Here is a 62,137-nt window from a genome sequence, read left to right on the forward strand (position 1 = left end):
GCGCCGGTTCGGTGCCGGGGGGGGGTCTCCAGATACCCTCCTCCTCCTTCCGCACCAGAACGGACGGGCAGCGCCCAGGCGGCCGTAGCGTGAGTTAAGGGTTAAACCAGGCTGCAGCCCCGCGGCTGGGGGACGGAGGGCGGCTCCGAGGGGCGAGGCGGCCCGTGAGGGTGGCGGGGCCTTCCTTCCCGCCTCGAGCTGCTGCCCCGGGGCAAGGGGGAGCAGAGGCCCTGCGCCGTCACTGCCCCTGTCTCTGGATTTTGGGAACCATCCGACGTAGGTGCCCTCAAGGGCACGGGTACCTCGCAGGCAGGTTGTGCCCTGCTGTCCTTGGAGGGGGAATTGGTTCATTCGCCGGCAGCTGAGAGGCTTTAACACTAGGTGGCCCGTTCAGGAGGAGCCAGGACATTGCCTCAAGGGGTCTGTGCAAACCCATTAATACCCCGGCTTTTCTGCTTCAGGAATCAACGGAGAACAGATCGATGCTTGATTTGCCAAGAGGCATCCCTCCACACTCATCGTAGTCCAGGTGCTTGCCTGAGACGCCAGAGAAACCAAAGGACTAGGTGTATGGGTAGTGTATTCGCATTTTGGTTACTAGTTAGTAACCTATATTTTCTTCCTTGTTAGACAACCACAGATGACAGCACTGTAAAATTTAACAAGCAGTAACATTCTGGGCTTCAAGGGATGTCACTGAAAACAGTCTCCGCTCCAGTATGTGAGTAGAAAGGAGACCACCATGCAAAGGCCGGGGCTGGGGGTGTGCCTTTTCCAGAAATCCTGGGCATTCCCTCAGAGATTTGGAGCTATAGCAAAAAGGCTGTCACACGTAGGACCAGCATAGCTGTCTGCATTCAGCAGCTCTTAAAACACCACTGTCCATTTGCATAACTTAAGTGTTAGGGTGTGCATCTCTTTGAGCATTTTCCCATCTTTTACCCAATGTTTTTTCAGGAAGAAGACTGGGTGGTGCACACAAATGGGTGGTGTACACAAATGAGTGATGCAAGGGAGACACTTCAGGTCTTTGAAGTTCTCTCAGTGACCCGGCAGGGACTGGTAAACTAGGTGTGCATTTGTAAAGTAACCCTTCTGAGCACCTAGCATTTAAAGACCATTTGAGGAGCCCAGCTACTATCTCTAGTTTTTAATCACTGGAGGAAAGAGAAATTATATGTGAACACTATGAATATTTTTCTCGTCTAAGCCTTGGCCTTGCTTAGTCCGCAAAAGACAAATTCCTGTGCTGTCAACAGCAATGCCTCTGTGCACAAACACCTCGCTACAAATACCTCAATGCATATGCCAACCAACTTTGTGAGATCAAGGGAACTTCATTTCTTAGTCAGCCCTGAAACCTTAACCGAAGCACATACGGTTCTGACTGAAAGGCTGGAAATTGCCTTTAGCTGTCAATACTTGATAAGATAGTAATTATTGTTATTTTTCCCCAGACTTTTTCCACACAAAAATGCGTGGCCTGTCTGTAGAAGATCAAGAAGAAAGATTATGTCTCATTCTGACAATATAGAATAGAATAAGAATAGAATAGAATATTTCAGTTGGAAGGGACCTACAATGACCATCTAGTCCAACTGCCTGACCATATGAAATGTGGTTAAAACCACTGACATAATAAAAAAGATTGCCTTTTTCCAAATACTTATTTTGTCAGCAGCTTTAACTCTTACTTAAGGTGCAGTTAGGGTAAGAGCAGCACTGCAAGGGTCAATTGTGGCATTTAGAATTTCCTGGTGCTTTTTACGTATGCTTCCAGATCACTAACGCCTCATTCACACCTAACAAAGGAGTTGTTGTAATCTACATCAAATGAGTGAGGTCATCTTCAATGCCTTCCAAGTTTGAGTGACCTTGAAACATTTCTCAGTACTGAACAGAAGTCACAGGTTGCCCTGCAGCTACGGATCTTTTATTACTGAGCTCCAAAAAGCAACAGTGAAATACTATCTTAAATGGTATACTTACTGAAGCATCGAAGATGGTAATATGTTGGTCATTTCTCCAGGAGCCACGGACAAGCTTGCATGTGCTTATTAAGTTAACTCTTGATTCTTGAATCTTCAGAAGGTATCAGGGACAACTAGGGACCGACATCTAAAAAGACTTCTTTACTGTCTCTTGAGATGTTTGTCTAATTGGTCATAAAGTCATCTTTCACCCATCCATTCCCATTGATGCTCTCTACAAGTCTTAAGCAGCAATTTTTCTCTAAAACAGATTTCTCTCTTCTAAATTACACATGGCAGCAACTTGCACTCTTCTGATGTGATTGCTAAGAAAAGCACTCATCGCTGCTGTTAGTTTCCTGTAGTACGTAGGGTTACATTTCTTCCCTGTTGAATGAGATGTGGAATTTGTTTGGACGTCAAATAAACAGGAGAATTTGAGAGAAACAGCATTTGTTTTTGAAAAGTCGCTGAAATTAGAAAAATGGTTCTAGTTAGTTCATGTTTCTGAAAGAAAACAGATAAGCTTTGTCTGCATCCACTGACAAAAAAGAGAAGAGCTGGAACTGGATTTCAGATTAAGCAAGACCAAGCTGGCATGATCATTTGTTTCTGTCTTACCTGATAAGAGAGAACCCAAGGGAGAGGAAGGGAAGGAGAGAAATATGTTAAAAGGGTTCTGTTGTCTTAAGAGACTGCCTCTCCGCGCCTTCTGCCTTTTTCCCTGTTCGGAAAGAAATGGCAACAGCTACGATGGAATGCAAATACGGATCTCTGGAAAGTCTTCACTTTTTACAACTCTCGTGTGCTGGGATGATTTGCAGTTATTTTTTCATTGGCGTTTTCTCATATTTGTTGTGAGGTTCTAGAAGGTATGCATGTATGCAGGCAGTTATGGCGGAGTACCTGCAAATTCACATTTTCACCTGCCATGTGGTAACTTGTTTGCCTATCTGTGCGCTTCGTCAAACTAAATTACTGGATTCAAGACCCAAGTATGCGGATTAAGTTCTTTGGTCTGGTTTACACTAAGGTCAGACTAGATTCTTCAGTGGTCCTTCTGGCCTTAAAATCTATGCCTCTTTTGTAAACTACTTTAAAATACGTGTTGAGTTCAAATGTTTTTCTGTGTTTTATTAAGGCGAGAAGCTAAGATGCTGCCCTAATCGAAATCTGTGTATTTCAGCTACGTCTTTTGTCTAGTAATTCTTTTTCATAAAACATTCCACACGTTTTCCCTGGAGCCTGAAAGTTTGTTTCAAAGACCCTTTCAGCAAATACTTTCATGCTAGATTTATCAGTGTGTTCTTGTATAAATGTGGTTTGGAGCTCAATCTTGCAAACCGAAGGCATTTGATTAGTAAGTTTTAGGCTCTCATATGTCTTTATGTTAACTTGTGTTAACTCTTATCTTTTTGCTAATTTCCTTGCAAGAGCATGACAGAATTATCCGTTCACTTCTTTCAGGATCATTTCACCATCATTTTTATTACACGTTTCATAGCATACGTGCTTCCCACCATTTCAGTGGCTTTTGTTTGCAATATATTTTTATCCATGTCTTTCCAAAATAATACTACAGTCATCAGTTGTTATCATACCACTAGCTCTTCTGCTAAGGTTACTAATGTTGAACTAGTATGTCTTCTTGCTTCTGCATCAGAATGCAATGTCAAGCTATAGCTAGAAGCAGTGGTAATTAACAATTTTCATAATAGTGTATAATAATAGCAGTCGACCACGCCTTAACTTTTGAGGGGGGGAAAAAACCAAAGAAAAACAACAAATAAATATTTAGCCAGTTAGCAAAGGAATCCATTTCCATTCTCAAACTTCAGGAATTTCATGTGAAAGAAATACTCAACCATTGAAAAGAAGCCATTTAAGCACTTGGAGCCAGCTAATTACCAGATTTTGTTTACTGCCTGCTTGAAGTGTATAATACCGTGAATTGAAAGAGAGCCTTTTAATGGTATATGCAAAAGTTTCCCAAGTCCTTAAGAATTTATATAAAGAGAGCTTTTGTGTGTTAAGCTGTTAGAACAAGTCCCTCTTCCTAACGTCAGTATTAATACCATACAACATCACCTCTGTTATGCGTCATCATATTTACCTTGTATTCTCCAACGTATTTGTCTGTTTCAGGATTAATGCATTTGTTACGTTGGCTGCATATCTGTGCTAAGATGATCACCAGTGCAGTAGTTAATGGATGAATCATCCCTGAAGCTTCAGAGCTAAAAAGTTCACTTGAAATTCATGAACAATTTATACTCCTCAAAACTACACAGATTGTGGCGGCTTCTCCTTGCTTCATGCTTGCTTTTTCCCTTCTGCACATCCAAGGAGAAAAAAAAGGCTCATTTTTAAAATGGCACTGAGAATTCCAAAGTATTCATTAATGGACAAAATTATCAACTACCGCAATGTAAATAAAAACATTAATAAAAATTTATTATAGTTAACTATAAAATAATCATTTATCAAGTTACAGATATCAGAACCTTCAAGAAAATAGAAGCCAAGGAAAAATACAGAAGTTTTAAAAAAGGAAAAATAAAATCTAACATCCTTTTGCTACTCATATTCAGGCTTCCTCTCCTACAATCCATTTTCACCTTTTCTCCCAAAAGAAGGGAAAAAGAACACTGGGTATCAGGACAAAATGTGAATTCCATGCCAGTATTTCCATCAGAAACAATGTACCTCTTCTGTCATGGTGAGGAGAGAGAAGCAGCGATAATAGAAAGAGAAAAATATTTGCAGATACGAAAAGATTTCACATATTGAGTAACAAAAATAATACTAAAAAAGAGCTGCCGCCTTCATCAAGTGCCATCGAGCCGGCCATGCAAGATGCAGTGTGTTGGGCAGGAATGAAAGCTCATAATCTCCCTGTTGAATGTGGCTTTTAGAAAACAACCAACCAACCACGTTAATGTTTCAATACTACTTTTGAGAAGACAACCAAATGTGTTGTTTGAAATAGGAATGTATCCTTAGACTTCAGAGTTTAAGGTAGAACTCCCAGCACCATAGTTCATTCTCTTCCAGTGCTTTTGTCATTTTGGACAGAGCAAACTGTTTATCTTATAAAAAAAAAGAAAAAAAGGCGATACTTTCCAGGAGGACAGTGCAACTAAATTCATTAAATGACTTTGAGACCATTTAACACTGTGATGAAGAAGAACCATTTAAGTACCTGGACTGATATAAGCAAATATGGTTCTAAAACAGAGGAAAAAAATGCTGTTTCTGCAGCCACTCAGAATTTATATAATGAGTAAACAGTGCTGAAGAGAGTCCCCTCACAAATATAACAATCAGAAGAATATAGATTAAACATGGCTTTTAGCATTATCAGACTTAAAGATTCCCATGAAAATAGTAACCCTCTTGCTCCCCTCTCTCCCCCACCCCCCCGCCAATATTTTTGCTGTGAGCTCCTGCAGGGGAATACATCTGGAACATATCAGTGTGTCTGAATAAATCCTTCTGGGATAATCCCCACTTCAAAGTGGTGGTGGGGGAACCTTATCTAGTGCTCTGTCGCATTCAGGATCTCCCATGGGTCCTTTCTACCTTCATGTGGGATGACAGACATTTTATTTTTACGACGGCTAGTTACAACAGGTGGCTTAATTACCGTCTTCTCCATTGTCATATTCTTCTGTTTTAATTTTTAGAACATCTAAATCTGGCTGGAGGGAGCAACTGTAAAATCTGTCAAAGCAAACACCAATTCAGCATGTGATTTTGCTATTTCAGAATGCAGCCTCTGAAATTAGCCCATTCCTAACTGTCAGACCGGAAGCCGGGTCTTCTAAGGGTGGTAATTTATTTGCTTCCCTTATGAGAAACATAGCAGAGTGAAGAGAAACAAGACCATCTATTTTCTATCCGGGTTTAGTACCATTAATGAAATTCCTTCTTCAAAAGGGATCTGTGAAACTTTCTGTTCAGAAAGTAAAAGATATTAAATAATTTACAGAAATAATATTTCACTGTAGAAAGCTTAGCAAGATCTGCATAATTTATGTTTAATAAAATCAAATTATTAGACTTGAAAAGCATTTATTTTCCTGCTTATTCTTCTCAGAAATAAAACTCCAATGAATGAAAACAAAATAACTGCTCTAAAAAGTAGGAATTAGACTAAAAAATATGAAGCATCATTTCCAGTTTACTGGTGAGAAAAATCACCTACAATGATATAGTCTACTTTCTGCTATAATCTACTTTCAAATCAGGAAAGAAAATTTTCCTTAAAGGTCAGGTAATTAAGTCTACACTTTTTCTCCCATCAGCTCCCATCAACTTACCGATGATGATATGCAGAACTGTTGGTCATGTTCTTCGCCACGTAAATGTGTTAGCTGGGCTATCACTGTCAAAGATCCTATTTAACCTGTTCTACGTCTGTATCAACTTGGGCTCTGCCTGTGAGCTTTAAGTGTGCGTGATGAATGCCCTCCTGTTTGCTAGGTTCTGATGCTGAAAGATGGACAGGGAACAGTCGTTGTTTTGCCTCTTAATTTTCTGAGGTGCAGGGTACAGGCGAAGGTGGATGAGTTTTTCCCATGCCCAGGTTTTTCCACCCGATATGATCATTCACAATTCATTACCACTGCTTCCAATTAGATAATTTTCCCACTCTACTTAAGAAAAAAAGTCCCTTATGTCTGCTGTTACTAGTGTTTTTTTCTGTTTCCTCACTTAGTGGTCTGCATGTCACGGATGTCTGCATTCCCTTCAGCATTATGGTGTTCCATAGCCTTTCAGTTGATTGTACAGTTTTCCCCTTAGAAGTATTTTAAATGTGAGATTCACTGTTTGCTCTGACAATGAAACACAGAAAGCAATCGGTTCCAGTTTATCAGTAATCTCTAGGATACATTTGTCCTTCAAAAATATCATAATTTTCTGTTACCAAAAAGAAAAAAAATCTTATATTTTAAATACTAGATTTCAAAATGAACATGAACTTTATATAACTGGATTGAATTCACTCTGCTGAAATAGGACAGGCTTAACCAGAATAGTTCCCAGGAAATGTTTTAAAGCACCAGGAGTTTTAATAATCATCTGTACTAAATTTAACCAGATCTTTATTATAAAGACGCCTATCATCTCGTGCTTTTAAATTCTGAAATGCGTTCTTTTCCTCGGTATTTCCAGTTGCTTCACCACTGCCTGTTTAGTTTGTTCCTTCCACAGTCTCCCTGCAGTTGTTGACCACGCTGGGTATTGCACAGCTGTACTGTGCCATATCTCCTGCTGGCACTGGGGAGGAAATCTTAATCCCTGTTTCCTGCTGTCATCTCTCCTCCTAAAGAGGCAGATCAGTAACAAAAGGAGCTGCAGTTCTTGTAAAAACTGCCCGAATATTAAAATGGTTTAATCTTCTACTAGGGAAGGCCAGAGTCTCATTGCATGCTTTACTTTCTACTGCACTTTGATCCTTTGTGTAAGTTACTAAAATTCAGCATTTCAGATTTTCCACCTTTGAATACCTGAAAAATCCATTAGCTCCTTCAAAACGGTGCAGAGAAAAAAGGATAGAACATGCTATTAATTTGATTATATATTTCTCCTTTGTCTTTTGTCTTTTATCTGCATAACACTCAACAGTGTCAACCTAGGAAAACATTTTTTTTCCTTCTCAGACCCCAGAGCAAGTGTCTACATGAATACTAGCACCGAGATATGTTTTATACGAAGTGATTCCTATCCTAGTCGATCCTATATGACCTGGGTGAAGAAGCATTCATATCTCACAAAGCCCCGCGCAAACACAGTCAAGGGATTCTGATCTGTATACCGAATATTAAAATGGTTTAATCTTCTACTAGGGAAGGCCAGAGTCTCATTGCATGCTTTACTTTCTACTGCACTTTGATCCTTTGTGTAAGTTACTAAAATTCAGCATTTCAGATTTTCCACCTTTGAATACCTGAAAAATCCATTAGCTCCTTCAAAACGGTGCAGAGAAAAAAGGATAGAACATGCTATTACGTTTTTATTTGATTATATATTTCTCCTTTGTCTTTTGTTTAGAATCTGCGTAACACTCAACAGTGTCAAGCTAGGAAAACATTTTTTTTCCTTCTCAGGCCCCAGAGCAAGTGTCTACATGAATACTAGCACCGAGATATGTTTTATACGAAGTGATTCCTATCCTAGTCGATCCTATATGACCTGGGTGAAGAAGCATTCATATCTCACAAAGCCCCGCGCAAACACAGTCAAGGGATTCTGATCTGTATAAGCAAAACCAGGGTGGGGGGAAAGTGAGGAGAGGAACGCTGTAATGAAGGACGTGTACAAATGGCCACGTGAAGCCTGATCAGAGAACCGGGTGTCAGTAAGGGAGCCTGAGGGAAAGAATACAAGAAATGGGACAAATGTAGAGTGATCCTTTCCCTAGCCTACTGTCCCAGCTTCTGACAGCCGACAATTTATGGACTTCTTGAGCAAGAAGTTTCCTCAGGAGCGCCTTGCTTATTAACCATTGACAAACCTACCCTTAAAGAATCGGCCCAATTCTTTTTTTGACTTCCAGACACATCCACCAGAAATTAGTTTCATGCTTTAATTGCAGCATATGAAAAAATATTTCTTGTTGGTTTTAAACATCTAATACTTTATGTGGGTAGCATTTGATCTTGCGTTAGGAGAAACAGCGAATTGTTCTCTCTTCACCTACTCCCCTACATTCCTAACTGTGTAGATATCTATTCTGCTTCCCTTAGAGTTGTCACCTCTTTCCAATCTGAAGAGCTCTAACCTCTTTAGCTTCACCTCAAGATGGCTGCACCACATACTACTTAAACTTCCCACCTCTTTCTCAACCTTTCCAGTTCTGCTATATCCCTTTTCCAGCTTTGGACTGCGTACAAAGTCAAGGCGGAGGTGCACAGATGTTTGCGCAGAACAGCCCTGACAGTGGCAACTGCGGCACCTGCTACTCAACTCCCTCCTTAGGAAGGAATTCTTACAAGGAAAACCAGCCTAAAGTCATTCAGCATCACCCTTTTTCCAGCCGAAGCAATCATTCTCTTCCACCATAATTACGGTATTACCAGAGAAATGTAGGATTTCGGGGAAGATTGATTATGATTCTTCTTTAGATGATCCGATAAAAGCTTGCTGGCATTTTGAAGTTAGGGATGGCATTTCAGCATATGGGCAAGAGAAAATATTTAGGTGTCTGTGTCTCACAGTTTAGACACGAAGTCCATGTGATTTGTTGTCAAGAAGTTCATTTTTTAAATTTGTTTGAATTTTCAATAGACTTTTCGTAAAGAAAAGCATTGGCAACTGTGTTAAAGAAGAAAAATAGACCTACAAAACACACCAGCTGAAACCAGACCATCTTTTCCATAGGACTAGCAAGGGACTCGGATTCCAGCAAACCAAACACTATGGACAAGATGGCTGAAAAATGAGGCAGGGCAAAAATTACCTACTGTTATTAGGACCTATAAAACATTATTAAATGTTTATTTAGAAAATAGAAGTTACAGTGGGCAACTACTCAGAGTTCTGTTTTATGCTCAGGCATAAGAGTGATGAGAAGAGTCCAATTCCCAGCAGCTTGGTGGTTTGGGCTAGGCCATTTTATATGTAGTTTGGGGTTTTTCCCAAGGGTAATAAGTATTATGTGAAAAGATCTTAATAGCAATGAGGGCAAATGAAGACACCACCTTCTCAGATTTCACATCTTTCCCCCCCCCCAGTTATCCCTTTTCAACTTTCCACTTGAAATATATTTTCTTACCACACTCTGCTACCTCCAGCAGCATCTTTAAGCTTTTGCTCATTTTAAGGACAGGAATCCACACTTTTTTGTGTTAATGTAGAGCCTCAGGAGCTCATCCACACAGCTGCCGTTCCCTTTCACCTGCTCCCAGAGACTGACAGGCAACCCCGAATGAAACTCATTTCCTCCTTACCCTGCAGATGAGGAGAAGTGGCAGGTTCCAAAGACAGAGTTTACCTTCGTAGCAGCAAGGATAAAGTTGCTATGGCTGTCTCATTCTACAATGAGACGTTTATTTATGGGCATGTACTTTATTCGGACTTTTTAACGGTGGGAGAAACGGGGATAGGGAGAAGACTTGGTTAAACTTGTATTGATTTAATATTCCCTGTTTTCTTTCTCTATGGTTGCAATAGGCAGTTCTTGAGACAAACTACCTGCTCTGTGCACACGTTTCCAGTGAACAGAAGTTACAGTTTAACACTCTGCCTATAAAATGGTCCTATTAAGAAACACGGTCCCAAAAAAACTAGGGACTGTAAAGTATCAAACTTCCCTAGTACAAGTGCATGGCCTTCTAATATTCAAATTGTGTCGTCACCATCTACTGGCCAGAAGAAACTTTAGCTGGAGCACAGAACTGGTGAAGTATAACCACTGCGTCCACACACTTCTTCATGCTAACCATTGATAAGGCCCCATTTTAGCAATTTTGGGGGGTTTGGTGTTTTTTGAGTTTGGGTTTTTTTTCCCCTCTCCCACCCCCCCCCAGGAATACCAACTCCTAAACAGACAAAACTCCACAGTAAAAGTGTCTCTTGGTATTTTATTATCAGATATTTAAAAATAGTGATGTTGCACAATTTAAATTCAAGTAAATCAGGCAACGTTAACTTCCCCAATTCAAGATATTGTGTTATGATCATATTTTTCGCAGGTCTGACTACAAAACGTGAGTTTTATTCCAAGCTTTTTTGGTTGGAAAATTAGCATTAGTTTTTAAGATAGTATATGAACTGAATGTTAAACCTTTTAATTTACATCAAATCCTATCCTCTCAAGATAGGACCTTGCAGTTATTAAAGAACAACATTTTGTTAACAGCACATATTACATGAAAAACCGTACTTCAGATATATTTAAAATATAACTTTCTGTTGCTACTTAGGAAAAAAGCAGTCACACGTTTAATGCAGAAATAGTAAGTTGAAGAAATATCCCCTTTCTTTTTTCCTCCTTCCCCACCCTCAAAAGACACTGGCCATCCACAAAAGGTAGCAACCAGTGGTAATGGTGTTGGCAAAGTGAGAGGCGAGTAACGACTTTCTGAGCAAAACTGACTGAATTTAAACTTGTAATTCCCATCAGTCACTGCTAACTCAGGAATACGTCACTCTTTACCCCTGGGAAACGGTCCCCTGGGGAGTGTCTGCCAACATGCGTCACTCCCGCTTTTCTGGAAGAAAATTCCAAAATTCCATTTCAGCAACCAGCATTGCTCATGTGGTGCCTCAGGAGAGCTTTGAACCTCCTCTGCTAGGAGCAACACACAAACACCACATCCTCAAACAAAAAAAAAACCAAAACCCAACCCTTAAGGCATTCACTGCTTACCGTTAAATTTTCAGTATCTATTGCTAAAGAAGTGAAACTGTACTACAAATACTTGTGTGCATCTAGTGTTATATTAGCTTAAGTTATTCTTAAACCAAGAGCGGTACCAATACTAAACTCAAAAGACATTTTGATTTCACGGTTTAGCAGCCACAAAAATTCCCTGCACCTGAAGCAAGGTCACGGGCAGCCTCTTGAGCGAGAAAGCAAAATACTAAAGATCAAAACTGACTTGAACATACTAGGTCCTACCTTACCTTCTTGAAAACATACGGAGAAAATTATGTCACTGGTCTGATCTGGAATGACAGGAACAGATCTGACAGATTGTAGAAACAGTCTCCTCAGAGCAGGAATCGCCATTTCTTGTCTCCAAACCGAAGAGGCGAATTTCACACTAACCCCAGCCTTGCAAGAGCGCTCGGAGATCATCATCCCAGGCTGCCGTTCCCAGGCTGATTTTCTAAATAGAACAGCTGAGAGGCTATTTGGTTTCTTCTCTATCAGGTAATTGGAAAGATGAGAGTCCATTCTGCGAGCAAAATCTGTGAACACATAACAAGTATAAAGACCAAACGTTTGGGCCTCGTGGGCCGTGAAGGAACAAGTCACCGCCTTTGAAAAGGAAATACTCTGATACAGAAAAGTTCTAGAACTCAAGAGACAAAACTTAGATTTCTACTGGAATAACCATACTATTACTGAGCTTAGCATTTTGTATTCAAAGATATGAAACACACAGCTTTCTCATGTCCTGAGAAATGGGTCTCCATTCCTCCTATCTCTTTTGAGTCAGAAAAGATGCTGTAGAAACCTTTTCCTGAACTAAAAGCAAACTAAATTTATGACCTCTAGGGCTATAGCAGTGGGTAATGTCTCCTGAATGAGGCTCCTGTGAAAGAGGAAAATTAATTCTGTAGTGGCAAAGAGGCACAAACTTGGCATTATACCTGTTAACAGTGTGCCCATAGTATGTTAGTCTGAGGCTAACATAAATCAGAGAGAAGTCTAACTTGATGACAAAAGGAGGTATCGACAGAGGTAGCTTACACCCTGCGGAAATAAAAGCATCTTCTGAATTGTACCTTTGAATGGGGATTAAATAGCAGGCAATTTACTTGTCAATGTGAAACACCTCAAGAGTTAGTGAAATCTCCTTCAGAGCTGACACGAGGAGGCAGCAGGGGGCCTGTCTGACTTTTAGAGAAAGGTTATTTTTTTTATTGGTTGATTCTAGGAGTAGGGGAAAAAAAAAAAATAGATTCCAGGAAATCAAAGTGTTTACAAGTAGCTGCATTATAGTACAACTACTGAGGCTGTTCAGTGAGCCACTGAGCTGCCAATAACAAACACCATCCCGAGGACCACCTGAGATACTAACAGTTTCTCACCTATCAGCACCAACTCAGATGATAGTCTCCTTTGGTCTCAAATACTTCCTTATGACAAAATCTATCATCATCCAGACACACCTGTTTTCCTTCACTGAATTGGGCTGCAGACAATTATTTATGTCCAAACTTTGTTACAGATATCCAGTATCAGGTGAGACGAATCCCATGACTTTTATCCAATATTGAGCCCATACCTCTGAAGTCTCAATGGATGTTAAGCTGTCCTGTGAGGTGTTCTTTCTTGAAGCAATACAAACACCTTCACGACAATCAAAAAAGGGAAAGGGACCTCTACTAGACAGAAGCTTAGATCCCGTTTACTGCCTCTCGGAAGACAACAAACACGTCTTGGAATGTAAGAGACCATCATGGCCCATGCAAGTAAGTACAATTGGCTAAGTCAGCAATTAAGAGTGGACTGAATGATTAAATAGCAAAGCTAAGGCTGCTCCGATGCACAGCAAAATACTTCAAAGTTGAAAAAAAATGTGGGGTGGCAAATACCTGACTTTTGTATTATTTTTAATACCACCCTCATTGTATTTGGAAGACTCAGTGTATGTGTGCACCTCTACAGACACCACTAAGGCAAAAATAAGGCTCCAGTTCAAGAGCCCAAAGCAGCTGCATACCCAGTACCTACATGCATACACAGAGTCATTAGGAAATTCACCTTCCTTAATTCTTTATTTCATCAAAAATTCCAACAGTGCAACGCGTCTTACTCTCACGCATGTACTCCACACACGAGGCTGAAAGATCTAGATGCGTAGAGAACAACAGATAACATGTGGCGTAACAACTGCTCTATGCTGGGGAATAGCAGCCCTTGCACTCAGCATTACTTTGAAGTCTGCAGAGAAAAAGCAATGACAGAATGCCACAGCAGTACACAAACCCCGTGCTGAAAACATGAAGTCTACAAGTTCACCTTCTTACACAGATTTGCACAGGATTCTCAGGGCGATCTTGTAGACAAAGCCAGGCGAAGGAGACATTTATCTGCATTTCTATCTTCCATCAACAACCTAGAGCTGCAAACAAAAAGCAAGTAGTTTCACCTTCAGAACAGTAAGAACAAATGAGAGTTTAGATGGGAACTCACCTAAGCTTGAGGAGAGGAGCTACTTTTGAAAGCGATGCTCATGAATGCTGGTTACTATTATATGCTTCAATAAACTAATGAAACTACCATACTGGAACACTGTGTCCGAAGCGTGGGGAGTTTTCTAGTTGTTGTTTGTTGTTAGCGAGTACAACTCTGAACACTTGTGTCTGGATGTCTCGGGTGGATTCGGCACCTCTTTGTTCTGCCAAAGCAGAGCACCACTATCGTTTGCAGCGCTCCTTACGCTACATTAGGTACATCTCTTATCTAGGTACATCGCTTATCAAACGCAATGGCTGAACATTTTGATAAAGCATGATTTAGAGTTCTATACTCAGGAAAAATGGTTGAAATAAAACTATGGCCCTTCCCACATCAGTACCACGGTTAAGATTCCTTCAACTCCTTCCTAAGGATGACTTTTTATTTTTTGATAGCTGCAGATAAAGCTACTGTCCTACTATACTTTGTTTGGGCAAGAGTACTTCAGTGCTGTGAAAGATCAGGAATGGTCAACTGCTTAAAAATTCTGTGCTGCAAGCATCAATTGAGGAACCTGAAAAGCTAAGATTAGTGATTCAGACAGTGGAGAGTTTTTAAAGCTTGCGTGAGTTGAGAAAATGCTACAGAAGCTTTTGGATTAACTCTGACAAGTCCAGTGGGGACAGGCAAGACGAGACCTCCAGGTACTCCCTGGAACCGACCTACCTGCCAGGCTGGCAGTGACCAGTGACTAACCCAGTGCCCTTTTCTTTGCCAAAATGATTGTTAAGAAGGTAGAAGCAACTGCACAAAGTTGCTCCATGCCGGCTCTGACACACAGAGCAGCCCCATCTCCTGGTTCTGTTTGTTCTCATTTACTTGGACCAAAAGGAGAAGAAGAAAATTCAAGTTGGTCCATTAGGAGAGCAACTAGAATGCTGCTCTCTTACACTACAGAGAGCCAAAGTTGATGCTGTTTCAGGGGAATACCAAGTGTACTGCTATTTTCTCCACATAGTGGTAATCCAAAGAGAAAAGAAAAAAATTCTAAGGCTGAAGCTTTGAAAAAACGTACAAAAAGCAAGCTGCAGGGAAAAACTTAAATGTTTTAGACTGAGAGGAAAATTCAAATAAAGAATACTTTAAAAAAATCAACAGGAAAAATGAAAGATATGAAATACCCCGATTTTTGTAGTCAGGACCAGTGCTTGAGATAGCTGACCTGACTGACTAGTTCTCTCACAGTACTGGTATCTAATCCTTAACAGTTCATTTCCCAGATGTATGAAGGCTCCAATTTCTGCAAATACAAGATTAACAATATTTAACAAAGTGGAAACTGGACCAGTAGACACCTTGTTACACTGTTTCAGCTGCCTCTAGACAAGCTACAGGGTCAACCCATATGGTTAAGGCAGTCTGCATCACAAACATTTGGATACAAAGGTCCCAGGCAGTTTTTGATACACCTCATTCTGTACTGGGTTTTTTTGGACACGTTTTCAAAGGCAAAACTGAGCTTATCCTTTAGTAAGAGAGGAATTTATTACATGTAAAGTTCTACCTTTTCTTGTTATAAAGGAAGAAAACTTACACCCTCTTTGAAAAGATTTTTATGTTTTAAGAGACTATTGAGATTGACTTGAAGAACACTTCAGTAAACAACTGAAGTTTTTAAAGATCAATGCGTATGCTAACATCTTCAAAGTAACGGAGTGCAAAAACTTCACTCACCTTTGTTAGAAAGCAGATACTCTAATGCTTATGTTTGCTGGTATGTTAGCCGGTAAGCGATGTACTGCTCTTGCAGTACCAAAAAGACCCGAAAAGTTTTTTTTGATTCTTCCAGGTCAGGCTATCAACTATCCCATCGTTTTAAACAAAACACAGACTACTGTAACAGTATCGCTGGCTGCCAGATCACGTTGCACATTCGCCGCTGGAACACCACTACATTTTGTAAGTTACGAAATGCAATTGCATCTGAACATGAAAAACATTTTTAAGTCAAGATATGTAAATTTACTACCATAAAAGGAATGCCATTAAGTTTCCGTTCTACACACTCGGGTGAAAAATTTGTTAAAAAGTCAAGAAACAAAAATGCATAAAATCTGTAATAGGCAACAATATACAAAGTTTCAGAAATAAAATCATGACTTGTATAGTTTGTTACTTGCATCTTTTCACAAGAGGAAATTAAAAGAACCACACATCACTGAACTTCTACACAAGCTTCTTGTGTTTCAATGTCATTTATTGAGGAGTGAATGAGATACTGTCAGACATGCCAAAGAGACTTCACATTCAAGGGCTGGAAGCTGAACAGCTTTCCTCATTGAGTCACTGTACAAGTTGTTTTTGGGAATCTGAAAGTGCGATCAATGAGGTCTTCATGCTCGATGTTTGTCTTCAGTTTTTCTTCTTTTGATCTACTAACTTGTTGGGCAGAAGGACACTTTCTACCCTACAAAGACTCACACTCCAATTAATACAATTAACACTAGATGTAGAGAAACGTTTATCTGTTATAACGTACATCTACTGCTGAATACAAGGTCTTAAAGCTGTTTCTTAATTCATTATGTCTAATGAGAAAATTCAACTCGTTTCCCTTTCACCATCGTACGGATGGCTTATACCGTTAAAAAAATACTCTTCAGTGCTATTGTAGGGTTTACAGGAAACTTCTTCCGTGTTGTGGGATAGAAACCGATTTAAACACCCTTCTGAAAGAATGCTTCTTCCTGCTGCCACTGCCTGTAGGTTGCAGAAGAACGGCCTACACGCACTACAGTTCTGGTTTTACTCAAAAAAGAAACAAAAGAAACCTAAACAATAGGGTAAACGTTTATTTGGAGTTAGTTTTCTTGCAGATGATAATTAAGGCCCTTCAAGCAGAGTTCAGGAGCTCCTGTATGGCTGCCTGTTGATCTGCATTGAGGTGTGATACGCATTCTGTCCACAGTCCTCCAGATGTCTAGAAAACAAACAAGAAGTTGTCTTTATGCAGGCTGACAAGCTTCTAAGGCACACGCTAAACTTTCATATGTTTACAAAGCTCAACATTCACTGGGCTTATTCCTGTAATAGATATGCCAAAGGGAACAGACCGAAATCTTCAGTTATACTCAGTCCTACATAGGTTCAACTAGAGGTGCTCTAAAATGCTAAACAGAGGCAAGCTCTGGTCAAACAGCACCAGCGTAATTGATTCGAAACTCCTGGGAACGCCCTACAACCAAGTGGGTCAAACGACAATTGACACTCTTAAGTTAACCGCAGCCTAACCATTTGCTCCGTTTTGCACTGAAGTTAAAAGATCAATGTTCAGGCAAAACTGAACCATACCTAAACGCGAGAGTATCTTTTGGGCACTGGTGCCCCAGTAACGCATTCGGAGGAAGGGAGCACTGTGATTACAGCATGACACACTACATACACCATGTGTGTTTGTGCAAAATTCTGCTGCCAACGCACGGCATTACTGTTCAGTGAAAGGAATGGTAAATTACTTCCCAGAGGGAAAAGAAGAGAACATACTTAGCATCTATCCGGGTAAACGTAAACCCACGCTTTCCTGCCCCTCAGTAGACCTCGTCTGTGTTACCACAGCCCTCGGCTGAGACAGTAGCGTTCCAAGTCACCATCAGTAGGGACTGGTTCTAATGGTACCAGAAAATGCTGACAATTAAAAAAGGTGGGGAGTATTTATTCACTTATCAAGAGAAGCTGGACTCTGTTTTCTTTAGAAGGACAGTGATAGGAAAAAAAATTGCAGGTGACTGGCTGTAGGTCTTTAGACTGGCTTTTGCGATAGCAGTATACTTGAAGTAAATTAAAAAGAATTGTTTTCATTTATATTTGGTATATTTTGTGTTCAGCTCTATTATAATGCCCTTTTCTCACACACCCTTTAAAAAAAGAATAAAAATGGATTCAAGGAATTTGAAAGAATTTGAAAACAAAGTCCTCAAGTTGACTTTGGATTTGTCTCTTTAGTTTTAAATGATATTAGGCATTTTAGACTCTCAATGCATAATGGAATATTGCAGAACTAAACGTGCTCTTCCAGCATTTCTGACACACATTTAAACTGATACGCTACACTGAAGTATTTCTGGTCTGAGAATACCTAAGCATGAGGAAAAAAAAAAAAACTTTGTTTCATTCCAACTATGACCATAAAGTTACTCATGTCAGGTGCTGGCAGTGGAACAGCTTACTAAGATCAATAAAAAAAAGTGTTTTTCCTCAAATCTGGGAAGCAGCAGCAGCAGGCAGACTGTTAGCAACTACGCAGCCTTTAAAGTTACTACCATGGTATAAAACATTTTCAGTGCTTTACTAAAATCTAAGTACTATGTGTGAAGAGAGATAGGATTGGTAACAGTAAGCTCAAATTGTATTTTTAAAAAAACATGACCTTTAAGATTTTTCCCCCACAGTCTGAAGGTAAATCATTTAACCAATGCACAAGTCTTGTGTCCATCTTGATGTTCCTATCATTCCTGGCCAAAACAAGACACTGCTATACACAACTGATCTATACATGTATGTGCCATTGTATTGTTAAAAAAAATACAAAAAAAAAATCAATTAACCTTGAGCATTTAAGGTAAACTGAACAAATGCATTAGCATACCCTAACAGAAAGTTCCATACCCAGACTTTAAGCACTAACAGCAAGGATTCGTATCTGTCAGCCAGAATCTAGAGCAGCCACTTATACCACTTTCACTTTGAAACTGCTTGTTTTCGTTCTTTTTATGCCTTCAGGGTCTTAACAAGCCATTTTCTACCAGACATAATGGATCTCACAGGCTGATAAACTCATCCAAGTGAATCCTTTCCAAAATCAAGAATTCCTAAAATTCTTGATCCTGAGTTTTGCCAAAGCATGCCAGGTAGAATGGACAAGAATTGAACAGCTGCTGCTACAAATCCTCTACGCGTTTTTATAAGCTATATACTTGCCAGGCACACTACTTTCTATCATTAGGTGCTGCAACTGTCAAGTAAGTCCAGCTGATAACATCTGGCCCTGAATCAGATCTGCCCTACGAGCACTATTACTTACAACGCTGTACAGAGGTGCAGCTTAAATACTTGGACATCCTCATCAGCCAGCACCGAAAGTGCTCATTATGGCATAAAGGAAGTGAACCTTGAGGCAGCTCCCCAAAGGCAGGGAAAACATTGAACAGCTGCCTATATTTGCACTGGATTAAAGAGGGCAGTAGCAAAGTTACTTGTGGTTTGCATTCATTCTCTAGCAAAGATCCCAGGCCTCTGCTATATTACTAAGTCACCACAGGGTGCTGGGGACCCTTACAGGAACCACATGTTGGATCAAATCCTGCAGTACAGTTCACTGATACAGAGATAGGCAGATTTCTCTCCAGATTTTAATTTCTGGCTCAGAAAAAAAAAACCCAACAAACCCACAAACAACTAATACTGGCTAGCATTAACCATCTAGCTGCATATATTTTAATACTTTTTTTTTTTAAATTAATAAGCTTAAGTTTTTCAAAAGAGACAGACTTTATTCAAGTGCAAATGTTACCAAGTTTTATCATTAATGGTTCAAGGAATGTCCAAGGATCTCCAAGATCACTGGTTGAAGCATTATTCTCTAAGGAGACAAGGCTCTCAAAATTGGTTTAACAGTGCAGTTACTTCTGAAAGTAGATTCTGAATGTTCCCTTTATACCTAAAGCAAGCATTTATTTACCTGCACTTGACGAACAACATTAGCCAACCGCTTGGTACATGGATCTTCATGTTTAATAGCTTCATGAATTTCACCATCCGCAATTATACCAAATATTCTGGGAAGGTTAGAGTTGTTGGGACCGAGGACAACTGGGTTGTTGCTGTTACAATCAAAATATGTATTACAAACAAGTTAATGTTTAACTAAAAAAATTAATTTAAGCATTTTATATGTCAGTTGAGTGATTTTGAAATATCTTATTCTAAACCTGTTTGTTTACATCTAAGTTTCACTCAGCTGAATAAGTATGCATAGCTTTGTTGCCTGCTGACAGAATGTTCCCTCTCCTGTTAATGCTAAACCAGCCAGTTCTTTGATCAGCCTACACTTTATCAGGAAGAAGTTCTGAACTTTACAGAACTGTTGAGTTCCGTGCAGATGGAACTGTAAATAATGTGACAGAAACACCCTGCCTATAAGGGCTTATTCCGCTTTCTCTCAGTGCTGCAAGGGGGAGGAGGTTGCGTTACTGGCGTCAGAGAGCACCAGTGACTTCAGCTCTCTGCCAGCACTCTCACTGACACAGCAAGTAAGCAGTTCTGCTCTCTCTTTCCCAGCCAAGTGTTGGAGGAAAAGAGAGCTGGCAACCAGGGACCTGGGTAGAAAACATGATCTACTTCCAGCCCTGCCACCTACCACTGCTGGAACGCAGAGGCTGTGAATGTAGGACTGACAGAGCGCCAGAGAAGTACGTAGCCAGGCTGAGCCACCTGCACAGAGCTTGGTACAGAAGCGTGCTAGTACTGTAACTCCTGATTTCTATATACGTGTGTATATGCACACGTCCATATTATTATGGTGTCTCTACACAACCATACTATTACCAGTATAGAGACCTCAGTTGCCACCACCCATTTTGAGACCTTGCCTTAGTAAAGCACCAAGAGATACAAGGTATTCATATAGTAGAAAAGACTGTAGGAAAGCTAAGTTATTTCCTTTCTACTAAGATATAATACAGTGTCAGCCAGAACGTGGCTACTACATAATGATTCAGAAGCTGACATTCCTCCACTTGATTATGAAGTGCAACTTGCACCCACACTATTTTTTTTTTTTCCTTCCATTGACCTGTGGGAGGGAACACAAATCTAAAGAACAAGCTGTGGGACAAGATGCTTTCAATAGTAACTGAAATTGTTATCACAAACTTATTAAGGGAGATAGCACTGTACCACGAATTTGTCTGTATTATTTCTCTACTTTGCTTTGTTGATACTCAAGCTTTTGGAAAGCAAAAAGGTGCAAAGCTACTTTAAAAGGTTATGAAAAAGAAGGTGCTGCAAGGGCACATGTGCTGCTTTTAAGTAAGAAGACCTGGTCAGTTATTAATGCTGATATATAAGCAGAATATCAAAATTTTTCCTTAAATTTTCTGTAGAAGTTTCCAGCTGATCCTTTCCCATCATGTACTTATAAAGCAGCCAGGAATTTTCTCAAGCCATACAGACATTAGTTAGGATGAGAACACCAACTGTTTAAAAAACAGCAATAACGTCATGGAAGGCTCAGTTCTGACATTCCAAATTATCTTCTCTAAAACATATGCAGATTAACCTGACAGTTTCTCAGTTTTGCAAAACGAATGCAAGGAAAGAACCTGCAAACAGGCTTACTTTCTGCATTTATGTCAAGACTTTGCCTTACCTCTCAATTAAGTCACACAGATAATTGAAAGTATGAACAGCTTCTTCTTTATCTTCATGAAGTGGAAGCCATGATAACCAGTGTGGCAGGACTTCTTCAACATTTACACAGTCAGGCTTGAACTTCATTATCTTTCCTACAGCTGAAATGCAGTTCTCTGTTGCATTGACATTCTCTTTGGTTTTGGCATCTGGTGACTGAATGACTCTCACCAGCAATGGAAGCGCCTCTAATTGTTAAACACAAGAATAAAGTTTAATGCACAATCAAAATATATTTTACTAACATCACTAATTCTACATGACACTACTGCATGTATTTAAAACAGGTTTTTTTGTGACCCAAGCACCAAAATCCAGTCATCCCAATGTCCCGCTACTTCTTCCCTGGTCCCTAGGTTCTTCCCTGCTCAATAACTATCATATGAAAACCAAACAGGTCGATAAAGCTATGCAAGGAAACGCAAGAAAACAGCTACTGCAGAAGTTTGAATTTGCTTTATAAATTCACAAGAAAAAAAAAATCTTCCAGTGTCTCTCAGTTGGAGTTATGCAATCTACAATATACAAGACATTGCAATTTATAGTAAAAACAAAGATAACAAGCATTATCTTTTTAATCTAACAGGTTCTATAAACACGGGATGATGAAAAGCACCGATACAGCAACATTCACGTTACTTTGGAGTGTATAGCGCATGTCTACAGTGTACGCCTGCTGTACATCTATTGCTTGTGCGCACGCATATATAAATATATATGTACGTACACATACACACCTCCCACCACTAAAAGGTGCACTAGGAAAAGCTCATAGGAGTAATCTCATCTGGTGAATCCACCTGGCATGGTTTATATGATAAAAATCAAACATCAAGGAAAAATGCCAATTTTCTTGCTATGTTAATAGCAATTTTTGTTTTTTAATAGTCGTGCAGGTAACCACATGCACACTTCTAAATGAACATTAGCATCACAGTTTTAGTTACTAGTGTCCGTGCAGACTTCAGAGCACTATATGTGCATACAGGAACAACCGTCCTTGCGTTCTTCTAAAAATATAATGCTAAAGCTGTAAAATTCTGTATCAGCACAGAAAACAGGTTGTGGAATTGTGCAGAAAGCACACTTCAAAATAACTCCAACTACTGAAGAAGAGTGAGATCTCACACTAGTTCATTCTGATGAGTAAGTAGGAGCTTTGCAGTTAAGGAATACACAATGACACTTGGTGTATTAACTTCACCGAATTAGATTTTTGAAGAATTTAGCAGCTATAGAAAAATATGATTAACCCTAAGCTAGACGAGGATACTTTTATAGGGCTGATAAAGATTACAGAACTGCAGAAACATTGGTCATCAGACCCACTAGCTTGTGTATTGAATGCAAGATAACGATGCTGGACTTTTCTGCAAAGCAGAGTTTGTTTCATCAAAGTCTAAAATGGCCAGGCAAACTGAGTCTGCATTTTATACCTCAGGTTTTCATGACTGCTGAAGCTAAATCTCATCTGTGTTTCCTCATACTCCTTAATACTAATGGATGACACTGTAGGTATGTGTGTCCTTGCAGCCATAAGATTAGGCAGGCATCAAAATGAATCAGCATAGTCTCCTCCCTACAGCTTAGCAGACAAGTTTTCTTCTTATCTAGAAAACAGATCTATTCTCACATAGATGTTGTGGTAAATGATCCCTAAAAGACCCTATTGACTACAAAAGACCATCTTCTATAACAATAATAGTTTTTTTCCAAGGACTGACTGCTCTGACATCTTGCACCACCAAAAGTTTCAAAGTAACAGATATGATTGAGGAAGAAACACATGCAGTTAATTAACACAATATTCACAGAGAACACTGTATTCAAATCATGCCATGGATTTACTTTGTTTCTAATCACAGCACATCTTCATCTATTAAAATAAATCACAAAGTTCTTTCATGTACATACAAAAGTATTTAAAATACTTTTGAGGTGCCTGCTAATAAGCTGTATGCTGTGAAGTAAAAAGGTTATTTTATCTAAACATCCAACGAAAGGAGAAGCCATGTGTCTGGGTTTAAAATCAAGGATTATTTGTCCAAATACAAAGAAAAGGATTAAAAGTTTATGTGGGCCAAGGCAGTCTAATGAATGAAAAATAAAATTAGATTTCAACAGATTTTAACCCCCCCCCCCAACTCCAAAATCAGAACTACCTTGACCTCAGTCTCTACTCCTCTAGTCTTGGGACAAGACATAAAAACCTTATGGAAAAGTTCACGAAAAACCCCTTTTTCCAAGTATTTTTCTAGACAATTTTAAATTTTAATGCTCTTAATGTTTCACTGCAAGGTTTTCCCCCTGTTTTGTTGTTTGTTTGTTTTTTTTTTTAAAAACACCTCATCTTGATTGTCACCATGTGACAATTACATTTACATTAACAGTGAAAATTACAACCTCTATTGATGTAGGTAAGCCTCGAGTTAAAGCCCTAATTTATCCCTATCATATGGTTCTTATTTTCTTACATCATTTAATTCAGCTTTTGTTTAAGATTCATGTGCCATACATATTTGAAAGAGCTGACTAAGTATTTTCTTAAAAAAGGGAAAAAACCCTCTATTTAGTGTGCAAAATTAACTTTGTTGACTGGCAAGAAGAGTGCCAGCAGACAACCATTACTTTAAATTCAAGACAAATCTGAAGTTTTAGAGAAAGCCGAAACATTCAGAAAGAAAGCGCAAAGTGTTTCTGATAGGCATTACCATACTGATTTCATTTCTTAGTCACAGAAATCAGGCTCCTTCTTTTTATATAACGGGAAAGCACAGAGCCACATTAGTTGTATTCTAGGCTACTCCTTAACACAGGTCACTTGTATAATTTTTCCGGACATCCAAAGGGTTTTGCATTAATATGTAACCACATTAGTATTAATAAAAAGCGGCTATGAGACAGGTGTGTACCAGAAAGCTATTTTTTATGAAATTAACATTTGCATGTCAAAGCATGTTTTTAAAAAAATACGTAAATCAAGTTTGCTAAGCAGAAGTTCTGCAACAGAAATGCTACTAAGCAGAACATCACAGAAAGCCCAAGGAATTCAGATACTTTACTAATCACCACCAGTCTGCCGCACAGGTCATACTGGCAATCTATTTCACTGCCAAAGGGAAGAGACCTCATCAGCCAAAAGGCAAGCAATTTTTAGTCCCCCCGCCCAAATAACACATTCAAATAGTCATATCAGATGCATGTATGTACCTGTGCAAAAAGGACGATAGCTGTCCCCTCCAAATTGTGCCATAACTCCAACACCGTAGGCAGCTGCTTGCCTGACCTCTGGGCTGTTGTCGCATATTGACTGTAGCATTGGCCTCAGGAAGTATTCAGCGTACTTGAACGAGGAGGGGCTGCAGTGCTCTACAATGTCGTCAAAAATGCACAGCCCCCACTGCCTGTCCGGCCATGGCCTATGTGGACACTGCATCAAAACCAGGTAACATTTAAGCCACCTTAAAATTGCTAATTTTTGTACAGTCAATGATTATATCAACAGAACCATCACGGTAACAGTGGTCTAGTATTTTGTTAAAATCTTCCTGGATTAAATTTAGTCCTACAAACACATAGTTTTCTGTAGTGATACGTGCAGCAATACCATAAACAAAACAAAATCCAGGTGAATATCTGAGCTAATTAAAAGAATTATGATTTTAGGCTAAATCCTTTACCTCTATTTCATACTCCATTACCTATTTCAGTCTCAGTTTTCCCCACTAGTCTGCAACACTTTTTTGGCCCTCCTCTTCAAATCCATTTTAGAAAGTATCAGACACTCCCAGGCAAATTAGATTTTCAATATAGTTGTGTGTCAATGATCTGGGGTCTTGCAACACAGAAATTAGAAGTAGCACAGCAGTGCAGCTGTTCAAGAAGCATAGGGTAACAACTTCACACTTGATCCAGAATAAACCTTGAACTGCCTCTATTTTGTAAAACAGTAATTGCTACATTCTATCTACCAAGTTCTCTAAGATTCCAGCATGGAAGGCCTATTACACAGTAGAAGAAAAAAAAAAATCAAAGTCAAATTAAAAGAAAGCAAGGTACTTACAATTAGGTTAACAATTAGCGGAAGTAGCCTTTCAAACCACGGCAGCACCTTCTCCTTATAACTGCTGAATATTGAGTGCAAAATGTCCGATACTTTAGTCAAAATATAAACATCACTGTCATCCTGATAGGAAAAGGATACAACTCACATTAACACTAACGATCTTTAAAACAGTAGAAGTCACGTGAAATGCTAAGCTCTCTAAACTAATGGAATGAAATGGTTTAGTGATTTAGTTTTGTAAAACCAATATTAAGTCCATTATTTTTCAACCCCTGGTCTAATCATAGAATGATAGAATCATAGAATGGTTTGGGTTGGAAGGGACCTTGAAAGATCATCTAGCCCAACCCCCCTGTCACAGGCAGGGACATCTTTCACTAGATCAGGTTGCTCAAAGCCCCGTCCAACCTGACCTTGAACACTTCCAATGATGGGCCATCCACAACTTCTCTGGGCAACCCGTTCCAGTGTCTCACCACCCTCACCATAAAAAATTCTTCCTTATGTTCAATCTAAACCTACCCTCTTTTATTTTAAAACAGTTGCCCCTTGTCCTGTCACTTTAGGCCCTGCTAAAAAGTCTGTCCCCATCTTTCTTGTAAGCCCCCTTTATATATTGAAAGGCCGCAATGAGGTCTCCTCAGAGCCTTCTCGTCTCTAGGCTAAACAACCCCAACTCTCTCAGCCTTTCTTCAGAGGAGAGCTGTTCCATCCCCCTGATCATTTTTGTGACCTTCCTCTGGACCTGCTCCAACAGATCCATGCCTGTCCTGTACTGAGGCCCCCAGAGCTGGACGCAGTACTCCAGGTGGGGTCTCACCAGAGCAGAGTAGAGGGGCAGAATCCCCTCCCTCGACCTGCTGGCCACGCTTCTTTTGATGCAGCCCAGGAGACGATTGGCCTTCTGGGCTGCGAGCGCACATTGCCGGCTCACGTCCTGCTTTTCATCCGCCAGTACCCCCACGTCCTTCTCGGCAGGGCTGCTCTCAATCCCTTCATCCCCCAGCCTGTATGGATACCGGGGGGTTGCCCCGACCCAGGTGCAGGACCTCGCACTTGGCCTTGTTGAACCTCATGAGGTTCACACGGGCCCACTTCTTGAGCTTGTCCAGGTCCCTCTGGATGGCATCCCGTCCCTCTGGTGTGTCAACCGCACCACTCAGCTTGGTGTCATCTGCAAACTTGCTAAGGGTGCACTCAATCCCACTACCTATGTGGTTAACAAAGATACTGAACAGCATTGGTCACAATACAGACCCCTGAGGGACACCCCTTATTACTGATCTCCATTTGGACATTGAGCCACTGAATGCAACTCTTTGGACGTGGCCATCCAGCCAATTCCTTATCCACCAAATAGTCCATCCATCAAATCCGTATCCAATTTAGTGACAAGGATGTTGTGTGGGACCGTGTCAAAGGCCTTACAGAAGTCAAGATAGATGACATCAGTTGCTCTTCCTTAATCCACCAATGCAGTCACTCCATCATAGAAGTCACCAGATTAGTCTGGCATGATTTGCCCTCTGTGAAGCCACATCAGCTGTCTCTAATCACTCCCCTGTCTCCCATGTGCCTTGACATAGCTTCCAGGAAAATCTTTTCCATGATCTTACCTGGCACAGAGGTGAGACTGACTGGTTGGTAGTTCCCAGGGTCCTCCTTTTTACCCTTCTTGAAAGTGTAAGTCAATTACTAGTACTCAGTTGCCTAGGACTTGAAGATTTGTTTCAGGGACAGAAAAATTTTAGCAAGACAAATACTGTCTTGTGCAAATTTACTGCTTCAATGGATTCCCTTTACAGAAGACAGAAGGCTCTTTTCCTCTTCTGTAGCTTATAGATACTGTAGCAAGCTTTTATTGAAAAGTAAGTGGATAACTGCCTCTGTGATAGAAGATTGTGGCAAAAATATAAGGAATATTAATCCTCTCCTCTTGTAGCTTAACTTCATTTTTCACCTTGCCCAATTAATACATCAAACTGGTGAAGTAAAGATGATTAGCTCAGATTCAGCTATCAATTCACGTTACATTTGCAAGCAAGGATTGCTCCCTGGACACACTTGTGTTGGGAAAACCCTCTAATTTAAAGCAAGTTCTGTTGTACTCAGTATGGTTCCTTTAATCAGTTTATACTTTAACAGGCAGGGAAAACAGAATACAGCTAGTTTCTGGTCCCTAGTGAGAAACTAATAAGTATTTCTCATGCAACAGGCAGCTTCCCACAATAGGATATTTAAACCCTCACTGGTTAGACAACTTCTGCATTGTCAAGGCATAATTCAAGCAATAACTCTGGAACATATGCACAAATGAAAATAGAGATAAGAACTGCTGCAGCACACCACAAGGTCCACCTGGCCTGGTATTGCCTGTTTACTAATAGCTGATAACAGATGCTCAGGGGGAGAGCATAACACTTGCTTAGTGTATGCCTTCTCCTACGCTCTATCACACCAGCAGTTTAGTTATTGCCTAAGCCAGGGCTGTATCTCGGTATCTTATTGAAACTACTGTTTGAGTATCTTTCGTGACTTCCATACTCCCTTATATTTCTGCTGCCTTGAGGTAAGGGCTACATAAACATATTCTGGGACCAAAGGTGTATAACCAAGTGTTACTCATTACCATATGTTAATTCTGTCCATATGGCAAGTGACATTCTGATCCCACTCCTACTTTCACAGGGTAATGCAGGCAAGTCTTCCTTGCAGTCTTTAAAAAAAAAATCAGCAAGGTCAAATATAAATTCAATCATTTTTTAAAATGCCTTGCAACACTGTTGCAGAGAATGGAATCAGCTTCTCTGAAACTGCTGCTTGCTAGCATTTTCTCTCATTATCAGTACAGAGTGACACATAAGAAAAAAAGATAACAAACCGCCTAACTCACTGTCTACAAGAATGAACAGTAAACATTGCAAATAAGAAAGGGAGAAAAATCAGGAAAGGCTCTTGGCTCAGAACTTGCATTTTATTATTTTTTGATCTCAAGCAGTATGCACGCGCCAGAAATCTATCCTTTTGAATGCTGGCCTAATGTTCCCAAAGGAAAGGGGCTCAAGAACTCATTGTTATTTAAGAAAGTATTTACAGACGAGCACATGATCTGTTAAGTTACATTCTGGAGTCTGCACACAGGTTAAACTCATGTAGACAAGCTTCATAATTCAACTTCAAAAGCTTCCCACATGCATTGTGTGGCAAAAACATTTCCTATTTCTTAAATTTACCAAGTATCCTTTATGTCTCATGTTATAAGCAGCAGTGACTTATTATTCTTTATTACTCTCTCCATACCAATAATGATTTAATAGAACTATCATATCTCTTCTACAGTCACTTCTACTCCAAACTAAAAAGTCAGTTCAGTATCTTAGTGGATAAATAGTCACTTTGGTATTCTCTCATAAGCAAAACACATTACGCCAGCTATTCATCCTGCTGTCCTCCTTTGATCCTATTTTAGGTCTATCCTTTTTGAGACAGGCTCCTGACCTGACACATCAGAGAGGTCTAGGTATCAGAGGTATGCTCAAGGTTAAGAGCCACCTAGGTCATAAGGCACAAAGAAAAAGCAAGTCAGCAGGGCTAGGCCTTAGATTATCACTGATACAGCATTTGACAGCAGACTATTTAAAGTCATCTAAGAATTGTTTGAGAGGATGAAGAAAATGAAGAGCTATATCCTGAACTTCTTCCTTCAGTCTACTGGACAAGGAAACCTTTCGTATTTTCCAATTCACACATGTAGTGTGATCCATTTCTTACTGGAAGTTTTGAAGGAATATGGCAACAGAACATTCTTCCAGGAAGAAATAATTCTGAGGATGCACTACGCTTTAACTGAGTAGCATAGCATACCCGTGTAATATTTTTCCATCCTGGTGCTTTATGAGTGGAAAAACTCCCCAAACCAACTTACTTCATCCTGTAATGACTCTTCAACTTGTTCATCATAGTCTTCATCTTGTCTTTTCACTAAATTAAAAAACAAATATTAAACCATTACATTTCTACAAGTGCATAAGAAGCCTGTGAAAAGGAAAAAAATTATGCAGAAACAAATTTAGAAAATAGGAAACAGTAGCTGCAGATGCAACAGGAATTTTCTGTCTAAGAAGCTTCAAAGAGCTTTCACAGAAAAACAAGAAGTATAATGAGACAGCTCAGTTTAAGAATGTGTAAAAGCGCATGAAATAGAAATAAACACATCAGGTTGTTCACAAGGACAAGAAAAGCGCATAGAAATAAGAAACTACCATTGCTTTAAGAAAATTGTGTACTTTAGATGAAAACACAGAAATGACAACACCATAGATATGTGCACTGTCTTCAAGTAAATCTGCCCATCGACTGTTGATTAAACTACAATATTTCTACAAATGATGCCATCTTCATATTTTTTAAACTCTGAGAAGATAATTCATGGGTTGTTTCAAAGCCCAATTACCTTACATAAACATGCAAATTAAAGAAATCTGAACTAAGCTTTTTTTTCATGTGCAGAAATTATTAGGAATTCTGCTTTAAAGAACAGCCATTATCACATGTTAACTTACCCTGTCTTAATTCTTGATTTTTAAAGTGCTCTTCTAGTTTTCCTTTCAATATTCCTCCAAGTTCTTCAAAGTGTTCATTGTTAAGGCATCCATCTCCCATTACCTCAATGCACTAGTGAAATAAGAGGTTTTTCAGCTTTAAGTTACGTGAGCAGTGTCAATGAAATTTAAGCATACAGAGAATATTAACACGCTCTGCTTTAAGTGATCACTAGCAGAAATAATACTAATAGAACATTCATACTGTAATCAATGCTCAAATTATACAAGTAAGGCATAGTACCACTGTACATTTCATCCACATAACTTCAGTTTATGGTTTGTGGTTAAAATGAACAAAACTGGTAAATATTTTGGGTTAATACTTTGGTATTTTTGTTCTTGCAAAAAAAAAAGTACAACTAAGTTTTCAATCAGCTATGACAACATTTATAGTCAAACCAAACTTCGTGTAGAGGAAGGAAGCCTTGCATTTCTTCCACCCATTTAAATGAACATCAAACACATGTCCTTTCTTACCGTAAAAAGCTATGAACAGTAACGCCACAAAATTTGTAAGGAAGAAAGTTACCTTCGCAAAAGAATGCATTATTTCTGAGAGAACATCTGAATCTGGTTCTGTCCCAATGGCTTTGATGAGTGCATCACACATGAAGTGCCACATCTGTGTGAGGTACTCCGGCCCACGAACTCTAGCACATTCAAGAAGGAGAGGCATTGACTCTGCTGCTGCCACTCGAACACGTTTCATCATTAAGGAAATAAAACAATCAAGGCCAACATAAAACGCCTACAATTTAAGCACCCACCACCATAATGAAGTTAGTAGTTTTCTACCTGAAATTGATTTTTTTAATAACAGTCCAGTGCATTTAATTTCTTAATTAGATACAGATTAAGATCACAGGAAAACTAAACTGTTTGCTATTTAAAAGTTGTTTCAAGCCTGTTTCAGGCCATGACAGAAAAGCTATTCAAGTTCTCCTTCACTTTGTTGGCACAAACACCACTTTCTCTACTGTTTGCTTTTAACATTATAGACATGCTTGTTTAAAAAGAAACTAGGGGAAAAAGTAGGATACGTTGCCTAAAATAGTGTACAAAACAATGTTCGTGGAAACAATTTCTGCTATAAAGCAACATAATATTTTAACACTAACACTTTCAATTCATTTAGGAAAACAGTAAGCATGACTTTGTTTCTTCCAAACTATGTTTCCATTTTCACAGTAGAATTCGTTAACAGGATATCATCATGGAAATAGAACTTCAACAAGGGAACCATCAGCTTTACAACTTGCTCTGTGTACTCCACAAATCCTTCTTTTAGCTCTTTTGCATAGCAAACCTGAAACACAAAGCATGGAAGTGCCACCTTTAAGGGAAAATACTGTTACTAATATTTTTCAACTATGTAATGGGTGAGAAAGATTGTTGAAAGTTTAAGGTTTTTTTAATTTATTTAAAAAAAACATGCAATAATCCATTTAATATACCCCCTCCACTTTGGTATTTTAAGAAACCCTGATAGCAGCACGAGTTCTCACTCTTAGAACATGCATGTGGTTTTTTTTTAAACCTACAGAAACATCAATATTTGCAAAAAGGAACTACTCTTACATCTCTAATTCCTTAAAAGTTTTGCTAACAAAGGAAAACTATCTGTTCATCCTAAAAAAAGAAGCTCCAAACTAAAGAAACTATTTTTAATCAAGTAAAACACACACAAAGTGTCTGAAATTTAAGGTTTTTTTAATTTATTTAAAAAAAACATGCAATAATCCATTTAATATACCCCCTCCACTCTGGGTATTTTAAGAAACCCTGATAGCAGCATGAGTTCTCACTCTTAGTACATGCATGTGGTTTTTTAAACCTAATTCAGAAACATCAATATTTGCAAAAAGGAATTGGTATTTTAAGAAACCCTGATAGCAGCACGAGTTCTCACTCTTAGAACATGCACGTGGTTTTTTAAACCTATTTCAGAAACATCAATATTTGCAAAAAGGAACTACTCTTTAACATCTCTAATTCCTTAAAAGTTTTGCTAACAAAGGAAAACTATCTGTTCATCCTAAAAATTGAAGCTCCAAACTAAAGAAACTATTTTTAATCAAGTAAAACACACACAAAGTGTCTGAAATCCAAACTTAACACTATCACCCAAAGAAAAAAAGAACTATTTCATCTGATACTATAAAGAGAACTAATTCATCTGATACTATAAAGAATATTTTCGTTACAGATTTTGGCTTCAGACTCATTGTCCAGCAATACATAGATCACCAAAACTGCCCTATTACTCACCAGCATCTGGCATGCAGTTGCTTTTTCCTCAAGGCCTGCAGTTTTAATTCCAAAGCTTTGCTGATCTCCTAGGTTTACAAATTCCCAACCATCATCATCACTCATATTCTCCATATCTTGTGCTGTTACATGGAGTGAGGGAAAGAGAAGAAAAAAAAAAATCTAAAAGTGCTACAAAATACTTTATTTCAGTATTTTTTCAAGCAAAACATTATCTTAAACCTACTGTCTAAAAGAGCTACTTCAGGTTTAATAGATGCAGTCTTCATTAAAGGTCCCATGACAACAGGAAGATACTGCTGAAATTCCTTTCCAAGAATTTTACACATTCTGGCCCATGCTGAGATCATGTAAGAAATCTATAAAAGAGAACAGAGTCAGAATTTTCACATCCCACATTTTATTTTAATGCATACTTAAAAAGAAAGCATAAAGGAAGAACATTATACAATAGGACATTTTTAAAGAATTTGTCAGCAGTGCATAAAACTTATTTCAAAGAGAAGAACTCGTCCAATATGCAATCCATATAAAAACGCATCTTCAAAAGACCTGTCCCAAGTCTTTATTTGTAACAACGCACTGACAGTACCTCTGATCAAAGTTGCTATACATGTAAAAATGTGACAGTATAAGACGTACTTGTAATGCAATCATGACTGCCTTGAAAAGTAAATTTCTTTCTGAAATGAATAATTTCCTGAATTTAAATGATACTACTGAGCCACATTCCTGAAAATAGCAAATAGAGCAAAAAAGAGTGCAGTACTGTATTTTCAGAGGAGTATTTGTTTTCAGATGCACAAGTCAAAATAGCTCTCCGCTCATTAGAACAGCTGTCTAACAAGTCTTGCTGAACTATTTATAAGAAGGTGACAGCAAGGGAATAGGTCATACAATGCCAAACAAAGTAGTTACTAATAGACGATTACCCACATGCTGAAATTTCTTCAGTAAGTACAGGTCCTGGAAGTCTCATTTCCTAAACACAGTTCTGTAAAAGACTCTAAGGCCATCTTAGAGCAATCAATCTCAACTTTTGTAAGACATGTTGAACAATTAGTCTGAATGTGTAATTACATGGGGGGGGAAATGTCACATCGTACAAAGAACATTTTTAATACTAACCAATGAGCTACGCACTATAAAAAGACAATTTTAACATACCTGTGGATCATCATCTTCTAGATCACTGAAGTCTGTCTGTGTCTTCAGTAACAGCTGCATTACATCTGATGCATCCTGCATAAACTAGATAAAGGAAACAACTGTTTTTAAAGGCAAATTAAAAGGGTCATTTCTGAGACTTAACACCAAACAATTTAAGTGAGCATTTATGTCCAACACACTATCAAGACACAAGCTAAAGCTGGAAATAGACTGAAATGTGGATAAAAGTGAAAACACATGTTCTTTTTCTGGAAGTATCACCAAGTCGTTCTTGTCTTAAGCTTCACTATACCTCTATTCATATACTTGAAAGCAGAGGACTATTTAAATAAAACACATCATAAAGAAATACTAATACTCACAAAGCATAATCTGACAATTCTAACTTCCCCAGATATCCTCCTTACTATGTTGACTCTTTTATAGAGCTGGGATAAAAGCTGACAGCATGAGCTACTTACTCATGCGCTTGTAATATTTTAGGTCACGTCAGATGCCCCAGTGATGTTACGCTTATCCTCTTTTCACTCCCCACATTCCCAGTAGTCCTCCAAGAATAATTTATTAAACACATTATGTTTAAAATCTGTTTAAAAAATTTAGTTGCATGAATGGTAAATTTACTGGTAGTCCTTCTAAGTCCAAGGAAAGGGCTGGTAATTTGGGGGCCGTTAGTATTTTTGTACTGCGTACATCACATTATTTTACTTTGGAGTATGATTTTTTGTTTTCTTCACTCAATAATTATTAATGCAAAGTTGCTATGAGAATATCACTTAGACTCTTACACAGTCCTTCACAGTTGTTTCTTGGTACTTTCACAGAGACACATTTTAACCAACTTACCATCAACAAAAAACCCTGCTAAATACTTCAAGCCTCATGACAAACAAGTACTTCAAGTTCTATTACGAGCACATTTAAACTTTTTCAGGCATCCACATACAAAAAACAATGCTAAGTTTCCTTTTAACTACATACTTTTTACCTGCCATTCTGACACTGCCTAAAGGAGATGCTCCAGTATTTCTCTTAAGGCAAAAAAAAAAAAACCCAAAAAGGAAGGAAAAAATGCTTGTTTTCAACATTGTTCCATATGACAAGAATAACTTAAGCTGTAATATTTTTGTAAGATTCTATTCTGAATTTGTGAATCTAAACAGCAAGACAGTTAGGTCAGAAATGAACACATGAAGACAAACACAGAAATCATCAACAAGGTAGCTCTGTGTTTAACAAGTGAATATATTAATTCAGTGTTAACACCGCAGAAAAAAAAGGTGCTTTAAAATATATTTAGACCATTAGACAAGATCTAAACTTACCTTTTCTTTACCAACAGCGAGACCAATTAGGCTGATGCATTCAATAGTCTTTCCTCGTAAAAGTCTTAATTCCTTCTGAACAGCATTCTCAACAATGTGTTTTAAAGAGGGCATAAATAAGTCATAGTAGGGAACAAACTTCTCCTCTGCTGTATCTGCAACTGATGCAATTGAAGTCACAACTTGCTCCAAAACTAGCTTAGTGCCTTTCTGTATCAACTTGGAAAGAGGAAGAATAAAGTGTTTTATTTCTAAAGCACATATTTTACTTAAAAGCATGCCAAATCTAAAGAACTTTCTTGCATGTATCCTAATTCTTGTCAGTTTAACACTACTGACTTAGTGTTAAATGTCTACTGACTTATTTCAGACATCTTAGTTCAGCTAAACTTATTCTGCGTATGTGACAGATTACCCACCGTGAAGCAATTTGTTCAGTATATTATACCTCTTGTAATTTTATCACCATAGTGGAATGAAGGTGCTTCACTAGATTATCCAAATATGGGATAAGCAGTGACTTGGGACAATCTTCAGTGAAGTTTATGAGTGCTGCAGCTGCATGGGCTTGAACACGCTGGTTGCCTTGATCCTCCATGGTTTGCAGAAGAGCTGCTATCACCTGAAACAGTAGTGTTTATTTTCAGAAAAACAAGTTTCTGAAAGGGGAATAGTTCTACCATTTTTTTTTTTTTTTGACTATTCTACTACTTGCCTTCTCATGAAATTTCTTTTGAAAACCAGGTGCGAAGTCAGTTGCCATTTGTCCGATAGCATTACAAGCAGCATATCTTACTCTTGGATGCTGGAAAAGTATTTTCCTCAAATAGTTAACAAGTAGTCATGAGAGCAGAAATTAAAACATTTTGAAATAATTAATTGAATTAGACTCACAGGATCCTGAAGGAACAGCAAAACAAAATTAACTATCTCATTTAAAATTCCCTCCATCTGTTGGTGGCAACCTTCTCCAATGGCTGAGAGTGCCATCAAGCCAGCATGCCTGTATTTCCAGTCAGCTACAGATGAGTAAAAAGAAAATAAATATATATTATTCATTTTGGAAGCTATTAAGCACCACAAAGACAAATCACCTTTTTTGGGGGGATGGGACAGGAGGAGGAAGAGTGAAGAATAGGAGAGGGAAGGGAAATTGATGCATCTACTTGATTTTTTAAATACTTTTCACTTTTCCTCATACATACTTCCAGAGAGGCACAAAAATTTGAGTATCTAATCCAGGCCAAATCCAGACCTAGAAAAAAGAATTCTAAACTGCTGATACAAGTATGTACATGGTACTAAAACCTGGGAACTACATTTTCATTAAATGAGCTAATCAGGGAAAAATCAAGACAGTATTCCCCCCCCCCCTTTTTTTTTTTTAAATGAAAACAACCCAGCCTGTACCTTCCTCTTTAGGTCAGGAAGGAAAAAAGGTCTAGTGAACCAAACAGTATATAAATTTAAAACAAATAAATAATCAGAACTAAACTTTTCAGCAGTCTCCCCAAGACTGTTTAAGAACGGTAACATTCCATTTAGGGATGTAAAGCTTCCCCCCCCCCCGCGCTCCCACTGTCCCCTCCTCAGGCTCAGGCTAGTGGGTATTGTTGAAACGGATCTTTCACACCCCTATCCTTTTTCTTTAGGCTAGGGAAACACATGAGAAACTCCAATTTCTTTTATTTACTTATACAAAAATCTTCCTCTGCTAGAAACCATGGGGATTACAGAAAAGAAAACCAGAAGAACAAACAGGTTTATCAATCGACCTGCAGGAACTTCTTTCCCAAAATAATGCAAGATTTCATTGTTGGTGGTAATGAATTGAATTCATTGAATTCCTGAAATGGAGAACACCAGTTCAGAGTACCGGAATCCTGACACTCAAGCTTCTGTTTGATCAGGATGAGATGAAATATCATCTTGACAGAAGGTACAGTGAAGAAGCAGTTTATTTTGCTGCTATTTAAGTTCACTGGCTGTTCCTAGTTAAGCCTGCACCTCTTGTTACTCTCACTGTATTACTATTAGCATGAATTCCACACTTGAAATTAATGATACTACAAAAGGAAACGCAATCATGTTTGGACCATCCAGCTACCCAATCCAAACCCAGAAATTTTAAATTATTATTTCAATAAACATTTGTGAGAAAAGCACTGGGGATAAGAGAAGGGAAAGTTTGATTTCTGAGACTATTGATGATGTTTTGATCTAAATGTCTTCATCCTTCCTCCCAACTCCCTACCAGTGAGAGTCTCTGAACCAAACAATATCTATTGCACTTCCCTTTTCCAAAAGGTACTATTGGTTATGGAAAGCTCTGACCCAGCAGAAAGAAAGCATCAGGCATCAACTGCATGACTTCTCCCCTTCACAGGACTCAGGTCTTAGAGCCATTAGACTCCACACCTTTCTGTGGGTACTATGAAACTAGGCATTTGCTAGCCTTCAAGCTATTGACACTGGAAGAGTCAGGTTAATCTGTTTCCTTAATAAAACTTTCTTTACCATAAAAATTCATTCCAAACAGACTTTATAAGTGTTCACAAACTGCAGGTGGTACCCTGAGCAGCCCTATGTTCCATATTCAATATAGTAACAGTCTTTTTTGGACTGGGTTTTAAAGCATAAAGGTAGGAAAAGTACTCAGAACTTTTGCATCATCTTCTACTTCAAAGGCTCACAGCAGAAGTCAAGTGAAAGCACATGCAACAAACGCACAATATTTTTTTGAATGATTGCCTGAGCAAGCATTACAGGAATTTTAAGAGGAAAAGAAGCATACAAAGTAACTGATAAGAATATATGGAACCACCTCATAAAACAACTATTAAAATCAGCATACCAAAAGACAGACAGCCTACCACAGACTTCTGTATTTTGGTTGATCAAATTACAGGGGGGAAAAAAAAAAGAATAAGTTTTCCTCTATGAGCTGTAATATATTAAAATTTCCCTTAAATGCAGCACTTCTGAACAAACAAAAAAATTGAGCTACAGAGTAACAGGTGGCAGTTTAGGCATGCTTAAGGTACTGTGAGGCACTGTACAGGAATTTAGAGAATATTCTATAGTAAAAAAAGTCTTCCCTTATTTATATTTAATTCACAAACTGAGTTTTTAAAAAAAATGTACTGTTTTAGTTTTGAATTCTATAGTGTCTTCCCTTATTTATATTTAATTCACAAACTGAGTTTTTAAAAAAAATGAAAAATGTTAATGCACTGTGTCTAAGTTTAATAAATCATAGTTAAGAAAAGGTATAAACTTCCAAGTTCTCAGCATTTACAGTTTTTGCTGCTGAAATCAAAAGTGTTTTGACATCTCCATTCAGCTGTCCATGTTACAGAAAAATGTTGTAATGCACTGTGTCTAAGTTTAATAAATCATAGTTAAGAAAAGGTATAAACTTCCAAGTTCACAGCATTTACAGTTTTTGCTGCTGAAATCAAAAGTGGAAGCATATAAAAAATATATTAAGCAGCTAAACATAAAGATTTAAGAGGTATCGAAGTTTCTGGAAATGATAGAATTGTAAGAAAAAAAAGAAAATGCAGTTACTTACGATTCTGAAGCATTTGCATAATATGTTCTTTAATCATAGGTAAAACAAGTTTTCCTCCAAGGCCACATGCCATCCTGTCCAGTGCACTCTCACCAGCAACTGCATTGCTAAATATCAGTTACAGAAATATCAGTGGTTTGATATCTACAATAAAACAAACAGTCCAACAGGGCACAGAAGTGCCCTTTCCTGCAGTTCTAGTCTTCAAACTTTTGCCATCTGAATATACATGAGCCTCCATAAGTAAATAAAGCATACCCAAACCCAAAAGCACACACACCAGTCACAAAATAATTATTTACCCTCCACCTACATTTATTATCTGTAGCTCATTGATTAAGTCTAGTACCAAAGAAACTTGGGCCTTACTAGCACTGAAGGTATAGACTGAATTTTACAACAATTACACATACCTAGAAAGCTAAAACTAAATTTGCAATGAATTAAGCAGTAATACTGGCCATCATCCTTTTGTCATGAGAACACAAACCAATTCAGACTTGCTATAAATCAGATGAACCAGCAGAATTCAAGTTTTAGCGCATAAGAGACCTTTCCTGCATGGCTGCAGCACCAGTACTCTAGTAGCATGTTCTCTTGCCAATGATTCAGGCAGAAAGCATCCAGTCCAGGTGAGGAATTTGTGACTCTCAGCCAGCTCCAGAAGTGAGAATAGCCAAACATCATCTGTGTAAAGTGACTTGTTCCACCCAATAGAATTATTCCCTACAGAAAAGCGAGAAAGTTTCCAGGACACAGATAACTCCTGTTACAGTCTGGGTATGGCTAGCACTGTAATAACTCAAGGTTATTACAGTCCATCCTAGACACCCATGCTGATGGAAAAACCGAGTAGTGGTTCAGAAAGGGATGAATCTCCTTCTTTCACGTGTCAGTCAGCTGGGTCAGAAATAGAGGTCTTCCAACTATTAGGCTTGAATCCCCAAGTCTCATTACAAACCATAAACAGCCTAGAAACTCACATGCTGTGAACAAAGGTGTTTGTGCAAAGATACTGAAAATACTGTATTTGTCCTTCAGATTAGTTGTGTTCAAATAAACAGACACATCACCAGCAGGACAACAGAGCATGGGCACAAAGTTTTGGATTGGAGCAAACTCACTGAAGTTAATGGCAGCTTTCGTCTGAAATTACATTCCTTGAGCTCTTTCCTTCCACCATTAATTCATACATTCAGTTTGAGGAAATAAAGATAGTCTATCTTAGAAAAATGACCACACACCTCCCTGCAATGTTTGCAAGGCTTTTGCCAGGAAAAGAGGAAGTTGGATTAACCTTTTCCTCCTTTAGAATTTCACTGCCCTATGAAGTCAGAGCAACAAAAAGCTGGAAATGCTAAAATATTCCCTGATGCTTTTGTGTAGGCTGACTCACATCCCCCTTAGTCAGATCCGAACACACCCTAACTAGGCTACAGCCTGATGATCATTAGCCTGTTTCTTGGACTACACAGAAATTCCAGGCTTCTTATGAAGCTACAAAGACTCAAGCACCAGAAGAGGTTAGCGTGCACATCAGCTAATCAACAACTCTCCACAAAGGTGAACGTCAGTGGTGGGAAACACATAGTAACATGAGTAAACCTGCTAAAAGAAAAAACTAACACCACACACAATCACCAGAGACTAGCTGATGTCCAGTATTTTGTGTCTAAGCCTCAAGCTCTCCTATGACTTAGAGGGCCAAAGGAACTACGTTTCTCCTTTAGGCTAAGGTTGCTGAGCATAACTGGTTTTCTGATCTTTGCTCACTCTACTTGCAACTTGTAACAAAGAAGGGAGAATTTTCACTCAAAAATCCATAGGCAGCTAACTTGTGTTTAGAAGAACAAAGTTACTCTGCTGACAATAAAGAGAAATTGGCATGCCTCAAGGGGATGATTCAGAGTACTTCCTAAGCTGCCTAAAGCAGCCCATCTGAATAAAATTCCACACCCTGAAAGGCTTGATGAGGATATGAACTTTAATATTCTATTTCCCTTTGAAACCTAGCTGAATGAAAAGATTCAAATACTTGACAAACCTGAATGCAGTGGTGTCTGACAGTTCTACCTGTATGGCAAAATTTCAAAGCTGAGGAAACGAAACAGGTTAAAAGGGTCTGGTCTACCATGTGAGAGGGGGAAGAAAGGACAGCTTACTTTCAGTTCCATAATCAAGGGGAACAAAAAAAAAGTATTCCAAGTCAAGCAGAGATTAAACTCTTTCTTCCATAAATTCCTACATATCGGTTTTGCAAGTGTCTTTACACGCCCGATATCTAGTAGGAGTTGCTATACAGTTCAGTGGTAAATCAACATCTCTTCTATTGCCTGTCTTCCTATGAAGACCTCAAAGTGTTCTGTGACAAATCGTTTCAAAACACTAATTACATTTGAGTCTTCAAGGAGATGCCAGATGTGGCAAAAAATGTCTGGACTGGTAAATGAACATCCATGTCTTTACAGAAGTGTGGAGATAGTTATCTCCTACACATATTTCTGCTTTCTTCTACTTCATTTTAACTGTATTTGGACAAGAGCAGATGTAACAGGATGCTGTAGACAAACCACTGTCTTTCTAGTGACAAGTTGGAGCAAGCTACAAAGCATGCAGGAATAAGCAAATCAGAAACACTGGACATCTTTAGACCTTTCTCACCTAAGACACAACAAGATAAGCTACTGCTAGCCATTCCAAGGGATTTCAAATAATAGCAAAATCATAATATTTTTGAGCTAGATGAAATCCAGCAAGGAATTCCACTATGCATTCTGATGTCCTTCAAAGGTAGGCAGCTTTTTTCTTTAACACCACCTTTTCAAGGGCATAGATACAGAAACATATGAAGAGATTGGTTGTAGATGATTAAACAGGTCAGTATCCTTCAGCTTTGGTTCCAGCTAACTTCAGGATAAGCCCTCAATTTAAAGGGTTAGGAGCAGTGACTTCTGAACTGAGTAACAAAAATGACAGAAGAAACAGAAGTCTGAAAAGTTAAAACAGACAAGAGGACATGCAACTTGTAGAAGTAAATTACAGCAATACACGAAAACTGAAAAAATTTACTTACTTGCTGAACAGTACCTAAATAACCTACATATAAACTGTCTGAGAACAGTCATATATACTGCTCATGACCAAGGGAACAAAATTAGAAGAGTTACTTGAGTAAAGAAAAAGTAATGCACTGTCATCATTTGCATCTTGCACTTAAAATCTGCCTTTAGCCACACAGTCTTGATAAAATATCGAAACAACTAGTTTCATAATTACCTGTCAAAATCATCATCTTCAAGCTCATCTGCATTTGCCCAATCTTCATCTTCTTCCAAGTCAACCATCATTGCTAACATTTGAGGAACTGGAAAAAAAAGTTTTAAACTCAGGTTGCTTTCTTAAAATAGATTCTCAAATAACAAGCATAACATTTAAGTTCTCTCCTTTCAAAAAATCATTGAAGAAACAAACTCTTCTTCCAGTAGCAGACAGCCAAGTCTGTCAAACTGCATCAGCCAATAATTCAGAATAGATTTTCAGAAATGTATTTTCAGAACATTCAAATCAAGAGTAAAAAAAAGTTGTGTATTTCTTACCAAGACTCATAAGTACAACGTAAGATTTTTTTAAAATCATGAAGATTGTAAAAAGTCAATTCCTTAATAAAGTCTAAGTACCTTGAAAGAGTTAAAAATAGTATTATATGCTTTAAGAACTCAGATAGACTTCATTCATTTTACTGAAACTCTGACATCATCCTTTGAACATTTACTGATGAAAGAGACTATATTCATTATAGAAGAATAATACTCAACCCTTAGTTTTACTAACATCATAAATTTTGTTAACTGTATCTACAGCGGTCACTTAGCATAAAGCTTTACTTTTACAATAAGGTAATGGTTTAGAACTCGAGATTTTTCCCCACTTAATGTAAATTTTTCTTTTGTACCATGAAAATATCTTGCACATAATAATCCACCAGTTTTCTACTAAAAATAGTAATATGCTTTAAGAACTCAGATAGACTTCATTCATTTTACTGAAACTCTGACATCATCCTTTGAACATTTAAAGATGAAAGAGACTATATTCATTATAGAAGAATAATACTCAACCCTTAGTTTTACTAACATCATAAATTTTGTTAACTGTATCTACAGCGGTCACTTAGCATAAAGCTTTACTTTTACAATAAGGTAATGGTTTAGAACTCGAGATTTTTCCCCACTTAATGTAAATTTTTCTTTTGTACCATGAAAATATCTTGCACATAATAATCCACCAGTTTTCTACTTCTACCTCCGTAGATTGATTCTGTCTGCTCTTCTCAGTATAAGTCTTCATAGAGGCTATTACACAATCATTATCATAATGTTCAACTACTATGCAATAAGCAACATCTATTCTTCTGAGTTGTTCTCACAGGAGGAAGGAGTGCAGTGATTTGTCTATTGTAAGCCTGCCCGTTCCTGTGCACTTCAGAAGCCCAAGGGGTGAAAAGTATACCTTGCACTTTCAGAGCGAAGTAAAGTGCTCTTAAGTATTCTTTACTTCGTGCTACAGTAACCACTCAGAGCAGTCATTTGAATTCAACATCATTTATGCAAAAAAGCTTCACTTTGCCCTGGAAACAAAAGTTTTCAGTCAAATACTCAACCTTTGAGCTTTAAGAATCTTTTTAGGACAGTCTACCATGCATCTTGAAGACAGGCATCATAGTTAACTGCCTTCGCAGCAACCTACCTTAAAAACTAGTATGCATACAGTAGTTCGTGCTGCTGCTGAGGTATATATTACTGAAACCGATTAGGTATACTGCAACTGGTGAATTTCATAATATACTTACACTACTGTAATCTACAATAGAGGCACAACCCTAAGCAAACTCACTTCCCCATACATCTGAACAGATGAGAAACTTCTGGTCAACTGATGACAGAAGAAAATATTGCTCACTGACAGCATTGGGGGGCAAGTATCAAGAAAAGATCAAATTATGGATTGATTTGCTTGACATGGCTAGGTATCTTCAGCCAGAGATTATACCATGGCTGCAAAAACCTTCAGAGAGCTTTTATATACATATCAAGATAACTTAATGGGCACTATGAACACTCAAGCATGATGCCCACATGTCAGAATTCTATATTCTTACTAGTCACTGAAAATAATTTCCTCAAGAAAAAAAAAGTATTCTAGCCCAGAAGCTTTTCAGACACAGACACTCATAAGCACACACGTGAAAACGATGTATCGTCACACCTCTGAAATATGGAAGTCAACCATCATCTACCACAAATGCTACGTGGTTCCAAAAACTGATGTCATAATGTTCGTTGCTACTAACAAGCAAGGCTGAGAACAAACTGTCATCCAAAGCTGTCTGGCCATCTTTATATCTGGAACCTGCAAAAGCTTGTAAACATGTTGTTTCTTCTTGATGTTTAATATGAATGTGGTTGCCAGTAAGCATAGTTTCACAAAGAATTTTTTTAAATGTAGAGTTGTGCATTAAAGTTTCAACATTGTCCCAACAAGCCCTCAAAATTTAATTATTGCCAATATATAGACTGTTTACAAACAAGTTGAGGATGAGCCCATTAAGCCTGCTTCTTGTCAGAGCATGCCACGACTCTCCATTTTCTGGCGACTGGGCAAAACTACAGCCAAAGATAGGCTGCAGCTCTAGTTTCTAGGGAAAGAGCAATAAAACACTCTGCTATCTTGAATACTGAGCTCAAGGAGGGAAGTCTGAACCCAAATGGAATTCCTAGTGGATAACTGGCACACAGGACACCCTAAATCAGCATCACGTTCAGTAAAACCAGCATAAAATGACAGTTTTGCCTAAGACCCAGTTCTAGTTGTGAAGATCAAGTGATCTGGCAACTGTTTAGTTGAATGAATGCCTTTTAAACTAAGGCACAAAACTAAGACAAAAGCAATCCTTTTTGGCTACCTTTTTATCATTCTCTGAACATAACTGCTTTACTAGCTCTGCAAAAATAAATGTCTTTCACTTTAGTGATTCATTAATATTAAGAGCAATTTTACAATGGGTTGCAAACCAAAGGCATTTCATTCCCACATGGTGCCTTATGTTAATACAGTGTCTTTAATACAAGTATTTCATTCCTAAACAGCAACTAGCAACCCAATATAAAAGTAATACATTCTAAAGAGATATGAGGTACACTTCTCCACTATGCTGCCTGACCAGATAAGAAGCTTGTATGATTTGGGGGACAGCAAGTGTCAAGCATTAATATTCCCAACAAGCTACAAGATGGAGTGAAAACACAGCATTCTAAACATTTTCAAATTTCAAAATATATTCTAAAAGAATCTGTTCTTTAAAAAACTATTCTACAAGTAAACAAAACTTCTAGTCAATAGTTTAAAAACTTAAGCCAAGCAAATCCAGTTTACAACATTTTCCAGAAGTTTTATGATTATTTTAGTGACATGGATATACACAACTTTCCCCAGCCCAAGCACACAAGTAAAAAAAGTTGCTTTTTAACAGATTGTCACTATGCAAGTTTCAGAAAACAAGCAAGAATCTAGGCAAATACAAGCATACAGGGAGGGAAAAGAATCTTCCCAAGAAGCAGGCTACATTACTGTGTCAGTGCCCTAATCTACTCACAAAAAGGGTTTAAAAGGCAGAGAAATACCAGTGTGTACAGCATTGCTGCTGGGGCTGTCCAGAAGACAGCTATTTTTAGTATCTCAAATAATAATGCATGATTAAAAAAGTGCCTCTCCAAAGAATTCACAATCCGCACATTAAATAGACCAATTAGACTATCTCTAAGTATTTATATAAGCATCTGATTTTTAATTCACAGCTTTAACTCAACACTGAAGCTCAACATGCGTGCTGAATTCCTTCAGTCTTCAGTTGCCAGTACCACAGAGTATCTGGCCTACATACCAAACTTCAAACGTAGAACTTCAGAACTAAATGCATCAACTTTTTTTTTTTTAATACAGTACAAATTTCCAAAGCCAGCAGAAAAGCATGAAAGTAGTATTTTCCTTGGAAACATCTAATGAAGAGTCTACTGTATTTTTATTCAAATTGTTCGTGGCTGCATAAGCACAGATTAATTTAAGAAGAGTCATAATAAGAGGGGGGTTTCTCCATAAGAAAACTCAATTCAGCGTCACCTAAAGTTATCAGCACCAGCAAACTGCGTTAGACATGGTTTTGCCACTGACCACCTGCAAAGTCAGTTTAACACTGTAAAGGAATTGTTTCAACAAAGAAAATGAGTAAAATACTTACTAGCTTGTGCAACAATGTTTGTATGCCTCCTCAGCATAGCAGCAGCAGTTTCTGACAAGGTCACAATTACTTCAAGCGCCAACTGACGCTGCATGTTACTGAGACTGGCATCTGCACACAACTACAATCCAGAAGATTAGAGCAAATGGTTAGAACAGAAGTTTTGGGGTGGAAAGATTGACTTTTTAAAAAATTCCTAGCTTTACCTTCAGACTTAGTTGCAACGTAGGTTCTAAATGTGGTCGTAAATACTTGGGAACAGAATCTGCAATTTCTACAAGGGATTTCAGGACAGAATCATCGTTTTGGTAGCAGGAATCGTTGCCAGCCTATAAAGAGATAAGATGAAGATAAGATTAAATAAAAACAAATAATATTATGAATGGGACCACTGTTATAGAAGAAATTTGATTAACTCTATTCTTATCTCTCTGAATAGTCTCGTTTAGCATTAGTGGCTTAGCATTAGTAGCTAAAAGTAGTTGAAGCCTTAGGCCGCAAGAAGTGACCGAGAGTAAACTTTCTGATAAAACTAATGCTGTTAACAAAGAACTAGCCGAATTCGGCAGATACAAGCAGAATGAATAAGATAAGGACCAAGGAGACAATTCCAAGAGAATGAAGTAACTTCAGAAGAAGGCCAGCCCAGCAAGAGTGAAAACCAGTAAGAAAGCAAGAGACCACCGACCAGAATTAAGTGATTGGACTTGGGGATCGGGTGATGGGTGGTACAGGTATAATTCAGAGGTGTTAATTGGGGTAGGAGGCCCTCTCTGGAGGCACCCAGCTCGAGCTGTAACCTGAGAACTAATAAAACACTAATTGGAAGCCTTCACTCGGACTTTGCATTTTCAGCGGGATCCTAGGGTCAGACCCTGCTACGGTGGCTGGCGTGCATAAATCCATAACAACTACAAAGAGGTAATATGCAGGGTCCAAAACTGCAAGTTTTCTACAAGTAAGTTATGGCTCACAATGTTACATGCCATCAATTTTGACCATTATTAGTTTAAATCTAACACAGTAGACAGACACTCAGAAAAAATTAAGGTCACATCAGAGGCGCCAACATGCAAAAACACACACTATGTTTTGACAAGCACAACTCCAAAATGCATTTTAAATAAAGAAAAACTCCTCAGAGTAACTCTGCCCAAAAGAAGGAAAATGAGCCTAACTCCTTTTCTCCCTGTTAGGTGAGAACAGCTTTGAATAGCTTATGTGTACAAACACCAGGAATCTCAAGATTGAATAATTTATTTTTTTCCAGACAACTCTGGAGAGCCACCAAATTAAAGCAGACACTTCAGCCTTCAGTCACAGGAAACAAGACAGACAAAAAGAAATCAAGCTTTTTGCAAGTATCTTTCCTAACTCATAGCTACATTCTGAAAAGTAATTTAAAACTTACTTTTAATTGACCAGGTTGATACTCTAGTACCAAAACAGCACACAGTTACTCAATGGTGTTAAAACTCTTCTAGAAGTAGGACACGAAAACCCAAACGTCCAAAGAAAAAACAGTCTTTAAACACACCTTTGGGGTTTTGAAAGGAATTTTCATTAGCAAAGTATCTGATGTCTTCCTAACGTAGAAACATTTTTTTAAAGTGAATAATTAGGTGGTTTTTAATACTTAAATCTAGAATCCAACACTTTTAATAAGGCCACTCAAACAGCCCACACTTTCAACATAGAAGCAGCATCTTCTAGTATCAGAAATGTTGGGGGGGGGGGGGGAATTTATCTTGGTAGTTACCACTCGTCCTCTGATTCTGGCAAACGATAATGTACTATTTACTGGAAGTTTCTGTAAAACTCTGTATTTTATACCCATTGCAACTTTGACAGCTTTTTAAAGCAAGACTAGGTTTCTGAAGAAAAGTTCAAAATGCACGGTGAGCCCTAAAAGGCAGAGGCACTTTCCTGTAGTATCGAACACCAACCACCACAGAAGTCAGTTGAAGTTCCAGCTGCTTTTACCTCCACTGCAAGATAAATCTCTCGGATACAAGTTTCAACTACTAGTTCTGAAAGTTCAACTTCCAGCATAACCATTATAGAAATTGCACCGAAAGGACTGAATTGCTAAGTCAGAATTTTATTTTTAGCTTTCTTACCATGCCAATATTTCAACAAAATGAACTTCAACAGCAACAAAAAAAGCATCCAACTGCCTCCAAAGGTCACTCACCACTATTCTAACACATCCCATCTCCTATTTATAAACTCAGATCTTCATATCCATCTTGTGTTACCAGAGATAGAAAATCTAGTCCTTCTCGCAATAAGTACTTTAAAAAGACAGGTTTCACAGCATAGTTCAGTGCTTTGTATTTGCAAAATAAAGCTTAGAAATGCAAGCCAAGTACATGTGTTTTTACAGCCTAAAATAGTAGCATTGAAACTTACATCGCACAAAGTGGGCTAGTAGTCTGAAGTCTAAAAACAGCATACTATTTAATTGCCAAACATCAAGACGAATAGCATGCCCACCCCACATCCTGCCTCGCTCCCACTCATACGGTACTCAGTAGCCAAGGTCCTCTCAGCCAGCTACAATTTTTGAACAATACAGTTGTCATTGCCAAAGTCATAGACAGGGACTAACCACCAAATAGTGACCTCAATATCAAAATACTTATCTTGCACACACTAGAGCCCATTTTCAAGTTCAGTTGATTTTAATAAATTCCTCTCAGTTTCCATTTCAGATCAAGCAGAATTCCATCAGTTGCAGAAGCCAGTAAACTTGGCACAATTTTTCTTCAGCTTGCCACAAAGCACACACAGACAACATTTATAGCTTGCACTGTCAACAGGAACCTGCTGTACCGATTGTAGCAAGAAGTCAGTCTTTAACCTAAATTTAGCCTAATTTAAAATTGCCAAAAGTTCACTACCACTGTTACCACAGGTACTTAGTTATTTCCACATTTTTCTTAATATAGAAACGGAACTGTACTGTGAAATTGTTGTCCTTCAGAGCTCAAACCATTTCTGTCTCTGGTTTGGTTTACAATAGACTTCCCCCCCAGAAGTAAGCAACCTTATATCAGAATTCCAACTTCTGCCCAAATTCATCCATCCTAAAAGAGATCTAATCCAGCCTCAGAAATTATATGAAGCTTAAAAAGGCATTTTGTTTGCAAGTTCCTAATTTGTCAAACAATAAAGATCATTTGTCTACACTGTTGTTACTCTGAGAATCTTTGTTCAGAATAATTCTGTGCTTTCCTCTAACTGAAAAGATACAGGATATTAGGGATCAATGAATTTCCCAATTACTGATTACTTGAAATCTCAGGGTAGCCCATATTTAAAGTATATTTCAATATCATGGTTTGTTTAAAAGCTGTATGATTTTGAGTTAAATACCTTACGAGAATTTTAACTCATTTATCTAGGTAACACTTTATAAATTAATCAGCATTGAACTATTTCCCTTAAAACCCTATGAATTAGCTTATGTTTACAAAATTCCTTATCAGTTTCTACTGTATCTTGCTGGTGACCGATGTCAGGCTAACTGAGATATAGTTAATCCAGGTCTCAGCAAAAATTCATATGCTACACGAATTTGCAGACCAGTAATTTACGTCCGGATACAGTCAATACAGACAGTAACAGCACATTAAGCGTTACTTGTGTGGTTTCTTACCTGCAAGATTCCAGGTAGCAGGTCTGCAAAATGTTTAAGAAGGGGAAGATTGTGCTCATTAGCAAGCACAAACGCAGCTGCAGCTCTAGCAGACAGAGTCTTGATCTAGAAGACAGACAGGATTGGAGAAAGAAACATGAAGAACTGGTAACAAAACATGCCTTTGTTTTCTTTTAACATTAGGCCTATTATGAGACTACATTTTGTATTATCATTTCTCTTTTACATTTTCCTAATAGATATAGCAATTAGTTTTTAATCTTACTTCAAATTAAGGTAAAGTGATAATGAAGAAGATCTTCAGCATCTATGTCCTCCATGATACCAAAAAAAGTTTATCATATTACGAGGTGGCAAGTATTCCCTAGGGTTTTTTTGTTTGGTTTTGGTGGTTTGGGTTGTGTTTTTTTAAATGAAAGAAAAAAGAAACACACTATTGTTTTCAACTTGCATCCCAATTTCAAATGTGTATGCAAGTGTCAAAGTCCCATTTTTAAAAAAGTGTGATCTAAGTGTTTAAAACATGCTTCTTTAAAGGCATGACTTGTGGTACTTTAGAAAACGTTACTCAGTTGAGTTTCAAAGGTCAGAAAAAGTAATCCATGGGGGAGCAGCAAACTGAACCCATATACCACAGCAGGGTTTCCTATCCTTGCCCAGCGTTTTCCACAACAAGAGCAACATTTTCAAAGTACAATTCTCTGCACAAATCAATAAATCTGAAGCCTTCCAGGAAAGCAAGGCTTGCTAACATGCCCTTACAGCAAAGCATGCACAAACAGTTCAAGGAGAGCTGTCATATATTCAGTTTTGAGATATACTGTGTATAGATACTATGTGTAGAGATACTACGTATCTATACTGTTAAACACAAGGGCCAGAAAGAGAGCTTAACAAGGAGTTTCTGACCCCTCATGCTGCTGGCTAAAACCCCTGGCTCTGCATTGGGCCGGTACAACTAGGTTTCTCCAAGCATAACTACTAGAGTAGAGTCTGGGCCTAAGCAGTGCAGATATGAGCCAGCCAGTCAGCTTTAGGACCATGAAAAGGTTTGACCCTTCTGTTTTGCGGTAGGCGTAGTCAGAACTCCAGATGTACATCAGTTTCAGGTAATGCAATTCTCTGGTTGGAATTTGGAATCTATGATTTAACTGTTATGTTTGAGACTACTACACCAAGTTTCTATGCTCAGGACATACTGAAAAACAAAAAAAACCCCGAACGACATAAAGGTCTTACTGATGGATGCTCTTGATCTTGCATACACTGAACCAGCATTCTCTTAATGACCTCCAAATAGTGTTGCTGCTGATTCCCAAAAATCCCAGGAAAATTCCTAAGGATAAGAAAAGACCAAAACATTAACAAAAATTGACACAGTTTAACCTTAACTATTATTTTAAACTTATCCATTGTTTAAGCTACAGATTGTAACTGTACATGTAAGAGTTAAGTAAAACACAATACAACAGAATAAATGAAATATATATGATTGCTTGTTAATTAAGTTGTGACAGTTTCTTACATTTTTACAGACATGATTTGGCTAACCTGCAAAAATGTAGCAAAGTCTGAAAGCTTACCAGAATATATGTAGAGCAGCCTCACGCAGTCCCACATTCTGAGAGCTGACAGAGTCAAATAAGAATTTCAGAACTTCTGGCCACTGGTTGTTGCCATCTTCATCTAGATTAAACACAACAAAGTTTTAGGACAAGCAAACTTAAGAGTGGTTAGATCTCAATTGTGCAGGGCAACCAATCATCACTATTAAAATTAATTTCAAAAAAACTGATCTGAAGATGTGTCCAAGTCACAGTGTAAAATATGGCTGAAATGTTAAATCTAAAGGCACTCAGGAACAGAAGATGATCTCTATTTACTGTTATATAATAGCACTCAAGAAAGAAACTGATGCAGATGTTCAGCATAACATTCATGAGAATTTGAACAAAACTGGATTTCTAAACCTTAATATAATCTCCCCTAAACTCAAGCAATTTAAAAAGCAGAGTTAAGGAATCTTAATTTTATCTGATCAAGGATAACGTAAACAAACATTAGGTTTTATTTTGAACCATGAAATCAGTTAGTACATCATGTTCAAACATCTACACAAGACTAGAGAACAAGAGATAAAAATACAACTACTATCATAAACATTTTACCCCAATATCAGCTTATATAAAGTACCTATTAAGTTCCTGGCCAATTCAGCAACAATGTCACAGATTTTTTTCCTCATACTGGACTGCGTTTCCAACTGAATAATCAACAGCAATCCACTTTTGATAGAGGTCTGATCATCAGGTGAAAGAGCTGGATAAACTTCTTCAAAAGCAGAAGACAAAAGACGTCGTAGAAGGACAGCTGCCATTTGTCTAGCCTATTGAATAAGAAAGTATGTATGTTAAAGTGTTTGGATATGATAATCATGCTCTTATGAAGAAAGATGACTGACATCATGCTTCCAAATGATCAGTTTTCACTGTGTAGACTTGTTCAGTGAATGGAATACCTCTCAAGCGACAGATGAAAATTATGACATAAGTAAAAACAGCAAAGAAACATCAGCTTATAACCATGTTTCTGACAATTACAGCTCTTCAAAGAAATAATCATGAAATCCACTAAGGTATTCAGTTTTTTTTTCTAGAGCTGAACCACAGACATATTTTGTGGCAAGTTAAGGACTTAGCTGTATTATTGAAAGATGTTTAAAGCATGTCTATTTTAAATGGCCTGCTGAGATAATTATAATCCAGACGGGTTTTTTTGGATTAACGAATGACTTAATGGGACAACTTCGTCAGACAATTAACCTGTAATCCCTCCTTCACTTTCTCAAACAACCAAGCTTCACACTAAAGATTCAGGAACCTAGAGTTAGATTTTGGCAAATAAAACTCTCCACTGAACAAAAATAAAAAAACCCCAAAGCTTTCAGCCTTTTGCAGACCTATGATGAAACGTTTTTCTTTAAACTTGAATTTGAGCATAGGAACCTCAATACCACATGCTACAATCTTCTGTGCTTCCTACTGTGTTAGAATTGCTGTATGCAAGTATCATTTACATATCTGTATTTATTTACAATTATACAAGAACTAGAAGCAAAACACATGGCTGAGTAATTCAAAATGAATAGAGCAACACATGCAGTAAAGGCAAAAAGACACATGAAGCACTCTGAATAACTTAATAAATAGGATGTTCACTAACCAGTGTTTCTAGAAGGACAAACAGTAATTAAAAACCACCCCCAAACTTCTAAAGTTTAACATGTGTAACAAAACCTTACACATGTTAAACCCTCACAAAAAAATAATCCAATGCAACATGTACTCAATTTTTTTTCCTAAGATATTCTTATGTAATGTGTACTTGAATGAAAAAGTTTCATTTGTAACAGCCTTCAGAATTCAAAAAAATGTTCAGTGAGCAGCAGAACTAACGAAGTCCGATTTCCAAAAGATCTCTCAACTGTATTGCTACAGCATAACCTATAGATGAGAAACACAAACTGCTGCAAAGTCTCAACTTCTAATGTACCCTGTAAAAATCAGGTATTGCTCGAACCCAAGATACTATTCTTGTTATGTTCTGCTGTCTCCAGACTCACTGTGCCTTTTTCCAACCTACCCAGCTCTCTTCTACACAGCTAAAGAGTAGTGCACACAAAGTGTCTCTATACTAGCAGAAGGGAAGGCCTAGAATTGGACCTTACTCTAGATCATTCCTTATCTCCTCCTCCTCAACAGCTCCAGTGTGGACCAAAGCCACCACATATGTAGGATTAGTAGATCTTCCCTAGTAGATCTAAGGAAGACAGTAGGTGAACAAAGAGGGTCACAGTGCCCACCTGTGCTGTAGCTCCCATCATAAGCCAAGGTTCTCTAGCAATAGGTCGCCACATGGGGAACATAAGTTAGGAAGGAGAAAGATTCTTTTCCCACCGCCTCTGGGAATCCCACTAACAATGTGTCCAAAAACTTTAATGGTACCACAATATAATGATATCTTTCCTTCTCCCATCCCTAGAAGCACCAATATTGTGAAAGATTAAATTTCTCCTCATTAGTATGGTGAACTTACATAGGAGAAGTCTTGACTGCGGTGTGAGTTTGCTGGGATTAAACAAGACACAAACTCTGATGCCGTGTCTTCCCCTACTCAGGGCATTGTGTTTCTGTGCATATTCTCCGACATCTGATAATGAGTTAACTCACATTATATTTATTCCTTTCCTGAAGTAATAATAGGCGGCCAGATAGGGAATAGAGCTTGTTTTCATAAAGCACAGTCTCAAAGATAAGAATTTCCACCTCTGAAGAATTTAATTTAAAACATCAGAAGACTGACAAACACAGACTGATTGCAAAGTAAAAACACAAGTAACAAGGCATACAGAAAGACACAAGATCAGCACTACATGAATTAGCTCCTGGTTATTGTTACTAGTTTAGAAAAAAATTCCCCAATTCCCTAAAGCAAATTCAAATGTTTGAAGGAGTGACAAAGAAGCAATTGACTTCTAATAATAAATGGCATATTTTCCTCAGCAGATATCCACCTATATATGAAAATTACCATTGTCAATTTAATTATGATGAACATGGCTGGATTAACGGCAGCTCTGGGGATGTTTCTTCTGCTTTAAGGAAGAAAGTATGCATTTTTCACACATCAGAAGACTGACAAACACAGACTGATTGCAAAGTAAAAACACAAGTAACAAGGCATACAGAAAGACACAAGATCAGCACTACATGAATTAGCTCCTGGTTATTGTTACTAGTTTAGAAAAAAATTCCCCAATTCCCTAAAGCAAATTCAAATGTTTGAAGGAGTGACAAAGAAGCAATTGACTTCTAATAATAAATGGCATATTTTCCTCAGCAGATATCCACCTATATATGAAAATTACCATTGTCAATTTAATTATGATGAACATGGCTGGATTAACGGCAGCTCTGGGGATGTTTCTTCTGCTTTAAGGAAGAAAGTATGCATTTTTCACACACACCAAAGGCTCTTTTAAGTATTACAAGATATGTACCCAAACAAGCATTTTAAAATCTTGCAACTTAGCAGCTATAGCTTTTAATGAGAACAGGAACAATATAAAGTGGACATCCCCAAAGAAGAACTTCTGTCTGCCAATGAAGCATAAAAAAGCAGAATTCTCTCCTAGCATTGGATTCTTCTGCACATCTAAAAGGTGCTCACATACAATTGGAATGTCAAAGGTATTGACATAAAAAGTAGTCATAATACTCAAATTTCAACATACCGCTTCTTACTAATAGAATTTACAGTGGTTTAAAAATGTTCTAGAATTCGTTCTAGGATGACGGAACCAAGGCACAAGAAGAAAACCAACTTGCTGAGCAGGGCAGCAGAAGAATTATGAACAGAAATCTGGGATACCATCTTCTCCACTGGCATTCAAAGTGTCCAGGTAATCCTACACATTTTTTAAGAAAAAGACTGACCATCTTGTGTAGCACAGTCACAGTGATTTTTACTTTTATTTTACTGTTCCTTTTAAGTCCTCAAGGAGGAAAACGTGCATGGATGGAAGCAATCAGTATTTAGGACACGGTCCAAAGATGGGCTTGCACAACGTCATTCGGGGATCCAGCCCCATGTGGAACTCAAAGCACGCAGTGCCTAAGGTCCGCATACAACTCAAAGGCGGAACTGTGGTGCATCAGAAATCCATGGGCTGCCTTCTTTCCCCTCCAAATGCTGAACAGGAAGCTGCCCGCAGCAGTTTTCAGACTAAGAAATGCAACCCCTTCATGTGATAATATGGAGAGGGAGAAGGGAAAGGTCAGAGCCCTCTAAGAGGGCTGCAAGTACAGCAGAAACACAGTTTTACACAGCATTTGTTACTGTATTTCACAGTGCCTGAAATTAGTCAACTGTAAATTAGGACACAATTGAAAACTGCCAATCTAGAGTTAACCAGGAAGAAAACAAATGCAGGAGAATATGCAGAACTTCTGTTCCTCTCTAAGATTTAGGTGGCAAATCAAAACTGTAAAGGAAGAAGCCTCTAACACCTCAGACACATTCTGAGAATAAAAATCATCAAATAAACTGAATATATACCACCTTTCTGTTCAACCCTTTAAAATGCAGTTGCGTAGGAAGAAGTAGAGTCCTAACTTCATAAGAGTGAGACTACAGGTTCAGGAAGCTGGAGACACAGGCTCAAGACCCTCTTTAGCCTGAGGTGTACAAACTCGCATATCATCTGGCAGAGAAGCGTTCTAACTCCTAGGTCATGTGCTTCCCTTCACAGAACAGTGTTAGTCTGCTATCAGGAAAATATGAAATGAGAACAGAGGGAAAAGGTGATTACTTACAACTTAGGCATTTGGTTAGAAGGAGAAAACCTGTTATACAATTAGTTTTTAAGAGTTATTCCTGATCTAGCTTAATGTTTTTCTCCATGTCAAATGCAAGGGGTCCTGGGAGCAGGATCTGAATCCCTGTTTCTCCATTTAAATGCCAAAATTACTAAGCTGCAGAGTCAGGATTCCCTCAACTGCTGTCCAAATAGTCCTATGAATCGTGTATTCTCTACAACACAGCAGCCCAGCTCCTGCAAACAGGATGGAGTATTTTCTTCAGCCTAGTTTTCCTGGGAGGGGGTAAAGCAAAAAGAGGCTTCAGGATGAACAGGGATCTGAACCCAGCTTTCCCATAGCCTGGGCAAGGGATCTTTAAAGTTCTAAGGCTTCTTCCAGCAGCCTGTGTTCAGTGGTGCCGGTACATTCAACGTGTTCAGAGGAAACATACCAGGCCCAAAGCCCTATCCGTCGGTGACATATGCACTGTCTGTCCAACATTTGGATCTACATGAAACATATGCAGACACGAAGTGCCTAGCTATTCATATCAGCGCCATACTGAACACACACAGAATGCTTCCCTGCATGTTTAAATGTAATGTTTATATCAAGCATGGGGATGACTTCACTTAGGCTCTAATTAGGCTACTATATATTTGGATTTACAGGGAAGAGAGGTTGTTCACAGGTTTTATTAATCAGGATTTTTTGAGTCCAGCACCTAATGTCTACTTAAGCTATGAGCTAAGATTTAAACCTTTCTTTGATTTATCCATTCGTGGAGTTAAATGTCAAGTTACTCTACAAATGTTTATCTCTGATGTCTTTGGTAAGAGTAACTTCTACAGGTGAAAAATTTCTTTGCACTTGAGTAAGTTGGAAGTCAAGTCATTGGCAAGATTCTGAGCGAGTTTTAGACAGGGCTATTTCCTTAGCTGATGTGAAGGGAATAAAATCAGCAAATATATGGAGCGAGTATTTATTTACACGAGCATGACTTTGTAGTTGTCAACTCAGACTTATCAAATGTATTCAATACAAAACAGAAGCAAGTGCAATGGAGCTATGACTTCTAGGGCACAGTATTATCTTCTGTGAAAAAGGGGCAGCGGCAGATCTTATTTTTCATGGCAAATTTAAATACAGGAGAGACTGCTCTACAGCCTCCTATCATTTGAAACATCTCAGAGGGCAGGAGGGAAAACTACATAGCTCTTATGCAACCAGTTGCTACTATAATACTGAAGGATTCTGTCAGAAGAACACTGCTTTGTAGGTAGATAAACATCAGTATTAGTAAGCTGATACTTACTGAGCATTAAAAAGCACAAATAGCATCTACCTCTAAACTGAATACAATCTACCAGAAGAGATCGTTATCCAGAGAGAAAGAGCACACTTGTACTCTCCTTATAATATTGTTCAGAAATTCTACATGCTACATCCTTCTGTTGTTCAGTAAAACTCTAGATTTGAAAAAAGGTCAAAGGTTTTTCTTTTTAAGTGACTCTGAAAGTTGTAATACCTTGAAAGCTTAGTAGTTTTTCACTCTGCATATCCAAGTGAATAAAAGTTTACCAAGAAGTACTATACCTGATTGCTAAAGGGTGTGAGCCTTTACAAAATTAAGGAATAACTAAAAGGCACTGTAGGCCCACAGAAAAATTTTATATGGTGCTTAGGCTGCTCTCCATTCAGTCTATAACACTGCTAGATGACTTAATGAACAAATAGGACAAAATGCAAAAGCAACCTGAATAAAACATGCAAAACAACTGCTACCTTATCTTCCCCCAATTCCGATTTGAGAAGCACAAGAAGTTTCAGATGATACATAAGTTTAACACATTTAGGCACAGGACCCCAAAATGGAAAGCATTTCTCAACTGTAACTTGAAGGAACATCACAGCAACAGTCATATATTAGTTACACATTTTAAGGAAATAACCCATTCATTAAGCAAAACACACAACCAGAAAACAATGGAGATCTAAGCAGTCACTTATGAAAGACTACTTTTGAAACTAAATATCTTACATCAAAAAGTCTCAGCTAGTGAACTTGACATGCAACAAACTAGATGAGTGGTCCCTCTACAAATGTGCAGTAAATTAAGATGATTCAGTTAATGCCCGACTTGTTCATTTATCCCAAAATGACTGGCACCGATTTCTTCCCCGCTTCTCCAAGTTCCCTTGAAAATCTGCAGAATTCAAAGATTATTGAGACATACCTCCTCAGCAGCAGCAGTATTCCTGATTGCTTGTAGGAGGAACGTGATCTTAGATTGACCTGGAATATTCTCATATGTCTCCTGCATAAAAAGGGATGCAGCTTATTGTAAACCATTACTAGAAAGCATGTGTTAAGCATTAATATGAATTGACTTTCCTTTTAAAACAACTTCAGTATCCATCCAGTTAATAGAAAATAATGTAGCAAAAAAATTCAACGTATCAAAATAAAAATTTCTGACCTATTTTAAAATCATGAGTAAAGTCTTAGTTACCTAATAAGACCTGCCCTATTGGAATGATCTACATATGCATTACTGGCCACCTATAAGATAAGGAATACAACTTAAATGGAACACGTATCCTCCTGGAAATACAACATATACAGAACATGTATCCTCCTAGGACTCCATCGTAGCTTCTATCACATCAAAGGATTAAGAACTTTGGAAGCCTGAGACTGAACTATGACCAGCAGATTAATAACCACTGACAAATGTATAGTCCAAAAATCTGTTCAGTTCTTTTTTTGAACCTTTTTATGGCCTTTACATGTCACACATCTCAACTACACGTTTTGAATAAGAACTTTTCATTTTTAAACTCCTGCCTGAATTTCAGAAAGAGAGACTGTTGAGTCTCCCCCTTAGGGAAACCCTCTTAATAAAGTGGAAAAGTTTAATGAGAAGTTCAGTTACGTTCTTACACACTTCTGGCATGCAGTTCATTCGCTATGTTTTTTTAAATTAGATTGTTACTTAGAAGCTAGAGCGAGGACACAGCAAAGTAACTTTTGCTATCCAAAACATGGTATACGTGAGCATTTTAAAACTATAAATGCTTGTTTCTAATACACTAAGCCTATGTAGGTAAGAGCAGGGGAATTACAAGCTGAAGAGCAATCACTTAAAACATTCAGAAATAGTTCTATACTTACTAACTCTGAAAGAGTTATTTTTTGTGGACACAATCTTGAAGATAAATTATTCCAGCCTTTCCAAATATTCGCTATCCCATCCTGAACAAGCCTACTACACAACGCCCAGGTTCATTTCAATCAGTTCCCTGCCTGCCTACTTCCCATTCTTACCATTGCAGCAGCTCTTTCTAATACTCTAGCAAATTTACACACCTTGACAGTGTACCTGCTATTTTCAATAAAGTAGTTTCCCCATCACACATGTAATATTAGACATCATCTTCCTCCACTTTCTGTACCTGTTTGTTAGTAGGCCTTGTTCACGGACTCAATTCTTACTTCATATTCTCCCTAGTTGCTAATATACGCTCACAGTCAATGAGACTCTGAATCCCCAATGAATCCCTGCATGCAATCTAATCATTTTATGGAGACTGCAAAATTAAATGAGGTTTAGGGTCAGAATAGAAAGTTTTCTCAGATTAACTATTTCCATGAATGTATATATTTATATTGCACTGTTATCTACAAATACAAAGACAAATACAGAAACAAGAAGGTTCCCTAAACACAGGCCCAGCATGGGCCTGAAGCTATGCTTTCATGGACAGCTGAAGCACTGTAAAAAGTTGGCTTTCCCTCATGCCAATTCTGATAATAATGAAATTCATTTTGAGTTGTTTAAACTCACTAGAAATGGCAGCAACCTATCCAGTTGTTCACTGGTATAATTCTGTCAATTTAGTAAACTGGGTTCAGAGGATGCTGAAGAGCACCAGGGCAAGGTAGGCAAGAGGAACATATGGCCAAAACCAGAACCTTCCCCCTGTGCTGGGGGAGGGCTACTTTGCTGACTCCACCCATCTTACTACCAGCCTTGGCTACACCCTATGTACCTGGATCCTGCTACATCTTCACTGTATTCTTTTAGTTCAGTTAGTTCCCCAGCTACCTCATCCAGAGGTACAAATTTCTCACACAACACGACTAACTTTCAGAATACATGCAAGCAAGTATCTATTATCTACCCTTAGTACTCATGCTCTTCCAAACCTGAGAAATATATTTTAAAAAAGAGCATAAAACCACCAAGACAAAGTAAATAAAAGTTTCTCTATCAGCAGATAGGCACGCAAATAAGAGAAAGACAGGCTTTTATAGTCAACAGACAACATTCCAGTAATTTTTAATAGGAGATAAAATGAACGAACCAGGTTTCAGCAAACCGGTCAGAATACATTATGAGTGTGCTAGCACATATATAGATCCATATACATAAATACTTAAATAAAAACAGGTTTTAGGTGATTAGACTTTCCTTCCCCCCTTCTGTTTTTCACAGTTTTCACTACACCCCCCCCAAACAGGCTATGACTCTACATCTCCATTAAATCTAGTCTTCAACGTAACACCCCTCATCCTAATTTCAATGACCAGACCTATTAGAAATAAGCCAAGTCTGTCTCCTTCAATTCCCTGTCCATCCATTTCTCATTCTCACTGGTTTTCATGGGACACAAATGAAAACCTGCTATTCAATTTACCTGCAGTTATTTGAATCCCTATAGTATTCAATATTGCCTTCCAACAGTAAGCACACTTTAAAACACTCATTGGACTATGCAGATGTTTAAGATCAAATATGAGTCCTGTATGATTTTAGTAAGTAGATATTCTAAAGGCTACGCAATACTTTCCTTTTGTCCAAAGAAATCCTACTTCAAGAAACGGGCAACTTTAAAAAAAGTCAATCTACCTACACTATAGAGACAGATTTGTGTTTCCAGGTACAAGTTTGTTAACCCACCATGAAGAAGACTGAGCTGGGATCTTCACAGCTGTGCACGGTGGAAGAATGAGAGACAACAGGCATAAATTGAAAAAAGGAGCTTCAGACTGGGTAGAGGTTCAGACGTCTTTGCTCTAATGAGGACAGTCAAGCAGGAGCGGGTTGCTCAGAGAGCTTGTGCAGTCTCCATTCAGAGAGGTTTTCAAGACCCTCTCAGAGAGCTTGTGGAGTCTCCATTCAGAGAGGTTTTCAAGACCCAACAGGACAAGGCCCCAAGTGACCTGGATAGCCAACACTGCTTTGAGCAGATTGCACTACAGACCTCCTGAGGACTCTTCCACCCTGAACGATCCTAAACCATAAAAATACTTCCAGTACACCTTGGAAATAGGCAGAAACCAATACCAGATTCAGTGCAGTAAAAATCATACTACTTGCTTGTATCTATATACAAAACTAATGGACTTGAAAAGCTTGGTAATCTATCATGACAATTAAGATCTCTTATTCTGATTGACCATAGTGCATACGTATCTATGAAGATTAAACAAACTCCAACTCAGTTCCAATCAAGTTTCTGACAGAACATGCCAGTTGTAAGAATCTAAGTTTTAGACCTTCTTTTCCAAGAATGTTTTATTTCACAGGCATTGTGACATAGCTGCCCAATGAATTTGCTTTGTTACAATTTTAATAAAGTTCAAAAAGTTGCAAGAACTGTTCTTATGTCACATGCAGGCAGTTGAGAAGAGAAAGAAATTCAGCTCCCAGGGAACGGCCTCCATTCCATCCCTATGTTCAGGACTGCGGGAATAATTCTTGCTGCTTCTCTAGAAAGCGTTTGTAGTAACCAACATTGAACTTCACTGGGTTCCTAAAAATGTATGTCTCCCCTCCTCCTCGTTCCCAAATTTCAGGAATTTTCACTGCAGCATCAGGAACAATAATACTTTTTATTCTTCGCCAAACAATGTGCTGAACTCTGCTGACCGCTGAAGTGATGAGAGTGATAAAAGACCCGATGCAGCCATGCAGTGGGAATTCATGCTAAACCTAGACGCTAGTATTTAATTCAATGGGAGAGATTCCCCACTAGGCTTGACAATGGAGTCTTAAGCATGACAAGAGAAAGAATTAACGTGGCTTAGCCATCACAAAGAATTTTAGCTGAAATAACACATCTGAAAAGTTTTTGCTGATAACAGAGAAACTCAGTATATTGTAAACGCTTCTTTTAGTGAAATATTTCTTAGCTGACGAAACACTTGAATACACGGCCCGTTCCGAAGTTAAAACCCAAACTCCTGTGTGGAAAGTGAAGAGGTCCTCGGCGGGCGGGGGGGCGGCGGCTGCGGCCCCGCTCCTGCCCAGGCACAGGCGGCACGCCCGGGGGCACGGACCCTCTGCGAGGGCCGCTCCGGGAGCGCAGAAACGAGGCTACAAGTGCAGCCGCCCCCCGGGTCCCGGCGGAGCGCTTCAATCACGCCCCTCCGAGCCCCGCACCCACGGAGGGCAGACACCCGCCCTGGCCTCGTTTGGGGCCCTCCTCCCCCGCTCCCCAGCCAGCCACGAC

At 38.4% G+C, this 62,137-nt stretch overlaps 1 protein-coding gene across 1 annotated transcript; it reads right to left on the minus strand.

Annotated features, from left to right (window-relative positions):
* Positions 1-16,050: 16,050 nt before the first annotated feature.
* IPO5 (importin 5) lies at positions 16,051-57,942 on the minus strand. The gene is made up of 25 exons (XM_009288358.2): positions 57,856-57,942; positions 51,453-51,645; positions 50,843-50,945; positions 50,499-50,595; positions 49,260-49,364; positions 45,805-45,927; positions 45,599-45,719; positions 41,581-41,668; positions 38,305-38,411; positions 35,625-35,749; positions 35,446-35,535; positions 35,179-35,352; positions 34,731-34,949; positions 33,403-33,486; positions 32,462-32,594; positions 32,236-32,357; positions 31,177-31,273; positions 30,497-30,669; positions 29,926-30,037; positions 29,289-29,344; positions 25,361-25,483; positions 24,508-24,727; positions 21,257-21,485; positions 19,568-19,709; positions 16,051-16,810 (listed from the first exon to the last, which is right to left on the minus strand). Exons 1-25 carry the CDS (start codon positions 57,940-57,942, stop codon positions 16,724-16,726), a joined length of 3,210 nt encoding a protein of 1,069 aa, XP_009286633.2. The 3' UTR covers positions 16,051-16,723.
* Positions 57,943-62,137: the final 4,195 nt, after the last annotated feature.

The sequence above is a fragment of the Aptenodytes forsteri genome, unplaced genomic scaffold (assembly GCF_000699145.1).
Source record: "Aptenodytes forsteri isolate BGI_AS27 unplaced genomic scaffold, ASM69914v1 Scaffold123, whole genome shotgun sequence".
NCBI lineage: Eukaryota > Metazoa > Chordata > Aves > Sphenisciformes > Spheniscidae > Aptenodytes > Aptenodytes forsteri.

Coding starts and splice junctions, on each gene's coding strand:
- IPO5 (XM_009288358.2), bottom strand. CDS start 57,942: ATGCAGGAGACATATGAGAATATTCCAGGTCAATCTAAGATCACGTTC. Junction 50,946..51,452: donor ATTGGCCAGGAACTTAATAG/GTACTTTATATA, acceptor TGTTTAATCTAG/ATGAAGATGGCAACAACCAG. Junction 25,484..29,288: donor AAGAGTCATTACAGGATGAA/GTAAGTTGGTTT, acceptor TTTTCCTATCAG/GATGACAGTGATGTTTATAT.